Source organism: Oreochromis niloticus, linkage group LG4, assembly GCF_001858045.2.
Source record: "Oreochromis niloticus isolate F11D_XX linkage group LG4, O_niloticus_UMD_NMBU, whole genome shotgun sequence".
Lineage (NCBI taxonomy): Eukaryota > Metazoa > Chordata > Actinopteri > Cichliformes > Cichlidae > Oreochromis > Oreochromis niloticus.
In genome coordinates, this window is record NC_031969.2 from 3,091,219 (window position 1) to 3,162,673 (window position 71,455).

General features: G+C 38.4%; 4 protein-coding genes and 2 long non-coding RNA genes across 10 annotated transcripts in view; 4 read left to right on the forward strand and 2 right to left on the reverse strand.

The window, feature by feature from the left end:
- Positions 1-4,738: 4,738 nt before the first annotated feature.
- cbx1a (chromobox homolog 1a (HP1 beta homolog Drosophila)) lies at positions 4,739-14,060 on the forward strand. Its single transcript, XM_025906619.1, has 5 exons — positions 4,739-4,832; positions 6,136-6,370; positions 6,740-6,911; positions 8,641-8,735; positions 11,157-14,060. Exons 1-5 carry the CDS (start codon positions 4,739-4,741, stop codon positions 11,305-11,307), a joined length of 747 nt encoding a protein of 248 aa, XP_025762404.1. The 3' UTR covers positions 11,308-14,060.
- Positions 6,918-8,559, forward strand: LOC112846738 (uncharacterized). The gene is made up of 2 exons (XR_003219860.1): positions 6,918-7,755; positions 7,836-8,559. It is a non-coding gene; the product is annotated as an uncharacterized LOC112846738 (long non-coding RNA).
- Positions 14,061-16,542: 2,482 nt separating the features above from the next.
- On the reverse strand, positions 16,543-27,787 carry nfe2l1a (nfe2 like bZIP transcription factor 1a). Of its 2 annotated transcripts, none has more exons than XM_005468626.4 (8): positions 27,667-27,787; positions 24,910-25,254; positions 24,241-24,423; positions 20,439-20,501; positions 20,203-20,340; positions 19,919-20,078; positions 18,869-19,501; positions 16,543-18,732 (listed from the first exon to the last, which is right to left on the reverse strand). In XM_005468626.4, exons 2-8 carry the CDS (start codon positions 25,159-25,161, stop codon positions 17,789-17,791), a joined length of 2,373 nt encoding a protein of 790 aa, XP_005468683.1. In that variant the 5' UTR covers positions 25,162-25,254; positions 27,667-27,787; the 3' UTR covers positions 16,543-17,788. The 2 variants fall into 2 exon arrangements, with proteins under 2 accessions (XP_005468683.1, XP_005468682.1); XM_005468625.4 differs by having other exon boundaries at positions 24,886-25,254.
- A 1,053-nt stretch (positions 27,788-28,840) lies between these two features.
- praf2 (PRA1 domain family, member 2) lies at positions 28,841-35,145 on the reverse strand. The gene is made up of 3 exons (XM_005468627.4): positions 34,915-35,145; positions 33,114-33,331; positions 28,841-31,329 (listed from the first exon to the last, which is right to left on the reverse strand). Exons 1-3 carry the CDS (start codon positions 35,091-35,093, stop codon positions 31,190-31,192), a joined length of 537 nt encoding a protein of 178 aa, XP_005468684.1. The 5' UTR covers positions 35,094-35,145; the 3' UTR covers positions 28,841-31,189.
- A 3,092-nt stretch (positions 35,146-38,237) lies between these two features.
- On the forward strand, positions 38,238-53,813 carry copz2 (COPI coat complex subunit zeta 2). Of its 4 annotated transcripts, XR_269135.4 has the most exons (10): positions 38,254-38,404; positions 44,049-44,117; positions 45,094-45,178; positions 45,873-45,964; positions 47,887-47,942; positions 48,776-48,853; positions 49,065-49,116; positions 49,331-49,439; positions 50,004-50,042; positions 52,440-53,813. XR_269135.4 is itself a non-coding variant. In XM_003446385.5 (9 exons), the coding sequence occupies exons 1-9, from the start codon at positions 38,387-38,389 to the stop codon at positions 52,485-52,487; spliced, it is 537 nt and encodes a 178-aa protein (XP_003446433.1). In that variant the 5' UTR covers positions 38,254-38,386; the 3' UTR covers positions 52,488-53,590. The 4 variants fall into 4 exon arrangements, 2 of the variants coding, with proteins under 2 accessions (XP_003446433.1, XP_025762466.1); XR_003219861.1 differs by lacking the exon at positions 48,776-48,853 and having other exon boundaries at positions 38,238-38,404; XM_003446385.5 differs by lacking the exon at positions 49,331-49,439 and having other exon boundaries at positions 52,440-53,590.
- Positions 53,814-66,014: 12,201 nt separating this feature from the next.
- LOC102076995 (uncharacterized) overlaps positions 66,015-71,455 on the forward strand; it is a 15,734-nt gene continuing 10,293 nt past the window's right edge. Inside the window, exon 1 of the long non-coding RNA XR_269134.3 lies at positions 66,015-66,227. This is a non-coding gene — a long non-coding RNA (uncharacterized LOC102076995). The remainder of the gene's footprint in view (positions 66,228-71,455) is intronic.

Here is a 71,455-nt window from a genome sequence, read left to right on the forward strand (position 1 = left end):
GAAAGCTACACAACATGGAGCAGTTCATTTATAAACACAAGTCTAACTTAAGTTTCACACTGTTTTTTCTTAGAAAACAATCACATTGTTACATGCTTAAATTACAGAAAACGTCAGAAACCTGCGCTGTCATGAACAAAAATTTAAACCTAATATTTTATGATTTGTTGGATTAACCCTCCGAGGGCCAAGATATAACCGGCCATTTTTGACTCCTTTTGAGTTTACATTTGTATTTCACCCTCAAATTGTTTCATTTTATTTTTTCCCCTTGCCTTGTTTGGGATCATTCTTTTCAGCTCAACTGAATGTAGTTGTTTTTTACTGACATACAGCATTAGTATTACTGATCTGAAATCACACAAAGAACTTAAAATCCTAGTAGTTTTTTTTTACTGTAAAAAAAACGCTAAAAAAAAAAAAAAAAAACTAAAATGAGAGAACAATCAGGTGTTGCCATAAGATGCCCCACAAATTAGGTGTGCCAGTAAAAACATTGTTGGTCCACCAAAAGACAGAGGAGAACACCATAATAAACCTGCAGGCCTGACAACAGGAGGTGTATCACTCCGCTGGTTATCTACTTCGTGACAGTGTTTATATTGCAAATGTGCCTTTGTGACATTCATTAGTGCCCTCACTGACACACAAAACAAAACAACGACTACACAACAGAACAACTACACGAGACAACACAACACAGTAACTATACACTCCACACTAAACGTCACAAATCTCCCACATCTAAAAACTCGCGCGCTCTCTCTCTCTCACACTCACTCTGTCTCGCTGCCGTCACTCCCAAAACTTTTCCTAAACAACCAAATCCCACGTGTCAACTTTTTTTTTTTAATTGGTCGACATGCTACATTTTTCCACCAATAGGAAAGAGGCGGCTTTTTCTTTCTTTACTGTTTTCACGCTGTCCTTAGAAAACGCTTAAAAAGAAAACACACACACACACACACAAAACAAAAAACAAAAACGTGACTTTAGAAAAAAGCATGGCTTATATATATTATCATAACTGTGGATTTACTGGCCTGTAATTAAAATTTAAAAACTTTGAAGTCCGAACTTTCAATAATGGCTGAAATAGAGACTCGGCGTGGCTGCAGCTTGTTGCTGCGTCAGCTTAAATCAGTCATGTGATTTGGAGGTGCAGCGTGTCCGTGGACCACAGAGGGTTAATAACACTCACCTTCATTCCATTTCCAGAGTGTAACATCCACCCACCTGTGTAAAATCCGAAATTCCCATGGTGTTGTTCAAAATGTGCTCTGGCACAATCATAAGCATCGCTTGCTACTGAAAACAAGAAAAAAGCCGGTCAGCGCTATGGGCTGAACCATTTGTTAATGGTGGAGGGGGGGAACACTATGCAATATATTCAGTTTGAGCATTTATATTCACTGTTGACTGTAACTATATACGCTCAAACTGTTAATGCTATCTTATTTTAATAAACAACACTGTCATATGCAAAACTGGGGTGGCACTTGGGGTGGCAAGGGATCATTTTAGGGTGGCACTTGCCACCCCATGCCACCCTTCTAGATCCGCCCCTGAGGCTGTGCTTTTTCCAATCTTGTCCAATTGATGGGGTCGGCTCAGGGCTCACGCGTTTTATTGCTTCATTGACTTTAGATGAACTTGCATGGTCCACCATTTGTAGCATGGGAATAACCCATGAATCCAGAGATTTTTTTCTTAAGAGAACTCCACTGTAGCTTGATTTAAAGTGAGTGAGTATGCTGAGTGTATCTTCTATGCAGTCAAAGGAGTTTGCAAAGAAAAGCGTCTGGACTTCTTTAAGTTGCTTGAAGACGTTTCACCTCTCATCCGAGAAGCTTCTTCAGTTCTAAGGTCAAATGGCCGAGAGTCCCAGATTTAAACCCAGTGGGAGTATCCCCCCAAGGAGGGACAAAGGACCCCCTGGTGATCCTCTAATCACATGCGCCAAGATGTGAAAGCGGGTGTGGGACCTAATCAGCCAGGGTTTCGGGTGAGCTCATTGTGAAACCTGGCCCCACCTTGTCATGTGAATTCCTGAGGTCAGATGGCCCAGGATGTGAGTGGGCGTTAAGCAGTGTTGCCAACTTAGCGACTTTGTCGCTATATTTAGCGAGTTTTCGGACCCCCTTAGCGACTTTTTTTCTAAAAAGCGACTAGCGACAAATCTGCCGACTTTTTCTGGTGTTATCGGAGACTTATTTCTGACGACTTTTTGACGTGAAAGCGCGTATCGCTCCTACTCTCAACAAGCACCGGGTGCTGCCGTGGGCACCTCGCCCGTGCCAAAGCGCTCACAGGCGAAGGATAGTCCTCGCGCTGCTGCTATCAGGGTAGTAGATGTTCACACCTGTGTGTCCAAACTGCAAGTGAATCGCGCATGAGCGAAGCCGCTGCTCCCGCACTGACTGTAACGCAGTCAGTTCTTCTTTTACTGTTATGCTGTTTTGTGGATCACAAGGTTTAAAACTACTTATAAACACACACACACAAAGAAAGTAACTCCACCAGAGTGCCTATTTCGGGTCACTTTTGCCGGTCCAAGCCCGGATAAAGGTGCAGGGTTGGAATTGTGACATTAAAAAAACATAATTGCTAAAAGAAATTTATTTTGTAGTTCTAAATAAATTCTAAATGCATTTATGGTATTTTTTACTCACTTTACGTCTCTTCCACGATGTTATTTCTCTCTCCAACAACGTAAGTTACAATTACATTAGCATGACCAATTATGCAAATTAGGCGATGACGTCATTTGGCGACTTCTAGCGAGTTTTAGGACAGCCAATAGCGATTTTCCTCACTGAGGAGTTGGCAACACTGGCGTTAAGGCGTCTGGGGAGGGAACTCAAAACTGGATTATAGATGGCAGACAGTTGGTGTCGTATATATGTTTTCTTCACATCTCTGTAATAAATAACTTTACTGTCTCACCGCTTACTCTGCAAAGGAAAACCAGTCAACATCCAACTACACGTGTTATAAACGGGGAAGCTATCCATATAAGCCAAAACGTTTTTGTATCGCTCTGCAACAAAGTTTGGCTTTTTTAAGTCTAAGGGCATTGGCTCATTTTTGAAGCTCGTCTGAAGCGGACATGAGAGGAACTGCAGCTTTTAGCACCACATTACATTCATTTTTATCTCCTGAGGGTTACCACTTGTTTGACACCTGTGGTTATCGATAGTTTAGGCTGCATCATAATTTTACTTAATCCACTGTCGTACTGTTCTGAACAAACGGTTTAAAAGAAGGACAAGCTGTTATTTCAACTCCCGTGCCTTGCCTGTAACGTTACCTACTGACGTAACATCCGGTGGTGCTGTTGGCGGGCAGAAGGTGGTCGTGCGGATTGTTAGCAACGGGGCAGAGGCTATTGTGTGACTCATTAAGAAAGCACGTTGCAAACATCGTTCTCGAGCACGCTGCTAAGCCAGCTCATATTCTTGTGTCGCCACTGCCGTGCATCCAGTTTCTTTACTCGCCTGTAGGACACGGCTAAATCAGTGTTCTCCCTCGGGCCTGCCATTAACCCATACAAGCGCCGCGAAGCTTTCTCTTCAAAGGTAAGACTCGTGTTCGTTAGCATTTTGAGGCAAAACGCGGCAGCGATCTGCCTCCTGCCCTTTACCTGCAGGAGGCAGATCGCCTGGCTAGTCTCCGTGCGCATGTTGTCAACTTTACATTTCTGGCGAGTCCAGTTCAAGTAAACCCAAAACTAGTCTGGAGATGATATTAGCATTCGTCCATTCTTAAGCTAGTGCAGCGCAAGGGGCTCACGTCATGTGCATGCATAAGGGACAAACTGTGAACCATACTGGTTATCTTTGGCGCTTGAAAATAGATCGGAAACATTAGCTTTGTTGTATGTATGATTACAAATTCTTCATTGAATTTGTGTGCACAGGTTGTCCCAGTTTGCGTTTGCAGGTGGTGGCAGGCTGCAAACTGCATTCATGGTGATACAGGCAACATGGAGGCGGGCGCTTTTCTTCGCTACCAAACCACCAGACACGAGAAATTTAAACGGCGTATCATTAAGGATTTCGCGCTAGAAATTTGCTGCCGACTGAGGCTCATCTCATATCATTAGTCTTTTAAAGAGTGAATAGGGAAAACCTATTAGTTGACACGTATGTAGCCAGTGTGGTCAGCGGCGTTTTACCGCCTCGGTGCATTCATCTTTGATGCTCGAAATCGCAGGGGAAGTTTAGCCTGCATTATAGGCAAACAACCATTTGTTGCCTCACTTGGAACCCTCTGCACACCATTAAACAGTGATTCGGTCAAGACATTAAACCATCAGCACCGTCTTCTCTTCCTGGCTAGTATTTACTGTATTCTCCTATTTAGTATTTAGTATTCTCCTATTTGCCCGTGCTGGTTCCACGAAGTTAGCCAACAAACACTCCCCAAACCTTAAACCGTTTTCATAATTTGCATAATTCTTACTATCCCCCACTTTCTGTGTGTACATTGTGGAAGCAAGAATACTGGCAAAGTTCTGAGATCACAGTTTTTAGTTTTATTTTGTTTTGGGGGTTTTTGTTTGTTTTTTGCTTCAATGTTAGGATGCATTCAGAGCAGAACAATCCTTAAGTGATCATGAACTAGGGTTTAGGGAAGCTATACTTCAAACAGAAACATGTCAATGCCGAAATAGGGCTAAGTAACATTTGAAAAGCTAACTGCATCTGCAGGTTTCCATGCAGTAGTGTTCCAGCTCATGGTACTGTCTGAGAATGCTGTCAATGTAGAAAAGAACAGACTGACTGAAGGTCTGCGGGTCCTGCAGTTTGGAAATGGACCAATTCCGAAAAGTAGTGTAGCTGGAGGAGCGTGTCGTCTGGTCATGTTTTAATGACCTGGGTGCTTGGAGGAATTTTTTTTTGAGGGAGGGAGGGGGGACTGGGAGCTGGGATGAGAAGAGAAGAAAAGAAAAGAGAGGGGATCACATTCCTAACAAAGACTGTTTCCACCATTTGAGTTCACCTGTGAAGCAAACTGGCTGAAAGAGACCTTGACTATTTTTTTCCTTTACCATCAGTAAGATTTAAAGGAGAATGATCTAAATGTCCTTTAGATAAGACACTTAGGCTACGTCCACACTAGCCCGGATAGATTTGAAAACGGCGTTTTCGTCTGAAAACGCTCCGCGTCCACACTAGCGTTTTCAGTCGTTTTCACTGAGTTGTGCGTCCACATTGAAACGATCTAAAACGCTTACGTTCCAGTCCTGCGCATGTGCAAAAGCGAGTGAGAATTAAAGAATTTGAAGAAAAGCTATCTGGAGCATGTACAAACTGATATTAATCTTTTTTAGGGCTGTCAAAATTGAGAGCAATCAAGACAACTGCTGTACAATGCACTATCTTTGTTTAATTGGTCACATGACTGCATCACATGACTAAAATGCATCATCATTTTAGAAAGTCTGCGATTTCGAGCATCCACACTGCGACAGAACAGCTCAGTTTTGAAATGTATGCGTTTTCGAGAGCGTTTCCGAAACGGTGCGTTTTTCCTTGAGGAAAACGCCGTCTCAGTGTGGACGGGAGGTCAAAACGGAGAGAAAACGATGCGTATTCAAACGAAAACACATTAGTATGGACGTAGCCTTAGATGTAGATAACCCCAACCTTTTAAACAGTACATTTGAATAATGAATGAAACTAGCACCACTGACTGGTCAGTTTTATGATCGTTAATCTGCAAATTGTTTACGTAGAGGAAACTTGCAAAATCAACTTTATGGGATTTCCTTACCTTGATGATTGAACATGCATCAGGACAGTATACAACACATAAGTCTAATCTATTGACCTGTAGAACGAGTTGACTGAGAAGCATCTGTATGAACATGTTTTATGTTGGTTTTACCTGGAGACAGCCCTCTCACGCAAATTCTAAATGTTCAGTCTCTGCTAAACACATAGACCCACCTTTGTCACCTACAGATCTATTGCTGCTGATCAGATATGAGCTGTCAACATTTCATAGTTTTTGACCAAGGAGATAATCCAGACCACAAAGTAATATTTTGATGTCTTTTAATTGCAATCATACTTTAACTTTCTAACCAGTTCATTATAACCTGTGCACTTTTCCTCCTGGGATCTCCAGAGGTTATCTTATCAGACGTCAAGCTGGCGACCCAAGCAGCAAAGAAGCCCAAGAAGGCAGAGGAGGAGGAGCAGCCTGCAGCAGCTCCACCAGCAGCAGCAGGAGCAGCAGCAGCCCCTGTAGCAGGAGCAGCTGAGGAGGAGGAAGAAGAGGAGTATGTGGTGGAAAAGGTTTTGGACCGCCGAGTGGTGAAGGGCAAAGTGGAGTTTCTGCTAAAATGGAAAGGCTTCTCAGAGTGAGTGCAAATGTGTCTTTCACATTTTAGATTCTTTATTCTGACACATCTTTATCAAATGTAGTGACTAGTTTTGTTTAACTGTGCTCAATTGCAAAGTGAACTTTACAAAACTTAACTTTTTAAATTACATGTCTGAGGGGTTGTTTTTTTTGTTTTTTTTTTTGTTCTTTTAGCTTAACAAAATTTCAGCTTTTTTTGTAGCTTTTATATTTGTCATGGTAATGTGCTCATTGGGAGAACAAGGCAATGGACTGAAAAATGTAAAAGAACCAGGGAATAAAATTAGAAATTTTAGATTAAAGATGATTTATTTTGAACTAGAATATCTGCAAATCACATCTTTCCATCTGCACTCATGTTATCTAGTGAGGACAATACATGGGAGCCAGAGGAAAACTTGGACTGCCCCGATCTTATTGCTGAGTACATGCAGAAACACAAAGAGAAGGAAGAGAAAAAGAAGGAGAGCAAACGGAAAGCAGCCAGTGAAACCTCGGGAGACGGAGAAGAGCGAGGAAGCAAAAGAAAGAAGGAGGAGGTGAGAACCTCAGTAAAGAACCTGAGCAGTCAGACTCCCCACAAAAGTTGTTCGTGTGTTGTAAATCTCTCCACAGTTGCTTTAACCCTCCTGTTATGTTGCAGGTCAAATTGACCCATTTTTTTAAAATTAAAAAAAAAAAAAAATTGTTAAAAGGGTTTTTTGAGTATGAAACTTCTTGTGCTTGGCTAAATGAGGGTAATCAACAAATAAAATAAAATGGTTCATTTATGTATGTGCACCCCTAATGCCCATTAGGCCCTAATGTCACAGTGGATGAAAGGCTAGTGGCACTCAGAGGTCGCTGCCCATTTAGGCAATATATGCCTCCCAAACCAGCCAAATATGGCATAAAAATCTGGGCAGCATGTGATGCAAACACCAACTATGCATTGAACATGCATGCTGGAAAGCTGGGTGTAGGAGCCCCAGAGAAGAATCGGGGCACAAGGTCTCAGGGAGCACGGCATAACAGTTGTGACAATTTTTTTACAAGCTACAACTTGGGTCAGGAGTTTCTAAAGAGAAAGACTGCAGTGCCACCTAAGGGGGGGTTGGACAACTTGGACAAAGTCACAGTGTCCTACAACACCAAGCGAATGACTGCACGCTGGCCACTGGTCATCTTTTACAACATGATCGATGTATCCGCCAACCATGCATTTGGACGGAGATCTTTCCTGAGTGGGACGTGTCAAAGCTGTACAAGAGGTGCATCATTCTTGAGGAGCTGGGGAAGGCGCTTGTGGTACCGCATATACAACAGAGGCAGCACATGCCACGGACCCCACCTGCTGCAGCTAAAGTGAGGGAGAGGGCTTCGCCCAGTACACCAGTGCGTGAGGTACGTGTCTGTGTGAGAGTATGTTGTGTGTGTCTTGTGATCAGCAAAAAACACAGTAATCATCATCCTCTTCTTTCTAGATTGCTGCCTGGGGCAAGAGGCAGAGATGCCAGGTCTGCAAGCCATCTGGTGATGTGAAGACAAGCATGACCTGTGGAAAAAGTGCAAAATTCATTTGCACAAAACACTCTGTGATGACATGTCCCTCGTGCTGTGTAGACACATGCACCTGATTCAGTTCCACCTATTAATTTCTAAACATTGCATAGTGTTACTGTCACAACATGTGACGGCATGTCACTAGTGTACTGTGGAGAGTCAGACACACACACTGTTCATATTGCTAATCTCTTATTTTGTTCCTTTCTAGATCAGAAACAGTGCTTAAATAAAGTTTACTTTCACTACAAATCCTCTCGAGTCATTAGTCTTGATTTTAAATCAGCGAGTCAAGAAGATGTCACATGTTACTTTATCTGCATCACTGCATAAAAAGGAGAAAAATATAAATTGTAAAATAACATTTTAAAATAATTAATCTCATGTAAAACTATTGTGTTTTATATGGTCTTTCCAACATACATTAAGTTTTGAAATGCATTTTTTTTTTTATGAAAAACAAGTGAATTATCCTCATTGAACCATGATCTGTGAGGGGTATACACCATTACACCAAATATTGATTGAAATGGTTAGTAATGGAGTTAATAGTGAGATATAATCAATGTTTATTGGGAATTTTTGGGTTTCTGAGACTTTTTGATAAGTAAAAATGCCCCAAACATCATTGCTGTTCCTGGGAAACGGTTGCTTTAATTTCTATGGAGTGATGTCCCCTGCCTGCTTGTTTTCCTTACCTTTTGTCAAATGATTTCCTGTGTCTAGGGTGAGAAGGCCAGAGGTTTTGGCAGAGGACTGCAGCCTGAGAGGATTATTGGAGCGACAGACTCGAGTGGAGAGCTGATGTTCCTTATGAAGTGGTAAGTTTTCATTGTCACAAATGTATCATAATGAATCCCAGTTATTTCTCAGCTCTGTCATTTGGAAGTTAGAAGTTATCCAAATTCAGCAAAAGGTCTTATAAATTCATAGATGTAAGTTATTATTTTTTTTCCTCTCACTCTGGAATCCAGAGTTTATTGTACTGTGTAACTGAGCACTTTATTAGGAAAATGGTGGATTTTAATCAATTTAACTCAGAGCTTTTGGTAAAGCTCTTTTATGGGTTATTTGTTCCTTAAGTTTATTCATATTACATTTTTGTTAATGATTAGAAAAGTGATTATTTGTTTGGAAATTCCAGGAAGTACAAATAAGTAGGGCTGCACGATTAATCGTTAGAAAATCGCGATCTCGATTCATACTTATGTGCGATCTCATTTCCAAATGACAACGATTTAAAAAAAAAAAAAAAGACGACGACGATTGTACCGCATTTTGATCCGGGACATAATCTGCATGAAAACAAGCGCTCACTCTTCCTGCTCAACAAATGACAAGGGCGGAGCCTTATACCACGTGATACAGAAGCTGTGCCGTGATGCTCAAATTGGCAGGAAAAAACAACGGAAAACACGTCAGGGATGACGAGAAAGTGACAGGAGAAAATCCGTCCCGGTCAACCACCCAAACATCAATAACGGGAACCTTATACAGCGCTTCCCTATCCGGTTGTTCAGTCTGACGTCACTGGCCGTGTCTGGGCTTAAACTCCACTGCAGGTCCATATATCTAATGATCACCATGGCATTACTGAGAGTTGAAAAACTGTCTAAAGTCTTTCATCTTTAATAAAATGATCAGTGTTCTGCTCTACCAGGTGTAACAATTGAGTTTAACATCCAGGCATCCATGAAAAATGGAATTTATGACATTTAACGGCGTTAGAAGTTAGCAGGAAGTTAGCTCGCTAGCTTCTATCGAAATACAATATAGCATGTCCTGGCTGCGGGGTTTTGGAAACAAATTAAAACGTACAGCTCTGCTATCACTTCCAACATAAATGAAGACGGAAAACTAAACAGCAGTGACGTTTGTAGGGTTACTGAAGTTTGGCTAGCTGATATATAATGATGTGCTACGTGACCGCTAGCGACACAGCTATGTTAGCATAATATAAACAAGCTAACTTTTTTTCCACTCGATAAAAGTTAACGTGAGTGTTCTCGGTGGTCAGGAACAAATGTAATCGCATGGCAGGATGCTGTAAAAGGACTAAACTTCAGCCAGGAGAACAAGTGAGATAATCCATCCACAATACGAGGTTAGTCATTCATATACTGCTGCATGGGCTGGGCTGTAGTTGCATGCAAGGTTTTAAAAACTGAGCTTAAATAAATGATTAGCGGTAATAAAAGCCGAGGGAGGTCAACAGTGATCACTGACTGTTTTATGAGCTTTTTGAGATTAAATAGAAGAAAATACAAAACATTAAACATGTTAACAACACAAAAGCCATATTAAACGCAGACTACTTTAGGCCCGGAAGTAGGATTCGTCACGTCATCACTGAACAACCGGATACACGTCGAACTCCCGCAGGCACAAAGAAATTACGGAGGCTATTACTCATCACCTGACCAAAGATATATCAACACTGTGCAAAACGAGGGATTTAGGAAAATGATCAACACCCTAGACAAACGCTACACCGTGACGTCCCACAACTATTTTTCTATTGTTGCACTACCTGCTCTATACATGCAGTGTCCAGCAACGGTGGAGACGGAATTTCAAGCAGTACAACATTTTGCGGCAACCACAAAATGTGAGGAATTTATTGTTTTTATGTTTATTTATTGTTTTTATGTTCAGTTTCAACTGTTACGAAGTTGATGTGCAGTTAATAAGTGCAATAAATATTTATATTGGAAAAGAAAATCGTGAGAGAATCGTGATCTCAATTCTAAGCAAAAAAATCGTGATTCTCATTTTATGCAAAATCGTGCAGCCCTACAAATAAGCCTGCAGACTGAGAGGGAAGTGTTGTGAGGTCTAAGATATAATGGGTCCTGATCATTCAGGACTGTTTAGAATTTTAGATTAAGAGAAGGATTTTAAGTGACAATATCCCATCTAGGTTATCTGTGCCTGGTTAGACTGGGTTGTTCCTGAGATTTGACAGCCAAATAAAATATTTTTGTTTTGCATGGATATGGACATTTACAAGAATAGATCTGGCATTTTTTGTCAATATTTAAGAAGTGTCTGTAGTGTAACGACATCTACAGAATAATATACAATGTATTTTCAGCACAGCACGCATGTATGCACCAGCTGTCAGAATATAGCTAAACAGGTGGGCCTAATAAAAAGCCAGTGAGTCCATTGGCTATGGCTTCAAAATAGAAAGTTTGGTTATTGACATTAATGAGATTTCTCTCTTCAATAAAACTCAACAGGAAAAACTCAGATGAGGCTGACCTCGTCCCAGCTAAGGAAGCAAACGTCAAATGTCCACAGGTGGTCATCTCTTTCTATGAGGAACGCCTCACATGGCACTCCTACCCCACAGAAGAGGAGGAGAAGAAAGAGGAAGACAAAAAAGACTAGATTTTTAGAGGGGGTGCAAAGAAAAAAGGGAGGTGCAGGGCAGGAAATCAACTGTGCCCTGGTGAAGCATCATCCAGGTTGGTCAACTCTAGCAGCAACTTTGGCAGCAAAAGCAGTGAAAAAAAATATCTGCCAATGTGGCTGACAGAGGGGGAATAAGAATTGTTTTCCTGCCCTGCAAGGATTTCTCAAAAGATGGTCCCACCTGTATCTTGGCCGAAAAGTTTTTAATTATTTATTTTTACCATCTTTTTTTTTCTTTTTTAAACAAGTATGCTGATACTTAACTTCCTCCCTTAAACCCCCACTATGTTTAACAATATTCAACTGAAAACAGTGGAAATTATGAAATTTTCTTCTACGCTTAGTGAAAAATGTCACACAGTGGCAGCTCGCTGTCAACTTACCTCTTTGCCTTTGCATTTGTGGGAGAAGCAAGCTCAAAGTTTGGCTGTGGTTTGTAAGTTTTCCTCCTCCAGTCACTGTTCATTATGTTAGACCCCTATGTTTGAAGAGGGGGAAGGAGGGGAAAAAGAAGAGGAAAAATACAGAAAAGGTTGTAAAAGAAGATCGCAAATTGTGACAGACAGGACAAAGTTTACTTCCTGTTTTGTCAGGATACAAAGGTGGGAAATTCTTTTGAATGGGGATGAAGTGAGGAGTGAAAGAATGAACAGAAACAATTTGTCCTTTCAGTATCTGTTCTTTGTGCCACCCATTTTCTCATTATTGTTGATGTGGTCATTTTAATCTCATTACTCCCTTACTCGTCCTACCAGCCAGCGTGGCAGCTAGGGATGTCACAGTACAAGTGGACCAGAGAAATTCCACTACTCTGAGATGTGGATTTAATACCAGTCAATGTATTTCCACCAAAAAAAATGCAGTATGGTTGGACATTTTGACACTCAACTACTATGACAGTAGCTTCATATTATAAGCTATCTGTTGGGATAAACAGGCTCTTATTAGCCGCTAGTTTACAGATATTTCAAGTGGTAAAGGTTGTGTTAATGTGGAGAGTGGAGTATGTTACCTGCTGTTAGTCGCTGGTTTCGAGTCCCAAACTCAAGCCAGTATTACCATTTTATACTTGGTGGTTTGGTTACCTAGTACTGTCTGGTGGGGTGTGCACGCCTTTATAGCTAAAGCAAGAGGCACATCTAGTGTATTATAATTTCCATCTCTGGTTAAGTTACTTCAGGATCTGCAGGTTTTCATCATTGAACTCTGTTGTGAGTTTTTTGTTATTTTAAACGAGCTGCTTGTGGACATTGTATGCAGTGTTTCCTGAAAGTTACTCTCTCCAATCTGTCTGTACTCTAAACTATTTTAATGACACGAAAGCCCCTTTCAGATATAGTATATGTAAGATTGTCAACATTCTATCAAAGTTGTTAAATTATTACTAAAACATGGGTCACTGTTACATGCTCATACATACAGTGTCCAAGAGCCTTGTGTCTTGTATGCTAAGACTTCATGTTTTTTGACAATGTGCATAGACTTGAAGTGCTGGCAGGGGTGGAACGTGTAACCTCTGCTGCGCACACTTGGTGAGTCAGATAGGTTTTCTGAATTGTAAAAGGCGAAAGTGGCTGAGACACTCGGGGGCAGTCTTTTTGGTCCCATCTATTCATGTGACCTTCAGACCTGTGCCTTGTTAGTCTCAGTCTGGTAATGGATAGGATTTTTTCAGGAAAAAAGTGCATGTCTGGAAGGGGCCTAAGTTGAAAAAACTCCCACTTGACATCTTGAGCTGTCCTAAGAAGCTGTTCTGATTGGGCAAACATTTAAGCGAACGAAGTCCACTGAAGGTCAGCTGCTACTGTAGTCTTGGAAAGAACAAGAAAACAGCCACATGAACTGCTGAACTATAAAGGCAGCTTGTTAAGTTTGCTGCCACTTTGGCTGGTAGGTGGCAGTGTCTCCTGGCTCAATAACAAACAAGTGGCTTTCACTGCTGATGTAGCAGATGGCTGAAAGTTTGTCAAATGATCTTCATTTCCACTCCCTTGTTTTTAAACCTTCACACACATTTACCTGTGTTCTGTAGGCTGTATTATTTGAGCTTGCACTGCCCGGGCAACACTTAACACACAGTATTCTTTCACATTCTTTGCTTGACACTTATTTTGGTGAGTAAAATAGGATGCATCTTTAAAACTTTAGCATGCTGAGCAGAATCAGTTTAAAAATACTTGTCAAGTGGTCTGTGTTGAATGTAGCCCGGATGTGTACATGTATGTATACTGTATTAAAGTTAGAACAGTAGCTGGCATATCTGGGTAAGCTGGTTCAAAACGGTTCATACCTTAGGTGGTGTTTTGCTGTGCCTCTGTTTTGTTTTTCGCTCCTTTTATTAGCCTTAGCCCTGACTGTCACGTATGGAAGACGTACAAGAGTACTTCATGCATACACAGACTGGGTAAAGGTCGCAACAGTTTCTTGCCTTTTAAATCAAACACAAGAGGCTAAACTAGTCTGGTTTAAGTTTTTACTGTGAAGTCCTGACACGTCCTGCATCCTGACTACTTCACCACTGACTGGAAGGAACTGAACTATCTGCACCCAGGTCTGCTACTTAGGTTTTCTCATCTTGTCTCAAACTTTTGTTGTTGTGTTTTTGTTTGTTTTTAGTGGATTAGCTTGTGTTGTCTTGTTGCATGTTTATTTTCCTTTGCTATGTTGGCATCATGGCTGATCTACTTTTAACTGTTTTGAACAATAAAAGGTTTTTGTTTTCTAATTAATTTGGGCTTTGGACTGTCAATTATTATTTTAAAGGTGCACACAAAGATGTATTAGTCTGACCAGAAAAACTGCAAAAGTAGAATCTCAATGCAGTTACCAACCAAGACACTTAAAATGTGTTCTTTATGGTTCGTTTATGGGGTAGCCACTTTTCTCAGTATTAGCAGATGCAGAATAAACATCCTGAGTTGTTAAATGTAGATTAAGATTCTAGATTATGTATAATCTAAGATGATTTCTTTCTGCCATAACAAAAAGGTAAAAAAAAAAAAAAAAAAAAAAGCCTTTCAAGCAGGGTGTAGGCCAAAGCAACAGCTTATCACCTAGCCTTCACGCTTAAATACAGAGTTTAACCAACCACAAAGGAACAGAAAACGGTATTTCTGAAAGCATTAACTTAATATCCATGCATCTCAAGATCTGAGGTAAAATCAAATATAAATTTATAGGTTTTGTAACCGCACTATAGTATAACTAAAGCCCCAAAAGCATTTGTTGAAATACTTCTAATGGCCTAATACTCACAGAAGATCCGTTGTAGCAACCCCTATCTCATTGTACAACTGTATAGTGACAATAAAGGCATTCTATTCTATCTTCTACCTCCATCCTCTGTCACACCAACCCCCTCTGCATGCTCTCCTTCACTACATCCATTAAATCTTCTGTGTGGTTTTCCTCTTTGTCTTCTGTCTGGCAGCTTCATATTCAACATAATTTGTTGAATATATTCACTATTCCTCTTCTACATGTGTCCAAGCCACTCAACCCTCTGACATACTCAATTCTAATCCTGTCCATCCGGGTATCTAACAATGAAAATCTTAGCATAGACTCTCCAGTTCTTTGTTATTTTGACCGGCACCAAATGATACCTTATAGCAAGTTTCATTACTGTCTTGTAAAGCTTGTTTTTCACGCTTGTTGCTGAAATAATGGAGATGAATGACATTAGATCATCAGAATTTTATCATCCATTTATAACGTCTTAGAGGTCACATTAGAAATGCATGGAACAAAGAGCAGACAGATTAAAATTATACCAGACATTTACTGAATGCTTTGTGACTAAAGGAACAACATTTTACTGTTGGGAAAAAAGATTCTTTAAAAATTAATTCCACTATGCTTAAAGATACTTTTTATTTAAATCAGGAAAAAAAACTTTGTGGAGTCACTCTGTTTTTTGTTCTTATGTAACAGTACATGTACACTGATTGGCTTGAAGCTCAAGTGTTCTGTTTCTTTGATAAACAGTTTACATTCACCCATTCACAGTGTCTAAGCCCAGCAACGTTAGATCCACTTCAAAGAAAGTTTCACTAAGGATTGCCACTGCTTACTGATGGAAAACCTCAGGATATCATGTAGTAGTTAGATTTTACACTGTATTTCTAAGTTTGCATTTGGAATAAAACCTGTTCTATACCTTTGTGCTTCTAATTGGTTAGGGTCAATACACACTTGTTACAAACTCTATCCTTATTGTTACATATTATTGTGACTATACTGTTAATATACTAGAACCGAAAACCATACATCTGGCAAAGGCTATATTTTCAGCATAACCAATAAATCAGTCCACTTCCTGTATATTCATTTGACGCAATTTGTGTAAATTTAGCAGTGGTCAACTGTCTGCCTTTTCAAATTATGACAGCTCTAACACTCTACATTTTTAAAACCACAGAAGAAACATGTTTACTCCCTAGCTGTTAATTGTGACTGTCCTGTTTGGCTTTTGAGTCTTGTTTTCTATTTTTCTATATTCATTTATAGTTTTGCTCTCTTTTTTTTAGTTTGTACAGCAGTTTAGTCAACCTGTGTTGTTTTCAAATGTGCTCATAAATAAATTGATTTGACTTGACAACTGTTTATCAGCAAGAAAGTTTGGTTTGAACAGTGTGGTGATCTGGAGCCTTTCTGTGTGGAGTTTCCATGGTCTCTATCATATCAAGACTGTCTCTTCACTCCATTACATATTCCATATGTACAGAGTGGAGAGATAGTCTCTCACTCAGAGAACGTTAAACTCAGAACTTGAAAAATGTAGAAAGACAAATTATAACAGCAGATGATGCCATCTCTATGACTGCACAGACACTTTAGTCTCCTTGGATAAAATTCAGTAGTGATAACATGACATTGCATTGTTCTGCAGAATTTAAAAGATAGTTTCCACTAAGAGTTTTCAATGAAATGGTGTTTATTAATATTGCTAGCATAATGTCAGCCATCCTCAGCATCATTGCATTATTCTTCCATTTTAAGTGTTGAATTTTGCAGTACACTGGCTGTAATGCTTTTGTTCTCTGCAAGATTGCATCCTGTCAACAATATATTTTTCCTTAATAGTTGCCTGACATACATAACTGTAACAGCAGGAAAAAAGACTCTGTAGAACAGTTGCTGAATGAAATGTATACAGGTTATATTTTCCAAATTCAATATTTCAGCATCAATGACCAGAAACAACGCTGCTAAGCGCAAAGTAAAACTTTTATTTTTATTTTTTCATGTTTTTTATATTACAAAAAGTTAAGTTCCCATGTCCTTAAATACCAGCAAGCACATTGGGAATTAACAGAATACAAACAAGGGTTGTATGCAGGTTGGAAATTTCACTTTAAAAAAAAAAAAAAAATCAATTTGAAAAACAGGATTCTGATTATATAGTTGTCTTACTGCATTTCTTTGACTTACAGGGATCACAGACAATGATTCTTTCCATTGTGTGAAGCACTGAATGCCCGCCATGATACTTGTATTTCCCAGTGTTTTAGACAATAGTGTCAGCCAGCATGTCCATCTGGTTGTGTTAACGTCTGAGCAAATCTCTGTTCATTTTCCTGGTTGTTTACAAAGTAGTCCATCTGAATTGAGACACATTATGAACCATCAGTCCTGAAACATTAACAATATACAGTTCTGCTACCACAATTTGTTCTCACATAATTCTAAATCATGACACATGATGCTGCTAATATTTAATCTTTTTTTTGTTGGATATGTCCTATGAAATGCTACAACCTACTGATATAGCTTATTTAACAAAAAAAAACAAAAAAAAGGTATATGCAATACCACAAAACTTCCAACATGCCTAGATCTGAAAATATACATCTGAATATTCTACCCTATGTCTTCAAGTTTTGGGGAATTAACTTTGTCGTCCTGAGGGTACTGTGTGGGTACAGTGCAGTCTAGGAACTAAATATACCCAGGTTTGAGCTCCATGAATCCAAGTCTTCCCCGTGCAGGTTTCCTGTATACCTATCAACAACTCGTGTACTCTGGCTCGTAGTCAGTGTAGTGTCAACAACTTTTGGGGTCTATGAGCTGACAGCAAGGATCTGGCCTTCTATCCGTTTTCTATACGCTGGCTGTTGAACATAAGAAATTCTTAGGCATTAAACTAGCATTCTAGAACGCTGGTCCCTGGTTGCTACCCACTTAAATAAAATCTCAAATTGCCCTGAAGCTTAACACAAGCCAAAATCAAGTCTTTTCCATTTCCTGCTCAACTTCCATTTTCCTGATCCATCAATCATGCCAACAAGTAAGCACCCTTAGGGAAACATGCTTGGTTCTTTGAGGTTTTGGACACTCAGGACTATTTGTTTAAAAAAGATAAACAATTCCTGGGTTCCTTCCTCATCAACCTACCACCTTCATTTGTGTGGTCACACTTCCTTTTAAAGAACCTCTTTACATTTTTGATATCGCTTCATTTCTCCTTGTCCTTTTGGCTCTGTTTCTTATTGTTTCTTCCATTAGGTTTAAAATGAAGCATGTACTCTGTAGCATCCATGGGACTCCCTTCCTCACTTGTCAACCTGGAAAATACTTTCTTGTATAGCATTTCCATATGGTGTCTTATTTCCTGCAGATGCCTTAGGGTTTCCCGTTTTTCTCTTAGTAGACGTGAACGGTACCGCCTTAAAGAGGACACATCATCCTCCAGGCCCAACAGCACATCTTGTTTCCTCTTCCTGCAGTTCTGGGCAGCTATCTTGTTCTTACCACGACGTCGTATGTCCTTGATAAGGGTAAGTTGCTCCTCACTGAGCTGGTAATTGGACAGTAGGCTATTAAAGTCCTCCACTGGCAGATTAACAATTACCTCATTGGAGAAAGGGATCTTCAGGGTTTGTGCACGGCGCTCATCCCGACTCCAAATTTTGTTCTCTGAGATGGATCTAGAAAAGGACTGTGGGTAAGGTTTGACACTATCGTGTTGTCGAGCCGATTTAGCATGTTTGGTAGGCATCTTGCCAAGGGGGATAGAACAGGCGGAGGACCAGGGCATGTTATACGTGTGATCATGGCCGATATGCTCCAGCCAGGAAAACCCATGAAACAGACTATGATCAGAATAGTCGACAGGAACAAGCTTATTTTCATGATTCTCTCCTCCAACTGCCCCCATCTCTTCCTCTTCAAGCTCTTCCTGCTTTATCATCATTACTGCTTCCATATCTGAACCAGCTAAGCCTTCCTCAGAATCTTCTTCATCATCTTTGGAGAAGAAACTTCCCGTAGCTGAGACATAAAATGAAGAGGACGTTGACGAAGAGGAACAAGAGGAGGCCTCAGAAGTACATGGAGAAGCAGGGCTGTGGCTGAAGTCCAAGGACAGACCAGAGTCTGAATCTAGCTCATCCTCACAATCTAGGAAGATTAAGGTTCAAAGTAAGTTTCACGGTTTCATTATGTGCATTTTTTTATTTATCATGCTCTTCAAAGAACTGTGCTGAACTGTAACGGTTACAGATTTTGTAAATAAAATAGTTATGGTATTGCCTACCTGTGGAATTGCCATGATGATGTGTTGATGGTCGACCATGATTTTCTCTGACTGCAATCTTAGAGCCTAAGTGGTCATCATCATTGGAAATTTCCTGTTCTGCTAGTTCATGGTTGAAGTAGCTTTCATCTTCCAATCTGGCTGCCATCTCAGGACTGAATCCTTCCTCCAGAGCCTGGTCCAACAATCTAATTTCATCCAAAATGGTAGCATCCTCTAAAAGATCACTAAGTGGAATAGGAAGATCATCTTCATTGTCTTCATACCCCAAAAGGTGACTGGGAGGAGATCCCGCAAGGTCTTGGGTCATAACATTTCCTTCTAAAGGTATGGTGGAATTGGAAGATTGAAAGTTAACATCAATGCCAGAAAGATGTTCTGGTTCCATCCTACCCACATAAACTTGTGATAAAAAAGTGATAATGTTATCTTCTTCCATTAGTTCCATGCTGAAGTCTTCTAAAGGTTCTTCTGCAAGCAGATCTGTTTGATCTGGAGGACTATTCAAGGGATGTCCATCAATGTTATTCAAAGTGTCCTGTGTGTTCAATGCTGAGTTGTGGTCATCCAATTCTGCGGTAGGGGTTAATGGAAGCAGGACTGTCTCAGACTCAGTTAGAGGCTCTAATAAACCTGGAAAGATGGTGTGGGCAAAAATATACATATATTATTTACAACAGGTTGTGGGTTTGGAACAAACATTCACAGAATTTTCTGTAAACAAGAAAACCAAATTATGTCATATATTTAGAAAATGTCTGGATCTTATACAGGAGTTTTCTAAGGGTTTTTCAAAGTTATTAGAACTTTCCAATTCCTATCTGTAATCTTGACTATGAAAGTGATCAGTGTTTTGTATTATTTTTAAAAACCCAGACAAATTTTTTTAAGTTGAGCTCAGTGTCCTAATTATTTTTTTCTGGAGCTCTTCAACCACATCTCTACTAACTACGTCTAAGCATCTACAGAAAAAGGTCACAAGGTATTTTTAAAAACTATGGAAACATAGACATAACATAAAGAGCTATAGTTTATTATGAAATTAATTACCATGTTGTAAATGAGTCTCCATCAAAAGGGTCTCCTGATCAGCCTCTGTAGCAGGATTGTCACAGCAGTTAGACAATGTTCCAGACACATTTCCTCGAAAGGTTCCAGATGGTCTTGAATTTAGATTGTGGCCTGATGATGCCATGTCCATGTCTGTGTTCTGGAGGGCAGAGATGAGAAATGTCTCTAAATTTACTGTATCTTGATTTTTACATTTTATCCCATATTTTTATCTCACTCTATTTAGCAAATATATTTTCATTTATTTTTATTCTCCTAGTCACCTCAGGTTCCATGATATTTAGCAAATCCTGCCAATGGAGCTCAAAGTCCATGGAGGGATTATCAGTGGAGAACAGTAGGGGGTCTCTGTCTGAGGGCTGACTCTCCAGGTCCTCCACTCCACCACCAGCATCATTTAACTGAGGTCAAAGCAACCAAAAGAAATTCTGAGCACTGTTAAGCATAAGGAAAAGATTAAAAACAAATGAGAAGAGAACAGACTATGGTGGCAACCTACCCATTGTTCCTCTGTGGAGGGGAAGGTCTCCTCCAATAACCTGAAACACTCCTGAAGGGAAGTCTGAAGAAAGGAAAAAGAAAACTGAGTTTAACCTATCATTTTTTGCTGGATGGCTAAGAAACCAGATACATCTTGATCTATAAATCTCTCCTTGGGCTGATTCCCTCTTATTTATGTGTTTATATGTGTAGAAACCACAACCAATACAGCCTTCATTCTCACAATATCATACAATTGATTGTCCCAAAAATCAGAGCAGAATTGGGGAAAAAGGCTTTTAAATACGCTGCCCCTGCTTCCTGGAATAATCTGCAGAAGGAACTGAAATTATCAGAATTGGTTACCTTGGGGGAGTTTAAGTCCATCTTAAAGGAACGAGAGAATAACTCTTACTCAATGTGATTGTTTTTAATATCGCTCTTAATTTGATCTGTTATTGTATATTTTTCACATGTTCATACAGGATATCGTATTTGTTTTAATGTTATATACTTATGTGGTACATGTATTTTGACTTTTGTTGCCATGATGCCAGGTCTCTCTTGGAAATGAGATTTTTAATCTCAATGAGATTTTACCTGGATAAATAAAGGACTAATAAAAATAATAACATGGGTGCTTATTTTAGCAGACCTTCAGGGGTGCTCTGGATAGTGGGGTCTCTAGTTTATTAATCATGGTTAGCAAGAGATTGTGCACTTTATGGATTGATTACAAGATCCTCACTGACCCTCTCAGTGAGATCAAGTGTGGAGAACAGAATGGAGCAATTGTCAGCAGCCTCCTCTACATGGATGACATTAATCTGTATGCCAAGAGCAAACAAGACATTGATTCACTGACATACAACAGTGACATTGGAATATCGTTCAAATGGTAACGAAGAGAGGAAAGGCAGTCAGAACTGGGGGGAAATATATAAAACAGGATTTATTTTATCAGTCACACCTGCTGGAATATTAGGAAAAAATATTTTAATGTCCAAATGTATACCCAGTGGTTTATCTGTTATAAATGGTGACTCTTTCTTTTTTGTTACTTTTCCATTAACAGTTTAGCAAACAATGTCACATTAAACCAGAGGTGGGGCACTCCAGGCCTCAAGGGCCCATGTCTTCCAGGTTTTAGATCTCACCCTGGGTCAACACACCTGAATCAAATGATTAGTACATCACCAGGCCTCTGGAGAACTTCAAGACATGTTGAGAAGGTAATTTAGCCATTTAAATCAGCTGTGCTGAATCAAGGACACATCTAAAACCTGCAGGACACTGGCCCTTGAGGCCTGAAGTTCCCCACCCCTGCATTAAACAAATATCCATCTCCCTGGTTTCCTACTTTTCCTACTTCATTTCCAAAGATGGTAAATATTTTTTAAGAATTTACCACAAAAACCAAACAGTAACATTTAATAAAAGATAAATTATTTAATTAGAATTACAAATCCAGCAACTACTGCTCACCAAAGGCTTCACACGTGTGCCAGTTATATTGGGTAATTTCCATATTGAAATCTGTCAGGTGCATTTTCTGTTTTACCAGGCAACAAACAGACAGACTGGCTCAAAATATCTTCAACCTTATCCTGACCTGGTTGGGGACTTTCGAGACAAACCCAAGACCCCCAGCAGCTGGTCAGCAAATATGTGGCTTTCAACATACAGAATATAGATCAAAGCTAAATTGCTGCTGCATGAGTTCAGCTTAGTGTCTGATTTTAAGCCCTCATCATTCCATTCATCATAATTGCTAAACTGTTGTAGTTGTGACTATAGCAATGTAACTGATTTATTTACTTATTTATATGATCAGTTTCATCACTGCTCGGTACTCCTGTTTACTTCCTACCACAAGTGCAAGTTAAAACCTTATGCAATAGTATGCGTTTGTTTGCATGATGGCTCATTGCTTGTGAATGTCTGAACTGCTGCTGTAAACAGGAGGGATTGCAAAACGGAGGAATGCCGATGTGTGTCAGTAAGCAATAAGTTAGTGATCAGGTTTCAAAACAAGCCAGACAGTCACAAGGCTGAAGGACACTAATAAGGCTTTCATTCTGTATGAGTGTGACTGTGTTTGTGTGTACGCTTGCTAGTTGATTCTGATAGCTGATGGGGAATTTAAAACATCATTATATTTGTTTTCATTTTGATGAAGAGGGGATAGCGTGTGTGTGTGTGTGTGTGTGTGTCTGTCCTGACTGGACATGCCGGCCAGCATGTGGGCTATTTTTATACTGTACATTCTGTTTGTTGGCATCGGTCACAGTGTTTTGTTTAGTCATAATTTAGTATGTGTAACCCCGTGATGATTAAATAATGTAAAATGCACCTTTCTGAGCATACACTCATGGTGATCTTTCTATGTATCTTTCAAGAAACCCTCAACACAGTAAGCTGAGAGAGATGTGGTTGTCCTTTTACTGTTACAGTACTCGGATACTAAGACAGGTTATGTGTGTGTTTAAATATCTGAAAATATCAGAATAAATCAAGATTACAATATAAATAAAACTCAAAGTGTCCAACTTGCAGTTACTCAGTATCTACTACCATTAGGTGAAGCAGTTAGTGGACATTAAAAGAGTAGTAAGCAGTGTGCGTGACCCCAAAGACTCAAGCTTGTTGGCTGCACGACCAAAACAGTGCACTACAAGATAAGAAGAAACGCTACAGCTGAATGAATGTTGAGCTAACAGACATTTTCTCTTCAGCAGGCTCTTTCTTTTACTCTTTCATGTGTTTCAACTGTACTGATTTTATTGCTTCAGCTTCCTAGTGAGGTCATGTGCGGTGAGGTGAGGTTTCCTAGTGACTCATCGATCTCTGACTCATTCTCTCACATGACATCAAGCTCAGTTTGGGTGACAGTCAACAAACAAAAACAGCACTTTAGTCCGTTCATATAGCATATATGTAAATAAAGGCCAGCGGTTTCTATTCATTCCAACATATCTACACTGCTACTTCAGTGACGATATGGGTGGATCTACAGACTTGTAAATATTTGTTGATATTTTTCATTTATTTATTTATTTTATATTTTTATATTTACAGTGTGTCCTAATGATCTGGTGGTACCCTGACTTTTTCCTGTAGTACATCTGTGGTTTTAAATCAATCTATTCAATGGATTGGGCATATAAGCACACTCATTCCATTCTTCCTCTGCCTCAGTGCATATTGAGTGTAAGACAGTGGTTATCGGGCATATGGTATCCTTTCACTTTCATGAACCAAAAATGGAACTTTCAGGGCCGTTTGACACAGCAGTTTGGCAGGTGTTATACACAGATGTTCTCTTGATCTGCTGTCTTTCTTCACAAGAAAAAATTATTGACTCATCATCCCCACTCAGTTCACATCTATTAATCCCTACTCCCAGCCCCTATGAGTGCCAATATGACAATTAGAAAAGACTTTAAACAGACAGAGCCAATTGGCAAGAAACAATTTCACAAACAGCTGTAAAAGCTGCATGTGAACAGGATTTTATCCCCTAGATAACACATTGTTATCTCAAGGATAAAGGTCAACCCTTGTAACTTAATTCTCTTTGGCCTAGTGTTAACTATTACAGCATACACATCCCTGTATAAAGGTTGTCTGTTTTCTTATGGGACTGTTTATTGATAATTTTATCATAGAATATGTAATAAACCTTTGCACACACTTGCACTTAACCTAGTTCAAACATAAGTCAAAATGGTTTTAGAGGAGCATTGCACAAGAACATGAAAATAAACAGAAAAAAATCTATATTTGAATGTTGCAAATCACTCCATATAAAACTACTGTACCTCTGTATCCTCTTTCTCCTCTTCATCCTCAAGTTCAGCTTGTGGCTCCACAGGCAGGGCAGTCAACTCTCTCTCTATTTCAGCAGGAATTCTTTCCAGCAAGGATGCCTGGTCTGGAGATCTTATGGGGAGGGGTTCTGGCTCCCGCTGGACCAGCCATGTCTCTAGTTCTGCATGTGGAACCTGTGGAGAAAGGTTCAAAATTATATGAACTTTTCTCACAAGATCACAGGAGTCTTACCAAAAACATTCATTTTGCTGTCCTACAATAAGCTGTATAGGATTAGAATTAGGTGCACAGCTACTCCTTTATGTAGAATTTTTTATATAGCATGCCCAAACAGAAATCTTACAATAGAAGATCAGATGTGTGTAAAACACTCTGTTCTGATCTGATCTTGTAGTTTTTGAAACTATGCTTGTTTAACATGTGGCTAAAAATACACTTAAGCCTACTCCTGAGGTGACCTGGTGGATTTTAAGAGGTAAATATTTCAGGTTTTTATGCTAAGTCAGTGAAATCTGCTGCCGGCTGTAACTTGTAAACTGTTCTTTTAATCCTTAAAATTACAATAACTTTTAATTGAAATTCAATGTATCGATGCCTAAAGAGATAATGACTAAAAAAACAAATCTTTTTTTTACGTGTAGTCTGTCCAAAGAGCGCACCCAGCCCAGCAGCCTTTGTTCTGTGGAGAACCCATCTAGTTCTACACTTTTGGGGTGCAAGCCTTCCTCCAGGTGATTACGGAGGTTGTGGAACTGTGTTTCGGTGAGCGCTGAGGTTGGACCCAGGATCATTTCATGCAAAGAGGAAGGCAGGTAGGGCTCCAGTTCCACGTCCACCCTCACGCCACAGAGACTCAGCAGGATAGCCATCTGGATAAGGCCCTCAGTAAAGTATTTCTTGAGGTGCAGCATTGTTTTGGCAGATGACAGTAGTTTTAGAAAGCAGACTATAAAGCTTGATGTTGGTCACCCCCACTGTGGTGTCTCTTCTTTTGGGTAGTTCTTCTGCAAGAAGCAAAAAGGAGCTCTTATAGGTTTTGTGCTATATATTGTGGCTCTGTGGGAAAGTAAAAAAGATAGGAAAATACACCAATTCTCCATTGATCAGGGCCTAATCTGAAAAAGGCAATCTGGCAAATGTTAGATGTTGTTTCTTATTTAATCACTGCAATTAAGTATATTAAAAATATTTTAGTCCCTTCTATATGAAAATTTGTTTTTCTAATAAGTCCTACACACGCATCAAGACTTACTGCCATTTTACTATCATCAAATAAACTAACATGCCTGCATTGTGGGTGAAAGCTGAAGTACTCCCAGAGTACAGAAAAGCCCCAGCTGACTAGGAAGTTCAAAACATGAACTTTCTTAATTTGAGTGCAAAGCCCTGCAAAACTGTGCTGCCCAGACAGTTTCTGTCCCACTTACAACTTAACAAAGTCTGATTCCTTTTAACAGCTGTAACAAAGTTAGAACTTTCTTACTGCTATGCTCTTTAACCACTAGAATTGCCCTTCAATTAGCCTATAATTGATGCTAGTACTACACCTCCCACCATTATGACGTTGATATTAACTCTAGCTATCAAGTCTAATCTTCTACTGTCAGTGTAGCCTGCCTTAGAGCAGTTGAGCTCTGACAGTTAGTATGAGGAGATAAGGCAGGCACAGGGCAGGGCTGGCCTGTATCACTGCTCTCAGTAACTTTGACCTACTTCTAGAACAGGGGTGGGCAATCTCAGTCCACGAGGGCCGGTGTCCCTGCAGGTTTTAGATGTGTCCTCGAACCAACACAGCTGATTTAAATGGCTAAATTAGCTCCTCAACATGTCCTGAAGTTCTCCAGAGGCCTGGTAACGAACTAATCATGTGATTCAGGTGTGTTGACCCAAGGTGAGATCTAAAACCTGCAGGGACACCGGCCCTCGTGGACTGAGATTGCCCACCCCTGTTCTAGAAAGTCTTTGGTAACCACCTGCCTGGCCGACAAGACCTGTGTTACTCACTGCAGCCACATGATGTAACTACCAATGTTTGCCTGGAAAACCCCTCTCCATGTACTCCATTCAAGAATTGGGTTTACTTTTCCTTCTATGATGACCTGTTTAGAGAGGGTGGTGTAGAACTACTCACTGAGACAGGAGCCTGAAATCTTTTTAGCAACACCTTAAGACCTATGGAAAAAAAAATTATAAACTATATTGTTTTTTGTAAGTATTCCCTTATGTTGTATCCATACTCATCTGGCATTGTACTTGGTACCTGGCAAACTAATACAGTCCTGCAAACTTCTCATTGTGGGAAGTATGATTAATAAACTCAGGGTTTCCTACAGAAAAGTTGTTAGCTCCCACAACTGTGAAAAAAGTGTGAACGCAAAAAGGAATTCAGTACCCTCTCTCACACACAGAAGAGCAGTAGCCAACTTTGATTTGTAGTCATAAGTGAGTGGATTTTAAATGAACAGGTAAAACAATATTAAATCATAAGAGTTGTCTGGTTCTTTATTCTCTTTTTTAGCCCCTTCTCAGTTTATCAAACAATTTTGTGTAATGTAAAAAGCAATAAGCAGAAAAAGTAACAGTAGCCACTGAAAACGCTATGTCCAGATGAATAGAATCAAACTTTTGGGTTAACAATACCTAACTGGACTATTTTCGGTTTTGGGGGGCTGTAAACAAGCATCATCTTTATTTTTGATTATCTGCTGTATATTTTTCTTTGTAAATGTCAGAAAGTAATACTATCATTATTACATGAAAAACTACAACTGAGAAATGTTATCTGATCAGTTTTATCAGTCTGATCAGTCTGTTTTATCTTATGATCATAACCGTAAGAATCAGTTTAAGCGTATTAGGCTATTCCAAGTATCCAGTAGTCATAATTCAGAAAAATGTGGCTCTACTAGTGGATTAATGTGTATCTTTACTGGTCTGGCTGGTGAACACAGTTTATTCAACTCCAGTATATGTGTCATGTTAAATCTTAAACCTTAATTTGTAAAATACGATCACATTTTCCATGTATTATGTAACATTGCCTCTTGAAATTAGGCTTGGTTATAAATATGACGGGAATCTAGTCAGCGAGTCTGAGCAGCAGGTTGCACAGTGTTTTTATCCCCGATCATCCAGAACACCTGATAAGTGTTTTATCGCGGAGAAGCCGTTTATACATACACATGTATTTTATTTGTACCCTACAAAAAGAAACATAACACAACGGGAGCCTAACAGTCTAAGCACGTTAGTAGCGTACATTATAATCAGCATTACCGGGATACTGCTGTGACTCCACTGGCGACTCCCAAACACACCCTCACACAGAAGTATACAGACACAAGATAATACACAGAAGCACATCAAAGCAAATAATATATCGATAATAAGTGTGGGTATAAAAGATGCTGTCTTACCAGTCAGGTTTAGTGTGTGCTCAGGGTGTTTGTTGATCTCTCCTACACTACCCCAGCTTATGTTTCTGTTCACTAGAACTGCCCTGGAGGGTGGGACCTTTTTAAAGCAGCACCCTCGTGATGACGTGTAATAAGCCCTCCCTAGGAAAAAAAAAAAAAATCTCTGGCGTGTGTGTCAGCATTTCCCTACTTAAGCTGGGGAAAAAAGAAATAAACAAAAGATTACTCACCAAGTAATGCCTGCTACAACAATAATACAGGCCGTGAAGTTTCCTCTCCGTTCACAGAAAGCTGACGGCAGATTTTGAAGACGTGTTACTTAGGTCTGTCGCAAACAGTTTACTAGAATTTATTAGTGAATGTGTAATATAAGAACAGGCTGTCGGCCTCGTGATTTGTGTCTTTCTCCCAGCAATCAAAATAAGAATAAAAGGACTAAAAAGTAATTTTACTAATATTATATTTCTAAATGTGATATTTTGAAGATCACCACCAGAGCATATCATATAGCTATATCCCTAACACCGAAGATTTTCCACTATATTTGTCTAGAATAAACGTTGTAAAGTTAACAAGCGCAAAGAAAAGGAGGCCTGAAAGCGAGCATTCAGGTTGTGCTAAGGCTCACTCACTCGGAATAGGAAAAGGTGGCCAGAAATGAACCAATCAGAGCAGAAAAACACTAAACCAGATGCACAAATAAATAAGAATGACAAAAGTAAGAAAATATAGATGCTGCTCAGAGGCCAAAAAAACCACAACTGCTACTGTGATTTCCCTGGGTGTCATCTCAGCTCTACATTACCTCAGCCGAGCACATTAAAGGCACAGATACAATGTAAGGACAGACCTAGGTTAAAATCTGCCTCTGGTAACTCTTTTTATAACATTTGGTGAAGTTAGATTGATATAACTTTTTTTCACCCACTGGCTCAGATTTTGTCCTCATTTTGATTAAGCAGGTTTCTTCTGTATTCTAACCTGCCGACTAGTTTAGATCCAACTGTGACCTCTGTCTGGCTTTCTCTGTCATACTTTTACTGTAAGATGTTTACTTGGTACATCATTCTGACAAACCAAAGGTTCTTTGAAAATCTCTACATCATGTGTTTTTTGCACATTGATTGAGTTGAATTTATTCCATTTTTCGCATTACTAGAAAATCAACACAAACTGCAGTTTGACATTATTTTTTATTTATAAAAAATGCTATAAACATTCCAGGACATTGTTCAAGAAACATAATTCAAACATTAAGCTGATTTGAAGGCAACACTTCAGGATTTGTTAAATTTTCATGGTCATTCAAAAAACAGTTTACATTCTTGCAGCTCGGATTTAAGCTCAGATTTAACGAACCATTAACAGATTTGGCTGATGGTTAAAAAACGATTAGCAGAAGCATGAAATGTTCAGGATCTATAAGAATCATGATTCCTGTGTTTACCTGTACTAACAGAGATTTTCAAATCTATAATGGCACATATACAATAGTGTAACATGCTCTTTAAACATGAAAAAGTATACATAAAACAAAATCTTATATCGTTTGCTTCATAATGACTGGTTTAAAGAGAATAGTACTGGAGGAGCCTTTTTGAAGCATTATTTGCAAACTTGCATTGAAATGAACAGAAGAAAAGTCACGAACGGGATTCAAATAATATATTCAGTCAGAAGCAAGATCACTAAAGTCTATCAACATTTTCTCTACAGTCCAGAAAAATAGTGAAGAAGATTTTCAGACAGTCTGTGCTGAGATACATCAGTGTGGACCAAAGCAGCAGACTGCTAAAAATGGCTAGAAGAAAAGTGTACTGTTACCACAAAAGCTCTTAAAGCAGGCAAATCATTTTATTTATGGTAACAAAACTTTATTTATTAAGAAATTCTGAGAAAATTCTAGTTTACTGATTTCCTCCTGAAATGCTTTAACCAGCTGCCAGCACTGGAAGACTGGGTACATTCCAGTGAAAAGCACATGTGGAATGTAATGGGGAGCAATGTGAGTGAAGTGTATACTTCTTCAGATAATAGATATAATAATTACTTTTAAATTGTTAATTTGTTTCTTTCATACACCTATTCTGCACTTAGTGGTCCTCAAAGATTTGTACAATCAATCAGATTTATCCTGACCTCATTCTTCATATCACACCAAGATTTTCTTGTAACATTTTTAGCACCAAAAACAGGAACCTGACTTATAAAAAAAAATTGGGTTAATACAGGTCAGGTTCCTACAATACCAAAGGTGTATCAAGATTTTGGCTCTGCTTGTTGTATTAATATAAAATATCCATCTCATAATGTCACCTTCTGTTGCTGCTTCGACAGAAGCGTATTAGGTTAAATGCTATAATGTTTATAGGTTACACTACATTTATTGCCTTGTTACAAATAGATTGATAGATAGTTTGTCATTTTGACTTCTAATGTCCTGTATTGGCAGGACAGTCAGATTTATTTGGACATTACACTTCAGCTCTACCAAAGAATTTACATTAAATATGTAAGTAGCCACTTTAATGTCACTCATTGAATACACAAGTTCCACTGCGAAGTCTTAAGTTGAGGTTTTTGCCTGTGCAATCCAGGTGTTTTAGTTTTTAGTAGTACTAATACTACTATGTCAACGGGAAAAAGAAATAACTGAAAAAGTTTTAAACAGTAGAGCACTAAATATCAGGGAAAAATATATATTGAAGACATTTTTGAAGTTAACATTATGCAATTGATTTGTAATTGAATGAGGAAAACATGGTTGGATTGATACTTGGGTGGTTAGATTCATTATTCAAAGTAAACAGGCTGGGCTGGTTTAACATGAATTCTGCTAATAATCTCATATGACAGCTTTTAGGAATAAGCTTTGTCATACTTTATGGAAATAAAAAGGATTACTTGGTTTTCAGTGTGAGACAGGATGCAGCACAGTTTTTGTTCTTGTTCAGACAGTTGATTTGAAGAATGCAGAGATCAAAACTAAATTGTGGCATCAGATCTCGTAACAGAATGAAACCCACAAATCATGGTTTTGTTTCTTTTCTTTTCTTTTCAAAATACATATTTTTGATGTAAAAAGAATTTTTCTAGATATTACACACTGGATGGATATAAATAAGCCACTTTGAGAGTGTATATGGTTTTTTTTAAGTAATTTCCAGAAATATTTAGAGGTTATCAAGCTCTATGGAAATGTCATCCACAGAAAGATAAATACATTATGGTTACATCACCTCACATGTAGTGCATTGACAGATTTTGCAAAACAATGTGCTTAAAGTGCAAAGACACACCAGAAATGACTTCATATCTGTTACTTCAGAGACTGTCACCTGTCAGTCATGTTGTTACTTCTGATTTTGATCAGTTAACAAACCAAATGACAACTGGACATTTTTTGGCTGACTCCCCCTCTCTCACTGTGCTAATGCTCCGTTTTCTCTCCCCGTCATCGCCCACCTACATCTTTACCTTCATTTCTCCCCCCAATTGTCCACCATCATCTTCTTCATTCTGTTTAAGATCCTGCCTCCTGCTCCTGTCCCAAGGCCTCTAAAAGAATTCCCATTGGAGTCCTCTTCAAACCAATGCTTTCGAGTTTGTTTTCCAGCTTGTTCTTCAGACTGCGGAGCCTCACCGATGCATGGACGAGAACCACTGGAAAGAAGAGAGACAAGACTTTCTGTCCAACAGAGAACTTTTCTGGTTCTTGTTTGAACTAGACCCACACACACTGCATTCAGACACCAACACGTTCTCACTCCCAAAGCATAACATTTTACGCTAGGTGACAAATCGTCAACATATTACGTTTTCGGCCACCCAACGCGTTCCTACGTGACGACATCGGAAAACTGCGGACACGTGAGAACCGTTTGGACTCAATCTACACATCTTCGCTTTTCCCCTTAAAATCGCTTGGGAACACACTATTTCACATCATTAAAGTGCTGGTTAAGGTTAGGAATAAGGTTATGGTTAGGTTTAGGGATAAGGTTAGGTTTAGGCGTAGGGATACGGTTATGGTTAAGGTTAGGAATAAGGTTATGGTTAGGCATAAGGTTATGGTTAAGGTTACAAATAAGGTTATGGTTAGGCTTAGGGATAAGGTTAGGTTTAGGGCTGCAATATAGGGCTGGAACCTGCCGCGTACCATAACAACGTGGAAGGTCACCTTTCGCGTTCCTCAGGAACGTCGCGGGACGTGACAAAACGTCGGGATGTTACGCCTCGGGAGTGAGAACGGGCTCCAGACACACAATAAGTCCTCAACAAGTTCTGCAAACTATTTGCTTTCCTTCTTCTAGCTTCTGCTCAAATTCAGCAGATGTCCATATTGACACTAAAAAACAATCATGTTATCTTTGGATGACCAGGAAGCTATTTTCTTATCTGTAACACATTACTTAATAACAAAGGCCTTTATCTTATAATAACATTTATAATTTTTCATGCTTTGATTTATGTTTGAACCTTATCTGCGTTTTCCCCAAACAAGCTGCTTTTTTTTTCAAAGTGCATAAAAAAAGTTGATAACTTTGTGGTTCTGCCTAGAATTTTAAGTCTTTTTCTAGAGTGACAAACCAAAAATATGATGGCTCTACCCACAGCATAATTTCATAAGTTTGATTCTTGAAGTTAAACTAACTTCCTAACAAACAAACCTATGGCCTGAGTTATAATTGCTATGAAAACCCAAGGACAAAGCAATAAGTGGTTCAGGAGATTCCAACAGAAACGTGAAGCTGCAAGAAGCCTTTTCACTTCATACTACTTCCCTTTAATGCAATGAGAGAATTGTACAACCCAATAATGAATAACTGTTCATTTACAACGTGTCCTTTTAATGTCTCATCTCTCTTTTTTTTTATCCAGAATGCTCACCTGCAACTCCTCATTTACCCTATTTTGTATCAAAGCACAGGTACAAAAACTCAGTATATGTCTAACTTCTCTCAATTTAAATATGAGCAAGAGACATAGAGTCAAAACATCAATGTTGTTTACATTGCAACACCAAGACTGACCGACAAACACCACATACAGAAGTAAAGATGGGGCTGTTATGCCAGCTATGATGCTATCTGCTCTACCACCTAGCTGTGGCTCAGTAGGTAGAGCTGGTCATCATGCATCAGGACTTTAATGTCTGGGTACTCCAGAAATGTCTTTTAAAAAGCAACTTGATAAACAACAATGAAGACAAATTTACTGATCGGTCAGACTAACTCACAAGTGTTAACTCCAGTGCTAATAAATCAAATCAATGTATTACATGGCAGTGGATTACAAAGTCTTTAGAGATGTTGATTTACCAAAACCAAGCCCATGCACTTGTGAAAAGAATGCCTGCTTCACAGGTTCCCAAAACAGCCGAACCTTGTTTTCATAATCTGGTCAAATTTGCAGTGTACGATTTAGTGTGTATTTTTCTGTCTTACTGAATATAGGGAAGGCTATCCCAAACAGAAATACAGCTACTCCTCCCAGCACTGATATGAAGAGGTAGCTAGCTGCAAGAATGGCCAACATAGAGACTGTTGGGTGGTTTCTACGGAAACGGCGAATAGGAGCTTGGTTCTCTGCAGCCCAGACAAAGCCGGCGAACAACAAGGTGACCACTGTCATGCCAGTGAAAAGCTGGAAGGGCTGGAAATACCTGAGAGGAGAGAGGAATAACTGTAAGTAATGGATCTACATAATGAGACTAGCATCTTAATGCTTAATAAGGAAAAAAAACAAGTATTACTGAGATATACTCCGTTGGTTCTGGCAGTCACTGAGAAATCAGCTGCTTAAACCCCATTCACTCAGAATAAGAGACTGGTCAGTGATCCTGCTTTCTGGTACAGACCCCTGATCTGTCGTCTGCCTTTGTTATTTGGACTAACTGTAATGAACGTTGTCCTGATGTGTCACTCTCTATGTTATTGACAAATACAGACTTTATATAGTTCACTGAGTAATATCCAAATTAACTCTACATGAATCCATTGAATATGTTAGCAATCCTGTTGGAAACTAAATTCAAAGTTCAACAAAACCCAAATGGTGGCTTAGTTAAAACAGAATAGAACAGAATATAAATATCCTTTATTGTCTCATGGTGTTCCAGCAGCAAAGTGTCTGGCAGACGGAGCGTGCAGATTCAAATAACAATTTACAACATAATGAAAAAAATCACTGTACAGTTACTAAGTTAATAAAAATGTTTTAAAAAAATGCAAATAACAGCAGGGACATAAAGAACTATAATATAAACAACTTATTGTGTTTGATGTGAGCAGTGATGTACAAGTGCAGGACAAAAGTAGAAGACATGGGTCTGAAAAACTATCTACAGCAAATGAACAGTGTGTGCATTTAATGTCCTAAAGAAAGTAATTTGAGTTTCTTGAGGAAAAAAACCACAAACAGTGCTGTTCTCACATTTAGTGTAAATAATCTAAATTGTGGTGCATACCAGCATGTCATATTGTGCCAGAAGAGAATTCTTTGGTAACAGCAACACAAACTTCTTTCATCGCCTTATCTACTTGTCAGATAAGAAGATGATCTTGATTAGTCAAATTGAAACTGGATGATATGCCTCCAAGTCATTTGCTCCAGTCTTTAAAGTTACAACTTGCATTTGAATCTTCTGGTTCAGTGTGGTCGCCATATTGCTGCATCTCCTAATGCACGTTTATGGAGGCAGGAGGTCTGTCCACAATTAAAGTAATTAAACTTGAACCAATGTTGAGGTTGTTTGGTTTGATGTTTATTTCTAATACGCTTTTCATCCTTCCTATGAGCTCACTGTCTGGTCTCTAAAACTTGTTGTTTGTTCCCAATGTGCTACTCTACAACACTCCTGGTTCACAACCTCAAATTTGGGGTTTAAGGATAGAACTGGAAGGAAATATGTTAGTTCTTGGACTGTGTGGCATTCCCTTTAACGTGCTGTAACAGATCATTGAGATCAGCTGCCTTCTTCCATTCCCACGTAGAGAAATGGAGGTTGGCAGATCTGACTAAGATGTTCATTACTCCAAATCTGTCTCTCGCTCTCATGTGTGAAACTCTATGGTCAAGAGACGATGTCATGATCATGGAGCCTGTTCGTTCTGGCTGTTGCTGAAATGCAAGTCACTAAAAGGAGTTCAGCACAATCCTGAAAATTCACAAACTTCGCTGTTTACTAGAATAAGAGAGAGACTGGTGAATGTGAGAGGGGGGTGCTGACCACGTCAGAATACCTACCCCACTATGAGCAGGAAGCCAAGCACGCACAGGAAATAATTGCTCTGGTAGTAAAGCAGGTTGTTAATAATGCGGTTATTCCAGCGGTCCAAGTTACGCACATCTGGCGTGGCGAACCGGACCGCACACAGGAGGAAATCATCCAGACTACGGAGGGGTGGCGGCTGCACGCCTGCCATCTTTTCTAAGCGATAAATACACGAGATTTCCCAGAGTGCAACGGGGGACGGAAGAAATGGGGAAGAACGCTCCAGAGCCGAACTGGACGCTGCACGTTCCCGAATAGCGAGAATGCGCGCTCGTCCACGCAGTAGTTTGGAAACAGAAATATCTTTACTAATACCTCTTATTACCACTCACTTGTGGCCCGTTGTGTTTTTTAGTCAGTATACAATAAGTCGAGCAAATTTTTGGAGGTTAAAATGTTTTACATTAGTTAAATTGCCACGTTTACCATTTTTATCAATTAGCACCTAGTTTAGACTATATTCAGTAAAATCGATTATATTACACAGAGTCCACGCGTGGCACAGAATTTTTTTTTAAAGGCACCCACAATAGGATGTGTGTATAAAGTTGTCACAGTGACTCTTGGGCGGTAGTGAAACACGTTTATTATTACCAGCAAGTTACGTAGCTTGCTGATAATAAATTCATAGTTGCTTTGTGATTTAATCTATTTAATATTTTTTATTTTGTTTTCTCAATTTTATATAGTTACTGAAACTATAAAAAATAATTTTGAGTATTCAGAAGAAAGGAATGGTTTGGGGTTTACCTATTCATGTTTTCAATCTTAATTTGTAAAACTGAACTCATGAAATAAATGTACCATAAAAGTCTAAAATGTTTCTGTCCCTCCAGGTGTTGTCTTCAAAATACTCACAAGTGACAATTATTTGACTTCAAGGTACAAACCTCTGGATACGTCCTGTGATTTCTTTGAATGATACCTTTTGGACAGAGGATTTAGATAGTTCCACATATCAACAATAATATGGTTCTGCCTCATCATTAATCTGATAACACAATTTTCTCTCTTCCATTAATGCTGTTGCAATTAATTTAATACTAGTGTTTCATCTCTCTACCAGCATCTAATTCTTTCAAACCTTTTCAAATAAATAGTCCCACTGGATCAAACCAAATTTGATCCAGTACAAATTAACCACAACAATTTTACAGATATTCTATTCTTTGTTGTTTTAAATTTCCAGGAGAGACCTTTGTCAGCATATTGATGGTGAGATTTGCTGGCTGAGGCAGCTGAAAAACTGACCACAAGCTATGAAATTTACAAAGTGAGACCGCTGTGGGAGGTGGATATGAAACAGTATGCTAACACCAGAACAGTGGTTGTGATTAAGCTTACATACCTCAAACATACTGATCACTCTACACCAGAACTGATTTTAAGACATGGTTGGACTAATTCATATCTTTACAAAGAGTGATAAATGCAGAGGAGGAGAGCATAATCTTTATTCTTTTCATGGCATTCTGAAGGAAGCATTGTGCTGCAAGTCATCATGAAAAAAGCTGGTAATTCTTCAAAGCCAGTCTTAATTATGGTCAGTTTAACAGACAAAGTGGTGTGCAAAACCTGAGACATAACTGTTGAAATGGCTCTTCAGGTTGTTCTTCCTCTGTTTTGTATGTTCATCAAATGTGGTTGTTTTTCCAGTGTCAAATTTGGACTTTTTTATATATATCAATTTATTTATTTTAGTATGTTGTGTGGTGCCGTTAATTGTACAGCTTGCTTAACATCTACCAGGTCACCAGTGACCGATTTAGGGCTAAGTTTACATCCTGCTGTGAGTATTCTGCGACCCTGTTATGGTCCTGCGTCCATCCTGCTTAGCTCCCTGCAGCTGTCTCGGGATCTCCTGAGGGTTGCACTGGAGGGCTGCAGAATGTGTGACCACTACTTCAAATGATGTGTCTGCCTTCATCACCCCAGGATTGCTGCTTCACCATCTTCAGTTAGATACAGTCACATTCCCCACCATGCTCTCTGCCAGTGAAAATTTCCTTTACTGGACAGCACCCAGATCTTGTCCACAGTGACATTGCCACCCCCAAGCAAGCACAGAAGCAACCAATATCAGGTCAGCTGACAATCTGTGTGGATATTCATTCTTCATGCTCTGTATTTATTTTTACTTGAATGTGCAGATAAGTGTCAGGAATGAAAATCATGCATATTTTGAGCATTTTGAGGCTGAATCCTCGAATCTCTGCAATAGAGGTATTCATAGCAACATTAGCACAGCTACTAGACATAATAGCTACTTTTATGGATAAATACAGCAGGTTACAAAGTACCAGATTTCTATAAAAATCAGTCCTTACATAATCCACAATAACAAACACTTGTTGCATTTTTATGTCATTGACAAAAAAAGAAATGTAGAACCTACATGAGGTTATTTGACCAAATCTGCAAAGGTATGGGGGATCAAAGAAGAGACAACAACACAGTGGTGACTACAAAGGCATGAGCTTGTGAACAGTGAGGCAGTCCTTGCCTCAGTATAGACTGGTGGGATGCAGATGAAGTGACTATGGCTATATGCACTGCAGGGCCCTAAGGTTGAGATGTCTCTGCAGGTAAGATCTGGGTACATAGCATGATATATCTATACCTTATAGATTTGACAGTATTTAATATAATCACTTACCCCCACTTAACATGATCAGTGCACTTCACATTTCAGCTGAATCATTCAAACAAATAATTTGATTTTAGTAATGACTACGTTTTTCTAATAAAACACAAAAGAATAACTAATGACCTCTATAAAAGGTTTACAGTGTATTTATTTCTGATCTTTCTCATTTTACGAGGAAAGCGGAACATGTAAAGCCTTGACTTTGATTTTCTTACACTGTAAAAATACAAATTGTTTGTTTTTCCAAATTCACAAGTCAGCTGTCGTTATATTTCTAGTAGAAATGCACAAAGAATAGTTTCCACATTTAACTTGTTAAGATCTAAAAATACTTTCCACAAATGTCCCCCCTGTGGAATATTCGTTACATCACCACACTAGGATTAGGAAAAGTATTGCTGTAAAACACTGGATAAAGGAATGACTTTACTGTAGATGTGGACCGTGGATCGAACTAGCATGTGTGGGGTGGTGTGTTTGACAGCCCCCGGCTACATGTGCCACATGAACTTCTCTTATCCAGAGTAGACTCCTTAAGAGCATCTCGACTTTTATCGTGAAAGGCTCGGACAGAGAAGAAGTGGGAGGAGGGTGCGACCAACGCGTCGGGACCGCGCTTCGCCGGTGGCTCTCGCTCCTGTGGTTCTATCCGGTTGGTTGCTGCGAGCGCGTGAGCGCGCCCGGGCGTCTCCGTAAAGAAGAGAAAGAAAAAATAAAAGCGCTGATCTCGGCGTGACAGCTCAGAGCTGTCCACGTCAACACACCGAGCGAGCGGAGCGACGGCAGCAGCAGCAGCAATGGATTCCACGTCTCCGGTGAGCCTCTCCGCCGTTTCACCAGCTAGAACGTGAACCGGTGTCCTTTCATTTCCAGGTGGATGGGATATTAATGTGCTGGGCGGTTTATATATTTTGTTTAGCAGTGTGCGGGACATTTGTTGCACTATAGCAGTTAAGGTGTTCGGCAAGAAGGGGGGTGGTAGACCGGCGGGAGGGAGGCAGGGAGGGTTGCTTGGGTGCAGATTGTCCATAAAGCAGAAACAGCTTTTATTTCTAAGTTAATGCTAGTGGACTCGGACTGGAGCTGACTGTGGACACGGAGGCCTGGTCACTGTTTGTCACGAAGCTAAAGTCACACTTTTTCTTTCTACATGTATGTCATATGTACAAATATTATTGCTGATGGTGCTGACAGCGCGACAACTTCTTACATTGTTAAGTGAATTCCATTACCGTGGAGCGGCTGAGCCACAGCTGTTACACACTTATCCACACAGAGTCCAGCGTGGAGCGCAACAGGATGGCGCTACACGGTAATCAAGCAAAGCTTCGGTTCCTGCACGGATCACGCGTGTAAAGTGTAGTGTTTAATGGAACAAGCGGTATGGTTAAAGCCGGTCTGCGTATTTAAATGCCTGCGTGTGTTGAGCATATGTCGACTGACGTGTAGACCAGAGCAGGTGCCACGTCCACTGTTCTCTCTCTCTCTCTCTCTCGCTCCTCTTTTGCCCTGCGCACCATTTATTCAGTCCCTCTCTCACTCTCGCTCTCTCTCTCTCTCTCTCTCTGTGTATGTAAGTTTCTCTTTCTCTCTCATCCGTGCTTCTCCAAAATATCTCTATCTGTCCTAATTCTTTCTTCTTGGTTTACTCTTTCTCAGCACTTAAAAGTATGATCTTAGCCTGCTTATCATAGTTTTGCTTATAAATGACCGTAAATTGCATCATTTTGCATACAAAACTCGTGATACTCCTACATATTGTGTTGCTTTCTTATATATTGTTAAACAATATGCAGCGAAGGCAAAAAGTAACTTTCTTATGTAATTTTACTAAAGTATTTTAAAGATACTTTTGAAACTTTGCATTTTACTGCATGTTACTGTTAGAACTTTGGCATTTTTTACATACAAAATCCTTTATTATCCCGGGAGCCAACTCAAATATCTATAACAGGAGAAATCTACTTGATAATGAATGGATATCATATAATATAAGGGCTGTTACTTTCAATATAGTTATCTATATACACTTTTCTACCCAGTGCTTTCTGTGTAAATAGTCTGTGAGTGTTGAGTATTTTTACATTGTGGCTTTGCTACTCAAGTAATCAAAGTGTGTACTACAACAAAATAATTTAATTTAAGTGAAAGATTCACATTTTCCATTCTTTTCTTTCAGCTCTAAATTGGCTGGAACAGCCACAGCACCAAATTGCTGCTTACTTGTTTATAAGAGGAATACATTCATATATAGGATGGAAAGCAGGGATAATGTGTTTATTGATATCAGCGTACTGTTTTTAGTTGTGTTACAACCATTTCCCACTGGCTAAATGTTCAGAGATCATGGTTTATATTGTTATCGATGTTTAAAGTAAGAATCTTCTACAATTAACCGGCTGATTTACAACTAAAAGTGAACAATGGAAAAGTAATACCAAAAGTCAAATATAAAAAAATGTATCTTATGTATAAGGTAGTTCATGTAAAAATGCAACTCTTTAAAATACTACAGATGCCACTGGTTACTGCCCAAATGTTACTCGTATAGATGTTGGCCTACTGCATCCCCATCCATGCACTGATGGATATTTATCCAAATACTTTTGGATAAATGTAACTGTAACTACAATTCTAACTTGACATTCTAAATAAAGTCATATAAGTATATTATTCTAATAATACTCAGAACTGCATCATCAGCATACCTTTATAATTCTTACAATGTCAGCTATATAACTCGATTTACATCTGGCTAATGGAAATGATCTGAGTAATTCTTTTAATTTTCTGTTGTTTCTTCCCACCATCTTGCTCTTTCACTTCCATTGAGATTTTTGGTTATGCATTTTTCTCAGACTCATTCTTTCTTTTTCCTGCCTCCCTGGTTTCATCTCTGCCCCCTTCCTGCTTGTCTCTGTCTTGCTCCTTTCTCATGCATTTGCATCTTAATAATAGGGTTACACCAGCTATTTACTATTGTATGTCTGTGAAGTTAAAGTTACATTTACATGATCTGTTTTTAATCTGGCCTTTTCTGGTTCTTTTCTTTTGGATCACTGTTATTAAGTGGAGTCATTTAAAACAACTGATCCTTCAGAAAAAAAACCTGTAAGTTGCACATTTAAAAAACTGTGTGACATGGTTAATTGTCAATATCTACACAGGGGATTAAAAATATTAATAAAAAAAAAAGTCAAGTGAAATATTCAGTCAACCAATTCATTTCACATAGATGCTAATTTGAAAGTGCCAGCTAAGTCTGTACTTGGTCATCTAGTCCAATTTACTGGTCCAGACATGGTGAGAGCTGCTGTTGCTTCTCCATCTCCATCATCATTAGAGCTTTGCTTGTTAATGTACTAAAGGAGTTAGTAATAACTCATGTTATCTTCTCAACATGTTAGCCAAGGTTAGCAAGAGGAGACTAATCTGTTACAATGATAAATCACTAAAGCTCGTTTATTTTCTAATGCTAACTGTGCTTCCACACAAAGCGCAGCTCAAAACTGATCTCAGAGACCTGAGACTGACATTGTGTTGGCAGTAAGTAGTCCAAAAGATGTAGATGAGACACAAAACATTTTCAAAAGTTTAACATTATATCAGTGTACCAGAACAATTCAATTAAGAGGAGAATAAAGGTATCAGCCACAGGGGTCAAAATTTATAATCAATATATCAAGAAACATAATAGATCAACAAACAGCAAAGAGATAATTGATAAAGTACAGTTCTTTTTTTTTTTTAATTAAAATCAATGTTTGACTTTAAAATGAGCCACATTTAGCATTTCCTTTATTACAGCATCAGCTAAAAATATCCTTTATTTTGCAAATTGTGTTCCTGCCATGCAATCGCATGGCAAGATGCTGTAAATGGACCAAACTTCAGTCAGGAAAACAACTGAGATAATCCATACACAATATGAGGTTAGTCATTAATATACTGCTGCATGGGCTATGCTGTAGTTACATAAGGTTTTAAAAACTGAGCTTTAAAATGAGCTTTAAAATGAACTTTAAAATGAACTGAGCTTTAAAATGAAAAGTGATAATAAAAACAGAGGCTGACAGTGATCACAGACTTTTTTAGTGGCTTGTTCAGATTCAATAGAACAGGATACAAAGCATTAAAACATGTTAAAAACACAACAGCCTTATTAAACGCAGAGTAGTTTGGACCCCGAAGCGGGGTTCATACGTCATCACTTAAAGACCGGATACTTAGGGAGACAGTATTTGTCAAAGTAACATCCACATGAATGTCAGAACCCAATAGAACATTGAACAAAGCATCACACTGCCTTTGCCAGCTTGTCTTCTTCCCATAGTGCATCTTGGTTGCAGGTACTCTTCAGGTAAGTAACATACATGCCATCCACTTGATGTGAAAAAAAATTAAAAGATTTGTCAGACCATTCTTCATCCATTGCTCAAAGGTCTAATTCTGTTGCCACTGTCCACGATGAATAGGGGTCAGCATGGGCATCCTGACTGTTCTGTGGCCATGAAGCTCCAACTGTGTATTCTGAAGCCTATATATCGGAATGTGCATTACATTTTTCAGCAGTTTGAGCTACAACAGCTTGTCTCTTGAATCCGACCACACAGACCAGCCTTCATTCCCCATGTGCATCAGTGAGCCTTGGTCACCCATGATGTTGGTTCACCACTGTTCCTTCCTTGGACCACTTTTGATACATATTGAACACTACAGACTGGGAACATCCAAGAAAGAGCTGCAGTATTGGAGATGCTCTGACTCAGTCATCTAGCCACCAGAATTTGGGACTTGCCAGACTTGCACAAATCCTTTTGCTTCCCCATTTTTCTTTTTTCCCCATTTTTACTTGCTCCCACCCTCTGGTGGAACAGGTGCCATGATGAAGAGATGATCAGTGTTATTCATGTCACCAGTCAGTGGTCATAATGTTATGCAATGTGGATATGAAAGACAGGGTCAGAGGCAGGTTGCACCACAAGTTTAAGTATTCAAGCGTCTTTCCAAAATATGATTCTTCAGCTCAATATCTGTTAACGAAATTAACAGAGAAATACTTAGCATGCTAAGTTTGCCGTTTATCTAAAGATTGCACAATACTTAATAATGGCTGACATATTGGACCTGGACCCTTGAGCACTTAATAAAACTAACTAGGCGACTGCTGAATGTACTCGTGCTTGTAGCCATTAGCAAACTAACTAAGAACAGATACATAAGTATATAGAAAATGTTCTCATGCCTGAAACTCATATTTGTTTAATTGGACAGTGGTACATTTGTCTCCTAGTAACTAATTTATAATTCAGTGGCATCTTTACTGGCTAAAACATGTTCTAAAGACCCAATGAAAACTATTTGATGTAACATTTTTTAATATAATATGTATTGGGCTATAGGTTGACATAACCTACACTCCATGATCAAAGATATTCTTTTATTCTTTTTATACTTTAGAGTTTGTGGTTTCCTGGAAAAATAAATCCTTCTGCACTTGGTAGTGAATAATACTTTTTATTTTTTATGGCCTTGCCTTGTGACTTGAGCTAGCTGCTAGCTTTCCTTCAGTCAGCTGTCAGTGAATTGCAAATGTTGGCATACACCTCACGTGCAGTTTACATTGAATGCTAATCAGAATGTAGTTAATAGTAGGTATTTCTGCTGCATCTTCACCTGTTTCCAGGGTGTATGGAGAAAGGAAAAGAAAGGAGTAACAAATAGTATCAAGAATGACCTTGTTACATGACCAATTAAAGTCAAAGACTTGCAGTACTTGTCAATGGGGCATCCACACCTAAATATGACAGATATGGTTATGTAGTGTTTACTTACAAATGCTATATGCTATAACTACAGTATGTTGGAGTATGTCCATGTATGTTTACTCATCGCTTAAAGTTCAGTCAGCATCAAAATAGCAAGAAACACGTTTGATCAAATAAAGGATAGACTGAGCCATCTACAGCTTTAGGACTCTGGTTATGTGAGCCTGGAATACTGGACTTTGGTCTAAGTTCTGTGATACACTCTGACTGTGAATCTGTGCTAGTCAGTGCATAACAGAACTTTGTCCCGGGTCTGAAAAATCATCGCAGGCATGGACAGATAGCTGTCTAGATTTGGATGCAGGAGAATGGAAAATGTATTAAATAGAAATATATGATCATTCCCAGAACTGGAAAACTGTAATACAAACCAGGATAAACAACAAAGATTAAAACACTGAATAAACTGCAGCGTAAAGTGTAGAAACTGGTTGGACTGGGCAGCTTCCGTGTGTGTAAGTAAATGAGAGAGTATTTAAAAGAGGCTGCTGCTGCAATGCTCTTTTAAGTGTTATCGAGGTATGAGAGGAACAGCCGTGACTGTAGCTATGCCATTATGTTCAAAATGTTTCCCCAAGGTGACTCAGCGAAGCTAAAATATTTACGATGTTCTTTCTGTTTATCGCTGCAGGAACCGTCCCTCTACACAGTTAAAGCAGTTTTTATTCTTGACAATGATGGCAACAGACTTTTGTCAAAGGTGAGTTCAGTGTGGTCTTTACACAAGGGAAAAAATGGAAATGCTTTAATATAAACTTTGTTTTGTATGACAAAAATATGAAAGGGAGCACTTTCATGAATAAGTCATATTATGGGACATACAAGTTTTATATGACTTTAACATGAAATTTACATTGCACAATAAGCAATAACCATTTACTACTGAGGGTAATTTGAATTTACTTCAGAGCCCTGTATGTGAATTTTTTGTACTTTTTTTCTTGTAGAAAATGTAAACAGTATTTTGAGGTACACATTAATGTATTTGTTAAGATGTGCCTTGATCAGCCTTATTGTTGTCTTCTATATCTGCAATGTTTATTTCAGAACTGTTCCAAATAATTATTGCTGTACAATATTAGAGAGAGACCCCTGATGATTAAGAGCAGCACTTGGTGAGAGTAGGGTAGAAGAACGTCCTTTCTTCAAAGCGAAGGGACCTCAATCAGGACCAGGATCAGTGAGAGACTGTCACCTGCTGTGACTGAGTGGGGGGTGAATGAAAAGTGAAGACAGAAAATAGGACAAGCGATATCTATAGAGTATATATGAAACCAGTCGGTTAGCTTACCTTAGATACAACTAGCTTGGAAATTTCCAAACAAAACAAAGTCTGAGTTTTCAATGACTGATTCACAAATAATGACTGCCCTGATTATCACCAGCTGAGTCGTCTACCTACAGTCAGAAATAATAAGTGGCTATGGCTGAAGTAGATAACCTGAGAAAAGATTTCTCAGCTTCCACTCGATTAAAGTAACTATCAGTGAGTGCAAAGGATGCCGCTGAACGACATATATGTTTGTGTGGGTTAGGGTTGCATTTGATTTGACTGAGTTGATTTCATTGTTTGTAACAGTAAATACTAACTGGTAAAGTTTAACTATCAAGTTTAGAGTTTATTAGCAACGCACTATGTAAGTAAACTGAATGACTCATAAAGGTTTCTGTTTTAGTACTATGACCCAGAGCTTTACCCCTCCATGAAGGAGCAGAAAACCTTTGAAAAGAATGTTTTTAACAAGACACACAAAGCAGACAGTAAGTTCCACTCTCTTCTGTTTTATGTAGATCCGTTCTGGTGTGTGATGCATGCCCCCCCACCCACACCCGTCACTCCCTCCCTTTGTATTGTGCTGAATGTTCACAGACGTCTCCAGTGTCCAGACTGTTACATACTCTTGTCACTTGTAACCTAAATCACTTCTTACATTGGCCTGGTTTCCACCCACCAAACCATGCTAGACCATTATTTGTGGCAGAACGCTGTAGCTGGTATTACCCTTGCAAAACTTTTGGGTTTTCATTCATTTGGATGAAAAACCTAACCTAACCATAAGCTTTTTTTAGGATTCCAAGTTTCACACAACTGATACCTGAGTCTCTACCTTGACCTCTTTAACACTTTGCCATTATCTCTCCTTTTGTCCTAATCTTCATTCCTTATTTTCTCCACTTCTGTCTTGTCTTTCTTCTCCCCTTTTACGTTTTATCTACCAGTTCCACTACCTCCCAACATTCATTTGTATCATTTTTTTCTCCGACTCATCCCCTTCCTCTCTTTATATCAAGTTTCTGTCTAATTGCTTTTCTTTCCCTCTCACCCCTTTGCTTGCCTGTCACTATATATTTGGCAATTGTGTCACTGAATAAACTTTATTTTACATTTCTATAGAGAACCAAATTAATAAAGTCATGCTTATGCTAACCCTGTCACGTCTCATTCTCTATGTAGATGAAATAGCTTTTCTGGAAGGGATGACCATCGTGTACAAGAGCAGTATAGATCTTTTCTTCTACGTTGTGGGAAGTGCTCAGGAAAATGAGGTGAATTAAGTTTTCTCTGCCAATAAAGTACATCTGCAGTAATAAAATTTAAATTCATTTTGAATATGTTGCGTCAAGTTCATCTGCATATTTTTTTTAAAAAGCTCAGTCATTTTTGTTCAAATGTTTACTCACATAAGTGTGCTTTTATTTTATTTTTTAATTTTATTTTATTCTGCTTTGTATTCTCAAGGCAGAATGTTATGTGTTGCATGTCACCAGACTGTTTCTTGTCTCTTCTCAGCTCTTAAACAATAAAATTCATCCAATATTATTTTTTACACAAATCACATAAGTTACAGTAGTAACCTCTTAACAAGAGTTAGGCTCATATCAATATTTTTTATGGAATTTTCAACTGTAGGCACACAAGACATTTGAAGGGTAACTACTTGTTGTTTCTAAATTGAGTTGCCTGCTCTGGTGTCATAGAAAGGTTGCATTTCTTATGAGGCATTCTCAGAGTCAGATTAATGTTTCACTGACATTAAGGCAAACAGGCAAAAAAAAAGCAAAAAACAAAAAACCTTGAATAGGTTAGCATGTCCAGTGGATACTGAGCCAGAGTAAGAATGAAGGTTTTAGGAATATAAGGAGCAAAGACAGTGCTGGGGTTTTCTTTGCTCTGTGTAGGATGTTGTTGGGGGTTATTTGAACTTTAATAATTCAGTGGTAGAAGTAAAATACTCCTTAAAGTTAATCAAATGAAGTCAATTGCCCAAATTTCTAGAAGACTATAAAATATTTCAAAAACCTAAAACGTATCACGAGCTCCACAGCATGTCTTTGTCCTGTCGTCCTTCTCTCACCCCAACCAGTCGTGGCAGATGGACGCCGCTCCCTGAGCCTGGTTCTGCTCGAAGTTTCTTCGAATTTTTCCTCCCCACTGTTGCCAAAGTACTCACTCATAGAGGGTCATATGATTGTTGAGATTATCTCTGTTTTCCTATTATTGTAGGGTCTTTACCGTACAATAAAAGTTACATTTTTGGAAACAGCTACTCATCCAGGTACTTTGCTTCATTATGACTAAGCCGTTAAAATAATAACAATAGTGTGCAAAGCATCAAGAATCAAAGATATAAATATATTTTGTCTACAATGTAGCCTTACTCTTTATGTTTCTATAAATACTCTTTGGTGCAATGCAAAAAAAAGAGTAAAGACAGAAAAAACCCCTGAAAAAACTTGTGTGTTTATACACTAGAATTGAAAACTTGGTGATACCTTCATATAATAATGAATTCTATTGTAAAATGCTAAAGATTATTTTCAAGGAAAAATAAGATACTCCTTAAAATCTACTTAATTAGTCTAGTAATTGCTCTTCAAATTGAGGTGCTTCAGGGCAGTAACATTTACCATAAACACTGAGTTAGCTACAGTCTCTTTCATTTGTATAGCCTGTGGGACATGGATTTTTTAAAGCTATTTTCAGGGATTGTTCTATATGTTGCAGGTGTGTGGAGATTATTTTGGGTTACAGTTTGGTTGAAAAGTTTTAAACCTATAATGATTAATAAAAGGATACTTCTCACGAGCAGCATATTCACCTATATCACAGGCGTCGAACTCCAGGCCTCGATGGCCGGTGTCCTGCAGGTTTTAGATGTGTCCTTGATCCAACACAGCTGATTTAAATGGCTAAATGACCTCCTCAACATGTCTTGAAGTTCTCCAGAAGCCTGGTAATGAACTAATCATTTGATTCAGGTGCGCTGACCCAGATTGATATCTAAAACCTGCAGGACACCGGCCCTCGAGGCCTGGAGTTCGACACCCCTGACCTATATGCTTTACTAAGCTGGTATATGTTGAAGCTTATTTGGGCCATGAAATCTAATTGATTCTGCTTTAACATCAATTTGCATTGATTTATATCTTTGTATCTCATATACTGACTTTTCTTTTTCTCTCGGTAGCTCATGCTGATGTCAGTACTTAACTGCCTGTTTGACTCCCTCAGTCACATCCTCAGGTACCGTCTTACTGAGTTTAGAAAAAAAAAAAAAAACTGCATAAGTGAGTGGTTTCATTGATATTGTAATGATATTTAGAACAATACAGAGGTAATCAGAGCCCAAATAGAGAAATTCACAATCTTCTTTTTCAGACTTTTCTTCATGCAAATGAATTAGAGCACAGGTGTCGAACTCCAGGCCTCAAGGGCCGGTGTCCTGCAGATTTTAGATGTATCCTTGATCCAACACAGCTGATTTAAATGGCTAAATGACCTCCTAAACATGTCTTGGTGTTCTCCAGAGGCCTGGTAATGAACTAATAATTTGATTCAGGTGTGTTGGCCCAGGGTGAGCTCTAAAACCTGCAGGACACCGGCCCTTGAGGCCTGGAGTTCGACACCCCTGAATTAGAGCTTTTGTCCTCCATGTAGCCTCAGTAGCATCAAAGAGTTATAATAAGTAATGTGAAATGTCAATAATTATATTTAATAAATAAATTAAACTAAATGACAAATAGTACTCCTTTGTCATTTTAACCCGTTAAAGCTCATATCAGAGTCCCTCACTGCTTATTGCAATATTACTCAAACTGTGCTGGGTATGGTTACTATGGGAACTGATGCAATAGTAATGCAGTGTGTGAGTAACTAAGACTTAAGAGAGATTAAGCTATTGTGAGGCAAAAAAAATAAAATAAAGCAACAATGGGTTTTTTAAAAAGCCAGAAGTGTGAATACTTTAAGTTACTTAGGTTAGAGCAATAAAAACTTTAACTTAAAATTATGATGATCATATGGGATCCAAAGTAACGTGTCTAATGACGAGTATAATTTTTTTATTTATGCTACAGGAAAAATGTGGAGCGGAGGTGTTTATTGGAAAACATGGAAGGAGTGTTTCTTGTTGTGGATGAAATCATTGATGGGGGGTGAGAGAAAGAAAAAGTTTATCCAACTACAATAGTCAATATGAGTCCCTTTTGATCATTTTGCCTGATATTTATAGGCAAAATGATGATAGGTATTTCTATTATTAAACTAAAAAAATGTTTAGTATGTAAAATGCCATGATCCCATAAGCAATCCCAGTCCTGCTTATACAGAACTCTGCCCTTATTGGTTGTTTTTTCCTGTTTCCAGGGTGATTCTGGAGAGTGATCCACAGCAGGTCCTACAGAAGGTCAATTACAGGGTAAGATTTCTGTCAGTTATTCCCCAAAACCTATCGTATCAATATAAACCACTGGAAATACAAATCAATGCAGGTGTTTGGTCTGATTAGAACGGCTACATCAAGATTTGCTGTAGCTCCCTTTAGCTTTTTTGACTTGCTTCTTGCCTTCTCTTCCCTGTTTTACTTTTCTTCCTGTCCTTCTCCCTCTCTCTCTTCTTCTGATTGGTATCAGCTAATGTCAGAGCCAGCCTATGGCTTCGTCCTCTTTGATTACATCACCGGTAACGTAGAGGCACAAACAGACAGGAGCCAGCTGCTGTAGACAGACAGACAGACCGAGGGTGAGAGAGGAAGAAGGCCAATGCGAAAGATAGTGAAGTGGAGAGAGAGAAAGAGTGAGTGAGAGAGAAAGAATGAATGGATGAGAAGGAGTAAGACTCAGTGAAGGGATGGAGGAGGAATGGGCAAAACAGAAAAGGTAAATGCATGGTGGGAGAGCATGTGGACTAACATGTCATTTTTCTATACTTGATAACTATGACCTGCTGGTGGCGCTAGAGTAACACTGAAGACATCATCCAAGTCAAAAGAAGTTATTCTCAGGGAACTGTGTGCATCAGATAATTAAAGTGAATGATTGCCTACAAAACAGACGGTGCTTACCCTGAAGCTACACCACAAGCATGGCTACAAGCTCCACTATGAATTGTGACTGATTGAACTGTTAACTAGCACTGTTTGAATGTCACTGGGTTATAGTGTGCTATTCTTTGTTCCACGGCTCTAATAGTGCTTGCAGGGTGCTGTTTTTGCACTGAATGTTTGTGTGTGTGTGTGTGTGTGTGTGTGTGTGTGTGTTTGTGTGTATTAAGTATTTGACTTTTTTCATGTCATTTGGATTACAGGCGGATGAGAACCCATTAACTGAACAAAGCGTGGCTCAGGTAATACACACGCAAACAGACTGTGAATATCACTGCCAAAGCTATACACACAAACATGAAGGCATCACATGCATACACAAATGCAGTTCGATTCAGTTCAGTTTTATTTATATAGCACAAATTTGCAACAACAGTCTTTTCAAGGCAGTTTTAATTGTAAGGCAAAATGAGTAGATGCAATATTGCCACGACCCTGTGTCCAAGGACTTGGTGAAAGTGGGATGGAAACTCAGGTAGAGCTGAAAAGTGCTGTATATGAATCACTACCAGGTTTTACATGTAAATTAGAGAGGTATTATTCAAACTACTGCAATGCAGTTCCTTTAATACCAACTGTGTATTCCCAAATCTGCAGTAAAATATTGTGGTTAACACTATTAAACATTGCACTGAGATCTAGCAGGACAAGCACAAACATGATTCCACTGTCATTGTGGATGGCTTAGTTTCAACATTTTTCAGAAAAGCATCTACTGTAATCAAATGTATTCTATAGTGGTGTTTTAAATCCACTCACCTGGATATTGAAGTGCGTTGTACATCCTTTTTTTTTTTTTTTACAGATTATTCCATTCTACACAGAAAATGCCTTGTTTGCCTGCTGTTGCTTATGACTACAACAGTCATTTTAGTTGCCTACAAACAAAGTCCAGGTCACCCCTCATTTAAATTTTCGGTTTAACCACATGTGAAGTATACTTTTGATAAGGACTTTAATATGGTTAGATTAGAGAGCTTTATCATCCATCTGATCCATCATCTGATGACAAAACCTCTCTGACAGAACAAGTCCTGTGGGGTCTCCTGTTCTCACAACATACCAAATTTTGAGGGATCTTTATCGTTTTAGGGTCATACAGGTGTGATCAAGGGTCTTGTAAAGTCAATCCCTCAGTGGGTTTGAGATGTTTTAGAGGCACTGGAAGGACATAAAGGCATTTAATAATGTCAACCACAAAAAAGCTAATGCTCTATACCTGACACACCACAATGAAGGAAAGGAGGATAGCTATTATTATTATTATTACAATTATGTTTTGAGCTATAACAGACAATGTCTGACTTCAGATATTTCCAAAGTTTTAGTCACATGGTAATTGAACTGGTTCTTATATAGTGCTTTTCTACAACTTGCCTCATTCACCCATTCATACAAGCATTTTAATGCTTTTTCTACTGAAGTGCTTTATATCTGACATTCACACACATTCATGTGCCGATGGATGCATCGGAGAGCAACTTGCGGTTAGTTTTTTGCCCAAGGATATTTGGCATGCACGTTTATTATTTATGTCACGCATTATTATTATTTCATGTCCACTCGTGTTTTCCACCATTTAGTCAAATTAAAATAATTTTTGAAAAGATTATATCCTATGAACGTTCATCCCTTGGTTTACATTCTCATCTCATTTCCATTAGTTTTTAATTATGCTGCCTGTGCATGATGATATAAATTTGACAGCTTGTAGGTCTTGACCAATGCAATGCTACTGACTAAACACATACAGTATCCCGTGCCTCGGTACCTCGAGACTATGAAGTTTATTGTTTCATATTACCCAGAACTAACGTTTTTACGTGATCAACACAATAGACACGCTGCACATGAGGCTGACTTTATACACCATACTGAATCAAGGGCCTTTAAAATTGATCTTAGTGCGCCACCTGCTGGGCAGTGTGACGAACGCACTGCTGTAATTTAACCTCTTCTAAGGACTGAAAACAGTTCAAAGATAAACCAGTAAAGAACAAGCTATTGAAACATATAGATTTTGAAAACATAAACCCACTGTATTTATTTAGTGGCAGTAGAACGAAGATGCACTTTGTATTATGATTTTGTTGCGCTTTAACATGGTGGCAAGACATCACATGGTTGTGAGTATAAGCTCAGCCTGCCCTCTAGTGTTTAAACAGACGTATGACACCATGCTTTACTGTGCAGAAGTTTACAGTTATGTAAAGCATTAGAACCACTCTACCGTTTACTAAACAGACTTGTATTCTACGGTAAGACACTTTTTTAAAATTTATATTGTAATGTAAAGGGTAATACTGGAGTGTTTTAAGGTTTCAAAAACTGCTGTTCAGTCAGTCATTATATACTGCATGAAACACACAAAGCACCCTGCAGCCTGAGTGCTGTGACACATATATGAGAGCAATAGAATGAGCAGTGTTATAACTAAGTCACTATAGTCTAAACCCCAGTCTTTTCCTAAAACGAACTATTTCTGATGCCTAAACCAAGCCTATCAGAAGTTAGAATAAACACATTAACGATATATGTGCATAAAAAGGCTGCATTTTCTGTTGGTTTACAAAGCAGTTGTCATTCATGTTTTGTTATTATATAATTTCTTTTTTTTTTTTTTTTTTTTACTTTTCCAGGTTTTGCAGTCAGCCAAGGAGCAGATCAAATGGTCTATACTGAAATGACTGAAAACAAATCTGATTCTCCAAAAAGAATGTTTTCAGTCCCAAAGCTATTTTTACAAGGCCAAACTGAAGGGATGGATGTTACTGAAGTGATGGCCAATAGGCTGCCTTAGGTGTGTTTTTGTGACGACATTTTTTTTCTATTGTGTTTGACAAGTATTTAATTCATTTGGCAGTAAACATAGCCCATATATACGTAGAAGTGTCCTTTACCAAGCCAAATGACATTTCTTGTTTTGTTATCATAAGTAATATCCAGGCAGCTATCCAGTACCTGAATTATTAAAAGACGTGCAAGAAATTGGTGGAACAACATTGTCCGTTCTCAGTCCCACAGAACTGATTGTGGCTCTTGGGTTTCTTTGAGGAGTTGTGCTTTTTTTTCCCCCCTTTCACTTCGTGTGTGTGTGTGACTGTGTGTATCAACAATATTACAAAGCCAAATTAATTTCTATTACAACACTACAAGAATACAGAAGGTAATACTAAAAGTTTGTTGTATTGATTTTCAGCTGACTCGTTACACTCATAATGCTTCTTTGAAGCCCAAAAGGAAATACAGTTATGCTTTATGACACTAAGAAGGCACTGTGGTACAGCTGCAGGAAATCTAATTTAATGAAAGTCTGCACATGTGAATGAATTTTAGAACCAACAGGAGCTTAAAAAAGATAAAAGTAAATAAAGTGCACAGGATCCTGTGGCCAGAGTTACAAAGAATATTGTCTATTACTGTTGTGATAATAATTAAAGATTTTAAAAGACGTTACATGTTTGATGAAGAGAAATATGGCCAAAGAGAAACTAATTATTTTTTTACATATGAATGTTGCTTTCTTTGTCTGCAAGAGTGATAATAAAACTATATTTGTCCTGGTTTCAGATGGTCTGCTTAGCCACTATATATTCTTGTACTTTTATTTTTATTTTCAATTAGTTCATCCCTGTGGATGTCGTATTTATTTGCTCTCCGGGCTAATCAGAGTTTAAAAGTGTCTAACATAATGAATATTAATAAGCACTCTAAAGGACTTCATTTGTGTGGGCTTGGTCTGGAAGATTATTTGTAGAAAGCAGGTGACGTCAGTTGGCACGTGGTTAAACTCACCGAGCCAATGGTTCGTTATGGGTTTATTTTCCGATGATATTATTGGCTGGCTGCCGCACACGCCTGCAACTCATCGCAGGGCACAAGAAATCAGACGAAAGCCTTAAATTCAAGGTACAAAGAAAAAATTTATGTTTTTATGTTATTATCAGAATTATTTTGGCAGAAATTGAATTATTATTGATATCTTGAAATAAAACTGAATAATACTTTTGAAATGAAGGTTGTCTTTTCTTGACTTTACCAGTGTTTAATCGTAGTATTTGATCGTAGACCAATTTGATGTATTACTTCATAGTAATAATATTTAATGGCTTGAAGAGTAAAAATGTATTTAAATAAGTCATGAAAAATGTATTTGCATGTATTGCATTGTTGTTTTTTGATTATTTATTTATTTATTTAGTCGATGAAAGGGGTAAATCCTTTACAACAGCATCAGTAAGATCCAGCGTGATCGTGACTACTCTTATTTGATTGATCCTTGGTGAAGGTGCAGCTTGAAAATAGATGGAATAAAAGTGCATGCAATCAAAAAAATATTAGTATGGATGAAATATTAGCAGGAATTCGACCGAAAAATGTTTTCACCATATTGAGTATCCTGGTCTGGCTGACATAGAGCCACAGAGAGCCATTCACTTTCACACCTGCAGCCCATTTAGATTCGCCAATTTACTTAATACATCTGACACGTCTGATTACCAGTTAAGAATAATTATTAATATCCATTGTACCACATGTGTAGAAACGATAGCGATAGAGATGCATTTTAGAATAGAATAGAAAAGCCCTTTATGGTCATTGTACAACGAAATTATGGGTGCTTCAGGCCAACTGTGCATGAGTAAAAAAAATATGAATACTAAATGCATAAAGAATAAATAGGAAACAGAAAAAGATATATAGAGTCAAGAGGAATATATACAAAACAAGAGAAAGACCAAAAAAAAGATAGAATGACAGCTTCTGACTCAGTTTTATGACTAATTAATAATTAATTTTGCTCTCTTTATTGTCAGAATTGATGCGTTTAGCATGCCATTGCTCTTCTATGGTTTCCTTCTGAAATATGGCACAAGTGGGCATTAAAGGTCTGACTGAAATAGTGTAAGTCAAACAGATGTACATTATTGGACACATCAACATATGTACGATAATATAGTATATATTATAATACAATATGGTACTTATTTTCTTTCATGAATGAATTTGAATGCGCCCTCATCCTTCTTTTTACAGATTGTAGTTTCTATTATACCTTGTTACGTTATCCCACTTTAAATATTTTCTTTTTCTTTCTTTCTTTAACTTTCAGTGGGTCTTTCAGATCGCTGTGGAGGAATTCTGGTCCATTCTTCTTTTTTACAATTATTGTAATTTAGCCAGCAAGTAAATTGTTTTTCACCGCACTGTACATATATGAATGCAAATACAGTTAGAAGCATGGAAACTCATTTCTTGTCTTAATGGTTAATGGGTTATTTGGCATGCTGATACTCTTCTAACTACATGAAGGATAAAAGGGGATCCGCTGAGTCATCTGCATGTGCAAGATGTATCAAATGGACCCATGACGCTTGCACTTCAGGCTAGGTAATTTATTGTGATTAGGCAGATGAGGCATTGTTTTTTGCTGTTTATAGATAGTGTATTTATGTCTATATCTATAGATGGCAGATTGCAGAGTCACACTGCTTTTGTGTTTTTTCTTTAATAAAGTAACCTCTTTAATCTGGGCTTGTTCAAAATCACTACCCTTTCAGTTTGTTCGTGGCCAAAAGTGGCCACCAACAGATTAGGTCTGTAGTTTTTATTATTTTCATGTTTTACTTGCCATTTTTTCTGCATAAAGCTTTTAAGTAACTTCAGTTCTTTTCATAAATATAAAATAATTATTACTTTTTAAATTTTTTACCCTTTAAACACCAGTTTGTTTGTCCACTGCACTAGCTGGAAGACAACCTCAAATCTCGCAATTTTATATAATTGCATTGCTACTGAAATTTCTTGTATTATTAATAGTAGAGTCTGGGGCATGTAATTGATTCACATCAACATTGATTATAATGCATTGTTATTTTTGTGCAGGGAAAGCAAAAACATAAAAACTCCCTCTCAACTTGTTCGTGGCCAAATGGCCACCCCCTGTTTATGTTTACAAAATGCTATAAAATTCATATATATTAAGAAAAATTTCCACTTTTTTTTACTTGATCTTTTAGATTAGCATCAGTGCTGTTCATCAAGACGAAAATTTCATTCAAATCCATAATTTTAAATGTACGTTTGACCTTTTTTTTCCCTGGCCAATAGTTCATTTTGTTCATAAACTCTTTAACAACTTAGACTTCTGCTAATGGTCAAAACATGTTACACATGACCAGGATGCACAGGGTTAGAAATGAGTACATCATAGGGACAACTCACATTGAGTGATTTGGGGACAGAGTTAGAGGCAAGACTGAGATGAACTGAGCAAAGCTTCTTGAATATGGAGCTGCCAAGCAGGAGGTAAAAGAAGAAGACCAAAGAGAAGAATAATGTCGCTGAATCCAGTGAAATAGGATGTGCGGAGGGTTAGTGTGACAGATGAGGATGCTAAGGCTAGGGTGATGCTGGCAGAGGTAAAGTACACAAGTATTCAAAAGCTTTGATACCCATAAATATGCGTCATGTGTCATTTACAACACATCTCACTGGTTTGCACCATGTCCTGTTTAATGAAGGCTGAAGACCCCCAAATGTAGATTTCAGGCAGATTTCCAATGAAGCAGTCTTTATTTGAAGGGAAACAAAATCCACAAAGCACACAGTCACACTGGGGAAACACTGGGAGCTACGAACCAGAGAAGGACAACAAGACGGGAAACAGACAGAGGGGAACAGGATGACATAACAATGAGCTAAGACCAACTGAGGGAGTAAATATACATGGGGATGGGGCCAAAGTGGAAACACCTGGAAAAAACACAACTAAATGAAATAAATCTAATAATGAGACATAGGAAGTAAGTATAAACAAAGCACAAGTACAGATGACTAACAAAATAACTCATGAAGAACTAAACAAGGGGACATCACTGACAGAGACTAAAGTATAGATGGGGAACACTTGGCAAGACAGTTTAAACTGAAAGAAGAAATATAATAAACTCAATAAGTGGAACAAAAGCACAAAGCACAATTAATAAGAACTAGGACTATAACCACTTCACCAAACTCAAAAAGAAAAAGGAAATGATAAAACTCAAAACAGCAGGTCAACAACCCAGGGACCATCACGCACCATTTCCCATTCTCATACAGTTCCTGCAGCAGCTTAAGTTCGCCTGTTTGACAGAAGTGGGAGGTAACAAAGTACAAATACCCTACAATACTTCGTTACTGTACTTAAGTAGAATTTTCAGGTATTTTACTTGAGTATTTCTCTTTCTGAAACTTTTTACTTTTACTCCCTACATTTTTAAACAAATATCTATACTTTCTACTCCTTACATTTTCAAAACAGACTCGCTAGTTTAGGTTCAGCAGTATCATCTATAGCGTTTATACACAGGAGTTAAAGTGGCTCGAAGGAGTACTTCAGAATCTAGCTAGTGCAAAAGAATAGGAGGAAGCATGAAGAGAGTGACAATTTTTACGTGTCAGGTAATTTCAAATTCAATGTCAGCTCAACAAACATCAGCAAACACACAAACTGTTTGTGTGCAGTTTGTCTCACAGTGTGTTGCAGCTAAAGATCCAGCTGTTGTATTTCACAGGGAGAGAAAAGAGAGAGAGCTAACTTCACTCAGAGATGGAGAGAGACAAGAAAAACAGGAAGGAGAGAGGTTAGATTTAAAGGTAAGGGCTGCTCAAGGGTATTTGATGAACTGCAAATTTAAAGCTTACATGTAATGTCTTAATTTTAATCACATATTGCATTTGTATATGATGTGTGTCAAGGAATTATGTATTTTCATGTTGTGAAGCGTTCTGCAAAGCTATAAAAACTTTGTGTTATTCAGATGTTGCCTGAAAATACTGGGTAGTTTTGTCCAGGATAAACAGGTTAGTTTGCAGTACTGTGGTGAATTCACGGTAAAGTTCTGTGTTGGACTGGTTCACAGTGGCTGTGGTGCTCGTGGTAAGATTTATGTTGCATTAAATGCAGAGAGATAAATTTGTATTTACAATGATGAATTCAGACTCAATCACTGAATTCCAGCTCTATACCAACTGCATACAGTATAGTATAAAGACAGTTATTGCAGAGGATGGACATCAACCATCATAGCTTGTGAAACTGCTGACATCTTGTTAAATTCAGCTGTGAAAATACACAAAGAGCAGCAGGTAAGTTGATCACAAAATGTACACTAAGAAAACCCACTGAAGCTCACATTAGAAATTATTGTTGTGATAAGTTGTGATTCTTTTCTCCACTCTGAACCACTTCACAGACCTTCAGGTTTCCCAACCTGCTGAATTCCACTGTAACGCCTGACTGTTCTTATTTTACTGTTTATGTGTGGAGGTAAAGCCTATATGTACATACATACATACATATATATATATATATATATATATCACGATATATATATATATCACGAAGATGGCCCCAACTGACAGCGTGCTCAGTGAATACCTCAGGCAGCAGAAACCCAAGAAAGAGGAGGAAGGCGAGGAACCATCATGGAAGGACAGGCCCCTGCACGGTATGTACCACCGGCAGATAGAGGAGGTGGCTGATATCCAGAAATCCTACCAGTGGCTGGACAAAGCTGGACTGAAAGACAGCACAGAGGCACTAATCATGGCAGCACAAGAACAAGCTCTGAGCACAAGATCCATAGAGGCTGGGGTCTATCACACCAGGCAAGACCCCAGGTGCAGGCTGTGTAAAGATGCCCCAGAGACAATCCAGCACATAACAGCAGGGTGCAAGATGCTAGCAGGCAAGGCATACATGGAACGCCATAACCAAGTGGCCGGCATAGTGTACAGGAACATCTGTGCCGAGTATAACCTGGAAGTCCCGAGGTCAAAATGGGAGATGCCCCCAAGGGTGATGGAGAATGACCGAGCTAAGATCCTGTGGGACTTCCAGATGCAGACGGACAAAATGGTGGTGGCTAACCAACCGGACATAGTGGTGGTAGACAAACAGAAGAAGACGGCTGTAGTGATCGATGTAGCGGTTCCGAATGACAGCAATATCAGGAAGAAGGAACACGAGAAGCTGGAGAAATACCAAGGGCTCAGAGAAGAGCTCGAGAGGATGTGGAGGGTGAAGGTAACGGTGGTCCCCGTGGTAATCGGAGCACTAGGTGCGGTGACTCCCAAGCTAGGCGAGTGGCTCCAGCAGATCCCGGGAACAACATCGGAGATCTCTGTCCAGAAGAGCGCAGTCCTGGGAACAGCTAAGATACTGCGCAGGACCCTCAAGCTCCCAGGCCTCTGGTAGAGGACCCGAGCTTGAAGGATAAACCGCCCGCAGGGGCGTGCTGGGTGTAAAAGTATATATATCTATAGATATATATATCTATAGATATATATATATATCTATAGATAGATAGATAGATAGATAGATAATACATATATATAGATATATAATTTTTTACTGCATGTATCCAACACAACACACTAAGCTAAGTATATTCATTAGAATTAGACTTTAAATTTGAACAATTTTTGTATTATCATTTACTAATATTATTTTATTATGATATTAACATATCACAAGGTTCAGCTACCTTTGTTCAAAAAATGTTAGTAGAATTGTCCTTTAAGGAGCTACTTTTTACCTTCTTACTCTGAGTACATATGAAAGCCTGTTCACTTTTACTTAAATAAAAACATTGCTGCAGTACTTCAGCTTTTTATTGTTGAAGTACTGCAGCTATCTGCTCATCTAGCTAAGTAAACAAAGTCTGTACTTTTGCCACCTCTGCTGCTGACAACACAAAATGAAGATGCCTTTTCCAGAACTGAGAGCACATTTTCATATAGGCTCTGGCGACCCCTAAAGGCAGCAGTCAAAAAAGAAAAGATAGTGAAGTCTTCAAAATATGCACGCAGATGTGTGTTACAGATTGAAAAATATACTCAGAATACAGACAAATTTACAATACAAATATACGAGTATCTATAGTGTCTATACACAGAAACACAGAAACTCTTAGACTTTACACAAGTGTGCTTCATTTGTCTCATGTGATTCCTAACACAGGTGGCTGCAGGAGGGGTGATTATTTACATGGGGTCTACAAAAAGTTTTTGCTAAGTTTTTACTGAGCTGTACCCTCTGGGGCTGAAAAATCAAGTTTTAGAAGTCCCATTTGAGGCTTACTCAAAATGTAAATCATTCCCCAGAGACTCTCATATTACATTATCAGTTACACAGATGGATAGCTTGATCTATGGGGGAACAGATTGATGATAAGAGTGTAGACTGTGGGGTGGCTGTAGTTCAGGTGGGAGAGCAGGTTGCCTACTAACCGGAAGGTTGGTGGTTTGATCCCAGTCTCCTCCAGTCTGCATACCAAGATACTAACCCCATGAATGTTGAATGTTAGATAGATGTGGGTGGGTGAATGTACAATTTGTGTGAGGTTCAGATAGAGTAGAAAAGCTATATAAACACTGGTCCATTTATTTTAAAAAGACAATGGAGAAGACTGTGAAAGATAGGGTGTTAAAGAGAGAAATGCAGAAGTATGGATGCTAACAGATTTTGCGTAATACATACTTTAGGAAGAGGGTGGAACATGGGGTAACATATAAGAGTGAAGGAAGAGTAGAGGAGTGACTGGAACAGTACAGATGTAGAAGGTGTTTGGTGTGTCCTCTGGACAGAGGAAAAATTCTAATAAAACTAACATTACTTTACTTGGCCTTCGAAATCTTAGAAACTAGTTGTCTAACCAGATACTTACTCTGGATGGCATTACTTTTGCTCAGGATATGGCCTTCAGTATGCATATTAAACAAATATGTAAATATGTAGCTACTTTTCATTGACTAACATATGAGGTCTTGAGTAATCAGGCCCCATCTTATCTTAAGGACCTCATAGTACGGTATCTCTACAACAGAGTGCTTCACTCTCTTCGTTCTTTATATAGCACCAAATCAAAGCAACAGTTGCCTTAAGGTGCTTTATATGGTAATATATTGGATTGCATTATCGATCAAAATCTGGTGGTACTTTTCTACATTGATATTTCCATCAATTTTGGCATGATCACCAGCACCATTCGCTGATAATTTGAATAATAATTTGAGTCAAAAATTTCCAATTTGGATTCATCACTCCACGAGATCCATTGCCACTGATTTTCAGTTCAGTTCTTGTGTAATTTGCGTAACTTGTGTAATTTTAACTTCCACTAAGGCGATTTCTAGCAAAGCTTCAGAAACCAATAAATGAATAGTAGATGGAAGGCCCTAATGCATCTCTCAGGCCCTGTGTCAGGCTATTGCTGGAGTTTTTCCTGTTTCTTAAGGACATGTCTTTCAGATACCTTTCATCTGCTGTATATAGTTTTATAGGTGTGCCACTTCTTGTTTTGCCCTCCGCTTTTTAAGGACACACTACACATCATGCTGAGATATAGTTTTTAGCTAATAGCTCTTCGGGAGTCACCTTGTTGGTACAAAAACACAATTTTATGCCCGTCAAACTGTGTTAACTTTGAAACTTTTTGTAGAGTCAATTGAAGAAATTAAAACAAATTAAGTGTTTTGTGACAGGTTGCTAGTAACAAAGTGCCAAAAAATACAATTTAAAATTGGTTATCTGCTGCTTTGTCTGGTATAGTATATGTAGACACCAGATCACTTCATCCTTTAGGTTAGGTTTCTTTTATGTCTGAATGATTGATTCTTCATAAGCAAAAAACCCCCCAAAACATTCCTCTGAAAAAGCTGAATACAAGGATTGGACCGAAAATGAGTGGAAAAGTAGCCAATGTCCAAAGAAAACCTTCTGAAAGCTGGAGAACTGCTGTTCAATATCACTTTAAAAATGATAAGAAGGTCTGGCTCCTTGGAAATAAAATGCAAAGAAATGAGGCGGTGGCTCAAAGCTTTTGCACAGCACTGTGTATCCAGTTTGTAGTTTTCACCGTGACATTAAAGGTTCTTTAGCTGTTGATCAATGTGAAAAAGGCCACATTAAAGTAAATGTGAATGACTTTTCATGTGCACATTTGCTCTAGAGAGCCAGTTTTGTGACAGCTGACACTGAGATGAGATGCAGTGCACTTCAGCAATACAAAGAGATGGAAAATATACTCAACTGTTAAAGGGTGGGAAGGCTGTAATGTAATGAATATGTTTTGAATTTATTCTAACTCAACAGGAAAAAAACATGATCAACATCATCATCCTGTCTTTCAGGATGGTCTGGCTTTTATTACAGCAGGTGTTTATAAGGGCAGCTGCCTTTTACTGACATTAAATTTTTAAAATTAGTCACTTCGTTTGATTTGGCACTGACATGTGTGTCTAAGTGTGTGGTAGAGGAAAATATATGTATGTATATCTATATACACTCACATGCACAGAGAGAGAGAGACAGGGACTACTTGTCAAACATAGACCAGACTTTAACACCTCCCCATATTGTTTGAGTACCCTGTACCTTCCTTCATTCATGAAAGCACATCATGCTGTTCTAATCTGTGTGCTGCATGTAAGCAGATTAGACTCTTTTTCCTTGTTTTACAACAAACCAACAGAGGCAGGCTTGCTGCGATTGGCTTGTGGGGAATTTGAATGTGGCAAATGATTGGCCAACTGTGTGACATTGATGGACTGGCTTCCTGGTGATTGGTTAGTTAAGCTCTGACATCACCCGTGTGGGTTGTTGACAGAAGGAGAGAGAGACATAGTGTGCATGAAGGGGAGAGAGCGCGCACGAGAAAGAGAGAGAGAGAGTGGGAGGGATAAAAATTGATAAAGAGACCTAGCTTTAACATTGGTGAGAGAGGTAGGCGGTCAAAACTCTCTCTCTTTCTGTGTGTGTGTGTGTGTGTGTGTGTGTGTGTGTGTCTTCCCAGTCATCCATTTCCTTCATTTAATCATTTGCATCTTGATTAAATCAAACTAAACAGCATAAAGTCAGCAAATAAGACTTCTACAGGAAAACTGTACATTATATTTATTGTTAAAGTTCTGCTGCACTTCCAGTCTTATTTAGGTGCAGTGTTTGGACGTTATTAGCTTTTTCCAAAAGAGGAGACACTAGTTCGTGCAAATGCAAAAGTATCTTAATTACAAGTCTTCTTTGCTTGGCTGTTGAAAGGCCGGAGACAATTAGCAAAGTAATGACAATTCCATTTGGTCAACTCTCACTCCCTAACCCTAACTGTGCTACTTGATATACAAGCAAAACCTGAATGGTAAGTCTTTGGGAGACTGTAAGGTCAAAAGAAGCTTATATCTGTATCTTCCTATACAGTAAATAGATAAAATATATGTATGTATAGAAACCTTTCAACTTTCCATGAGTTCTTTTTCTGTCTGACTTCATTTTTTTGCTGGAGGTCCAGTGAGTCAAGGTAACTTTAGACAACATTATTTTAGACTGCAAGTAGGCTGCCAGGACTGATAAATTGCTTTAGGAACTCTTGTGGCCAATAGTTATGTCTCTTTTTTCTTTGGTATCGTAATGTCTCGCCATGACATAACCCTGTTCCTAAAGAAACAGAGTAGATGACGTTTCAGGTTTCGACTGGGTTTGTCTCTTCATGGCCAAATGTTCTGTCTGCAAACCCTCGCCTTTAGGTGATGTGGAAATGTAATTATGTTACTTTTCTACAGCACTTTCCAGCTGGGACCCTGGCTGTAAAAATTAATTAGCACTTTCAAAACGCCAAGCCTGTGACACCATAATGAGTACAGTGACAGGCAAAGAGTCACTGCCAACAACAGCAGGCAGGCACAGTTTACAGAAACCTCCAGAGATCTCCAGAGCAACTAAGAGAGAACCCAGCTGAATGCCTGGAGACTGCTAGCTGTTTCCACTAAAAACTTGCCAAAAGCACCAGTGAAACATTTTAACAAACTGGCTGAGAATTTAAACAAAAAGATCAATACATTTTTCATATTTTAAAAATATCAGTTACACAGATATTAGACAATATCAATAGATACCTGGAGGGACCCTCCAGGTATCTATTGACTATTTGACTGAAAAGTTAAAGAGTAGAGCTTAAACGATCACAGAAGATCTAGTGTCCATGCAGGTACAACAGAGATCGTTTTGGAGATCCTTGGACTGTGTTTAAACTGCTTTCATAGTCTGTATCAGATGTGTCTGGACTATCTAAACATGTTAAATCAAGTTCTGTGTTTATTGTAATAGACATGGTGAGTTTTGATCAGCACCGGAAGCAGTTAAAAACATAATCTTCTCAGACTGTAGTGATCCAGACCTGTCACTGTGTGCCCACCAAAACTGGGCCCACAACAGGACCATAACCAGCCTCATCATCAAACTTCCATCTTTCCTTAATGAGAGGCAAAAAGAGAACCTTTATACTGCTGGGCGGCTGTATTCCATCTTTTTAAATAAATACAAACTAAACAAATATAACCCAGTCTCGGCTGGAAGAAACAGAACAGCCTGTTATGCCACCATCCGGCCAAAAATGAAGATGAATCAGTGAATATAAACAAAAACAAAACATCCCACCTTCGAATGAAACACTCTTGTTCGTCATTGGCTTCATGCAGCTACACATTTACTTCTTGGTACTCATCAGTTATTACTTTAATATACTTATAATATACTTAATATACCTTAAACCTGTTTCTGTGGCATATTCCTAAAATGAAATGTAATTGGATACAGAGTTGTAAATTCTAAGTATCTTTTGAATCTGGGGGCATGTTTTAGCCCCATGAGATAGCAAAAACTGGGTCACACAGACAAACACATTCACACACATTCACACACAATATAAATGATGCCCCTGTGCTTGAAAAAACAAGCAGGTTCCATGCAGGATCTCAGAGCTCTGATTGGAGAAACACAAAACCAGCCAACAGAAAAACACACAGCCGCAATTAGCAACAGAAAAACCATTTATCCCAGCGTGAATGTAAACATATAGAGACAGGCTGCTGATAAATAGAGGGAGCGGGAACGAGAGGAAGGGTTGGAGGTGAAAGAGCCAGGAAGCAGAAAAATGATCTGGATTAAATAAACCAAAGAATGTTTGGTTATGTATGCGTGTAAGCATGTGTGTACGTATGTGTATGTTTGTTTGTTTGTTTTTGTTTTTCAGTTTTACAAAAAAACAAGTAAAAGGCCTACAGTGCCATCTAATTTTATTTTTTCATATTTATTTATTTATTTATTTATTATTTTGTCTAAAACTATAGGTGAGTCCAGGTGTTTGTTTTTTTTGCTGACCATAAATATTACATAAAATCTAATATTGACGGTTCAAACCCTAAAACCTATAAATATTAGAAGGAATTAGTATGCTAATTTTTTTGTTGTTGTTTTTTTGCAATTCACTTATTAACCACCAGGTGATGCCAAAACCTCGGGACAAATAAATGACACTTCCCAGGCCAGACATAGTACGTTATTCAGTGTTCCTTTTGTAAGTATTGGGCTTCCAAAAATGAATCTTACCACTCTTAAAATTACTCCAGAAACTTACTTGGGTATTTTCCTATAAGTCATACTTGGTTTTTAAGGAATTTTCAGAAAATTTTAATTTCAGGAACCTGGAGAAACGATGGTGAAAGGTACCATTTCTCTCTATTGTATGAAGTCTGTGTAATAAGCATATTAATAGCATATTAATTGCGTGAAATTTGGATTAGAATAGTAAAGTCACATCAAAGCACAGCCTTGTGTCCCAACATTAGGTAAGCAGAGCTTCCAAAATTGTGCCCTGCGGCTTAGCCTTGTGCCTTATGCTCTGGACATGAATAGGCAAAATAGCTGAATTTGTTTGTCTTTTTTTGCTCCATTAGTACAATTTCATTTTTAGTTGTTTTATGCCCTAAAAAGCTTTCAAAAATCTGGACGAATGGTAGGAAATTCTATAGAAAATACATACATATAAATTGTACACATCAAAGGTTGCAGTTACTAGTACGAAGAATAAACAAAAATTGTGACCGGGAAGGGGGGGAGGGAGGGGTTGGAACATTTCCTTGTGTGGAGAAATGCCAGAACTCACTAAAAGAAAAAAGAAAAGAGATCTGTCTGGAGAAACGATGGTGAAAGCTACCTGTCAAGGCTTCAGCAGGACCCAGAAAGTCAACAGCTATCACCTCAAGTTTGTCATTCATTGGGAGAGGTTGGTTAATTTTATCATGTTGCCATGGAAGCTGAAGAAACACTTGGAAACCAAACCTCCCTTTATCTTGAAAATATTTGGCTCCATTCAAATGACTGCTGAATTTAAACCAGAGGTAGCAAGAATGTTTGTTCCACTGTGTGAAAATGCAGAGTTTACTGTAAAAAAGAAAATGAATCTTATGTCAGATGACAAAAGAAATTATTGCATAGAAGTGACCAGAGGTTTGGTTTGAAATTTTGGCCTTCATTTTGGTGTGCTGCTTAAGAGAGGTCTGGTACGTCATCAACTGCAAGACTGTGAACTGTACAAAGTATAATTGTGAGTATAACTTAATATCATATATAACCTTTGACAAGCATTTCAATGTGTCTGTATGTGTAGAGAAGAGTGTTTTATGGAAAAGTAGTAAAAAAGTCTTGTGATGTTGTTACCATGACATTGCTACATGGCGCCTCAGTCTGCTTTGATCCAGTGGTTGCCAGAGCTTCTCAATGATTGTCACAGTGGCATTCACACTCGTATTTTCACACATACACACACACACACACACAGTTGTGTGAATGGTTGTCTGTTCTGCTTGTCTAAACAATAACCATAGGGTATCCGGGACAAAAGGGAAGTGACAGGCCTTTCTGATTGGTCATGGCAGACTTTGACTGACATGTGATGGCAGCTTGGTGTTGGAGCGTGTGTGGGAGCTGTGCTACCTCACAGTGAAGTTTGGTGTGTGTGTGTGTGTGTGTGTGTGTGTGTGTGTGTGTATTGGGACTGAGAACTCTGAAGATAACTACATTTCTCTGTCAAATCACTTTTAAGGTGAAGTTAGAATTAATCTGGTACTTTTGGTATTAAACAGTAGTACACATTTAATGTGTACTGCTGTACCTAATTATGTGTTAAAAGCACACAAAATTAATTAAAAGCTATCAACAGAACATTGCAATGACTTTTTATCTGAACTATCTAACTACTGTGTTGAAGAGGTATCAGCACACTTTGGGGTATGATTTGTTGTGGGGAATGGGGGAGGGGATTTCCTGGGGGATTTCCCAAGAAATCCTGATGGTGCAGCTGCTGTAATGGGTTGGAGAGACAGGAACAGTGCTTACTGAGAGATCAACCCTAACCTTGCCATCATTCACTGCATCATTTACAAGTTAGAGCTTGCAGTCAGTGATGCTGTAGAACAAGTTAGTTCACAGCTTTATTAAATCTCACACTCCCTGACTTTGCTGATGAGCTCAATAAATGTAACTGAATTCCCTCCTTCTCTGTTTGGACATTGGCAGATGTGGGTAATAGAGGAGACACACTACAGAAGACACTCCAAACAACAACAACAACAACAACGGTTAAGAACAGGGTTGGAAACTGTTCCATAAACTGGAATGATAAAAGCTGTTGTAACAATAGTTGAATGTCTGACTTGACAGAACTTACATGACTGCTAACTTTTTGCAAAAGTCTTTTTTTGGCGTGTCATTCAGTTAAAACAAAATCAGTGCGTGTCATTATCTCACTGTGCCACACTGTTAACTGGGGAAGCTCAGGTTAAGTATTGATTTTTGTCTGACAGGGGTGGAAACTCTTTCTTAAACAACTCGTGGAAGAAAACATTTTACATGAATTTTCCAGGGGGTAATTATAAAAAGTACACTTGATTGAAAATACACCACATCATAAATACTTCTACTCAGGAGGGCAAACTGATCCCAGCTGAATAAGGAAAAATAATCTAGCGCTGATATGCTGTCATGTCCACAGCTGTTTGTGTTCACAAGCAAGAATAATATTGGGTTGTCTAACTTTTCAAATTTGTCTTTTGCTCTCCTCCAGCCACCTTGACTGGTGGTTGGAGGAGGGAAATCAAGTATATACAATCCTGAGGGTTGGTGTGTATGTCTTCTTCTCCAAACTCATCTCTTCTACCAGAGGCCTGAGAGGATGAGGGCTCTGTGCAGTATCCACTCGTATGGCTGTTCAGAATTTAACATGTAATCTTGACATAACAAAAGGATGAAGAGGATGATGATGTACAATCAAGATAAAATAATAACTTTATTTACATAGTACTTTTCTAAACAAAGTACAATTAAAAACATTTGAAAACATTTGACATGTAAGAATATTATAAACTATACAGAAACATAAACAGAAATCTGAGCATGCCCACATGATGATGATGATGATGATAGTGTGTGTGTGTGTGTGTGTGTGTGTGTGTGTGTGTGTGCGCGCGTCTGTGTGCGTGTGTAATTTATGTGGGTAATACAGCTAATTACAACCACTTGTTAATGGCTGAGGTCTGCATCTCATCTCATGCAGTTTTACACACTTGCACACACACACACACACACACACACACACACACACACACACACACACACACACACACACCACTGCAAGTCATTATTCTCTTCATAAATGTGAAGCCAATCAACCTACAACACAGAAGTATACGTGGCATACACACCCACATAGAGACACACACAAATATGCACCATCGTGTTCAAGCTAATCATGAGCCAGTGTTCATTTATAATCAATCTCAGTCACCTGACAGTAGCTGTAAATAAAACGAACTGTGTGTGTTTGTGTTATTTCGTATCCATCAATTTGACTGTGTTGCAGTCCACATACCTTGATTTACCCACTCGATCCGTATGAGTGTTTGTGCATTTGTGTGTTACACCCTCTGATTGGTTGTAATGTTTAACACATGGCTGTAATGGTGAAGTGCACCCCTTCAACACTCACACACACAAACTCACACAGTTTCTGTTTGTTGACTTCCACACAGTTTTGTTAAATGCCTTGCATAATGTTTGAAAAACTTACCAAGGGCATTTGACAGAACTCATTGAATGATAGTTAAAGAAAGTCACTATATTCTTAGCATTTTGTAGTTAACAACAGATGCCAGTTCTGCCCCTCTTTTATCCATACAAAGTTAAACTTGAAAATAGAAATCTAAAAATCAATATGTATTCATACCAGTTGCAATGCCAGCTAAAATACGGTCTTCAAAAATATCTTTCAAGATCATTCCAGATGACACTTGTCCTCACCCCACAAACAGCATATTGCTACCCCTCCCTGAGCCTGTTGTAAGGTATTTTCCTTACAATATAAAGCACCTTCAGGTAGCTGTTGTTGTGATTTGATACTATATAAATAAAACTTAATTGAATTGAATTAATGACTCATAGATACCCTGTGAATATGGTATGTGCGCTCTGCTCATGATTTACATTTTATTTATTCTCTTGTTACTCTCTTCTTCGCTTTAAGAAGTACATACACTTATATGTCACATGGTCGCTAGTCTTCATTGGATTGCATCAATGTGGCCATTATCTCTCATGTGAAGTTACTTCTTTCTGATACATGAATGTTTTTTTTAATATTTATATATAAACAGTTACATATTATATGCATTCTATGTAACATAGTATAAATGGTGGAGGTCTTTGGAACAAATGTATAAATTATGACAAAGATAACCACAACTGGTACACATTATTTACTGCTACATTACTAATTTAAAAAGAGGAGGAGGATTTTTTTCCTTCTTTCTTGCGTGCCTCCAATTTCTCCTCCATCTATTCATTCCCAGATGGACAGATTGTCTCAGCGCTTACCCTCAGATCACCTTTGATCTGGAAGTGCTGTGATTGGTCCAAAGGTCATTCAGCTTTCTTCTCATTGGTTTAGAGGTTATTCAATTGGCCTTTGTAGGTCCCACCCCCATCCATCACTATCACCACGGCTTCTGTTGACACCGTTATTAAACGTCAGTGTGTGAATGTATGTATGTGTGTATCTTGTTTCCTGAATGTCTTTATGCTTGATAATTGCTTATGTTTTATGTAGGTAAAAACAATGTGCTGTCTTTCTAAATTCAGTCCAATCTGTAGTATAGCCCAGATGACCTACCTGATTTTATAAAAATCAGTGAATCAGGACACTGTCAAAATTTCACATTTTTCCTTTAATTTATAAATAAGTAAGTAAATTACATAAATTGCAGATAAATTGTTTTTCCTTACAGTACATTTCGAATATTTACAACAACATGCATTTGTTTACATGTGTACAGTTATTTTGTTAAATCTCATTTATGTCAGGAAACATTTGAGTAAAATATTGTTTTTCATCATTTTGGAAAAGATAGTGCATAGTGGTTTTTGCCCATCTAGATATTTTCACATGTGGATGGTTTGACCAGGCACAGTATGGTGCTCAGTCTTGATACAAATATAGAAGTTCTACATTTAAAAATGTTCTCTCATAAAACCATTGGTAATAATTACCCAACGCTGTTAGGTGAAGAGGTATTCTGTTTCTGTATAGGTGAAGCATTAGCCGGGTGCAAGGACAAGCTAGCATCAGCAAAAACAGTGATGAAATATGACTGTCCTGTTTTATTATGTTGTTCTATTGTATGTATTGTATGTCATATATGGTATACAAAACAGAGGGACTAGCATGCTGTATGACTGAGTATAAAGCAAATGTCACTATAATGGCAAAGCTGTCTTTTACATGACAAAGTTTCCAAGTCAAAGTACATGTTGCATAGCTGAATTATAGCTAGCTATATAGCCCCCCGCACCCACAGGATATAGTGATAAAACTGATGCTAATTTTGAGGTTTGAAAAGAGAACTTTAGAAACCAACAGATGACCGTGGTAGCTATGTCTTTCTTTTATACTCTCTGTGGCTGACTCAGTTTCTGTATTCTGTATTGATATATCAATTGTCTCAAAGCTGGTCTAAGTTTAACTCCACTTTGCAACACTAACATCATTTCACCTGCTACAAGTAATAATAATAACAAGTAATAAAACATTTTTTCCTTTTTTTAGGTAAGGTTAGATCCAATTCAGGAAACTGGCAGCTTAATACATTAAAAAATGGCACAATTCATATTGAGCTGAAGAGTCATTTCTCCAGTCAAGTTCAGCAGCACCGTTTTAGTTACGACTGTAGTTTCAGCCAGTTGTGAAATACTGTATACTCTCCATTCCAGTTCACTCCATAAATTGTGGGCAAATTGCAGCTTCATGTCACCATCAACCTTAACTTCATGAAATCAGATAGCAGAGCAAACATATACTGCTGAGAGAGGAAAGAAGCAGCCTGCTCTCTCTGCTTCCAAACTGGGCTGCATTCTGGGAATTAACAGCTAATTAAACTGGCGACCTTCTGTCTGTGTGTACGATCATTTTGCACGTGAGTGTGAATACATACAGAAATGACTGTACTCCCTCTTTGTTTGCATGTGTTCTAGAATATATTGTCTTAGACTGTGTATTAGTTTGTGTTTATTGTGCCTACTATAGAAAAACAGGTGATTTTTTACCTGGGGCTGAGTTAACTCAAGGGGTGCAAAGATATAATAAATATGAATAGCGTCTTTAAACTTCAAAGCTTTTCATATTTGCTATGTTCCAACACATCTTAATAAGGATTCAATCCTTTTTTTTAACCTACTCACAATAGCAAAGGAATTATTTTTAATGTTTAATAATATTTGTAAGAT

Bases quoted from the DNA above. Each gene is read 5' to 3' on its own strand.
- praf2 (XM_005468627.4), bottom strand. From the start codon at position 35,093: ATGGCAGGCGTGCAGCCGCCACCCCTCCGTAGTCTGGATGATTTCCTC. The intron at 33,332-34,914 runs GTAGGTATTCTG...CTCTCCTCTCAG, and splicing joins GGCTTCCTGCTCATAGTGGG to GTATTTCCAGCCCTTCCAGC. The intron at 31,330-33,113 runs GTAAGACAGAAA...TCTTCTTTCCAG, and splicing joins GATAGCCTTCCCTATATTCA to TGGTTCTCGTCCATGCATCG.
- copz2 (XM_003446385.5), top strand. The intron at 45,179-45,872 runs GTAAGTTCCACT...TTCTCTATGTAG, and splicing joins CAAGACACACAAAGCAGACA to ATGAAATAGCTTTTCTGGAA. The intron at 50,043-52,439 runs GTAATACACACG...TTACTTTTCCAG, and splicing joins CTGAACAAAGCGTGGCTCAG to GTTTTGCAGTCAGCCAAGGA.
- nfe2l1a (XM_005468625.4), bottom strand. From the start codon at position 25,161: ATGCTGCACCTCAAGAAATACTTTACTGAGGGCCTTATCCAGATGGCT. The intron at 20,502-24,240 runs GTACAGTAGTTT...TCCTTTCTTCAG, and splicing joins AGGAGAAAGAGGATACAGAG to ACTTCCCTTCAGGAGTGTTT. The intron at 19,502-19,918 runs GTAATTAATTTC...CCATCTTTCCAG, and splicing joins GGAGACTCATTTACAACATG to GTTTATTAGAGCCTCTAACT.
- cbx1a (XM_025906619.1), top strand. From the start codon at position 4,739: ATGGTACTGTCTGAGAATGCTGTCAATGTAGAAAAGAACAGACTGACT. The intron at 4,833-6,135 runs GTAGTGTAGCTG...TGGGATCTCCAG, and splicing joins AAATGGACCAATTCCGAAAA to AGGTTATCTTATCAGACGTC. The intron at 6,912-8,640 runs GTGAGAACCTCA...TCCTGTGTCTAG, and splicing joins GCAAAAGAAAGAAGGAGGAG to GGTGAGAAGGCCAGAGGTTT.